Source organism: Solanum verrucosum, unplaced genomic scaffold, assembly GCF_900185275.1.
Source record: "Solanum verrucosum unplaced genomic scaffold, falcon-dt-bn FXZP01000279.1, whole genome shotgun sequence".
NCBI classification, from domain to species: Eukaryota; Viridiplantae; Streptophyta; class Magnoliopsida; order Solanales; family Solanaceae; genus Solanum; species Solanum verrucosum.
In genome coordinates this window covers 1,087,548-1,159,636 of record NW_026020289.1, presented here as the reverse complement: position 1 = coordinate 1,159,636, position 72,089 = coordinate 1,087,548, and the positions used below count along the sequence as shown (strand labels likewise).

Below are 72,089 nucleotides of genomic sequence, written 5' to 3'. Positions count from 1 at the left end.
AGCCTAAACAGACTCACATGGAAGCAGCCCTGAGAATTGTCAGGTATATAAAAGGGCATCCTGGTCAAGGAATACTTCTATCTAGTGTACAAGACAACAATATCACAACTTTTTGTGATGCAGACTGGGCATCATGTCCTCCTACAAGGAAGTCTGTAACAAGATACTTTATCAAGCTTGGCAACTCTGTTGTATCATGGAAATCTAAGAAATAGTCTACTCTTTCTAGAAGTTCAGCTGAAGCTGAATACAGAAGTATACCCACAATTGTAACTGAAGTTATTTGGATGATAGGTCCGATGAATGATCTAGGTATTAAGGTGCAGAAACCTATAGATGTGTGTACAGACAGTAAAGTAGCAATCTTGCTAGCTGCTAATCCTGTATATCATGAGAGAACAAAATACATTGAGGTCGATTGCCACTTCATAAGGGAAAAAATTGTACAAGGGATTATTTGTACCAAGTACACTCCAACACATGAACAACCAGCTGACATGTTAACCAAAAGACTGACCAAGGTTCAACATCAAGTTCTCAGTTCCAAGCTTGGAGTTCAAAACATCTTTTCACTTCCAAGCTTGAGGGGAGTGTTAATAGGAGTGACTTGAAAGATAAGCAAAGATTATAAGTTAGTTATGCCTTACTAGTTTGTTACAAGCTTAGAAGCTATTGTATATAAATAGATACATGTACATATTGAATACAAAATGAAGAAATAATAAGAATGAAAGCATAGAGTGTTTAACACTAGCAAGATTCTTCTTCTTTAAAGATTACTTCATCTTCTTCCTGATCTCTATTACTTCTTCTTACTCTCATTCTTCTTCTTCTTCTTCTTCTCCCTAATTTTAAGATTCATAAAACTACAGTTAGCTAATAGTACTGTGTAGTTATGTTGATGGTTACAGTCTTGCAGATAATAAGATTTACAGTTGTTACCAAAAAAATAGAAAATAGTATTTGTTTGTTTATTAGGTTCCATCTTTTAAACGTTCATCTGTTTCAATTAAATGAACTAACTTCCTATGTATGAGAACCAATTCGATTCGATAAAGACGATTTACTATTATTTACATATTAGTATATTAGCACCAACCAATTTAGGAAACTCAAACATACCAAAATTATGAAGATTTTAATATACATATTTTAACTCAAATAAACCATCGTTTGGTACGAGGGATAAGACAGTGGCGAAGCCAAAATTTTGACTAAGAGGTGTCAAAATATAAAGAAATGAAATTGTGTAAAAGCCAAGTGTCAATAATATGTGATATATATACACACCAAAAACTATTTTTACTTGCCTATGTAATGTAATTTTTCGACGAAGGGGTGTCGACCAGTGTATGTGGCTTCGCCACTGGATAAGAGATAACTAATTCTGAAATTAATTGTAGGATGAGTTTATCCAATGTTTGGTTGGAACAAAATCACGGGATAACTTGTTGGGGGATTAATTATCCTGAGATTGTAGTATTATCTTTTAGGGGTTGTTTGGTAGTGAGTATCAGAAGAAATAGTCAATGTATTATGTATGGTATTATTTAGTACTATGTTTGGTAGGAATTTGGACCTATGTATAATTACTTGGTATTATAGGATGTGTTACTAATATCTTCCATTTGGAGGTTAAGATTTAATACCATGAGATAAGTCTGTAAAAACAAAAATATCCCTCAAATCATTTTAATTATTTTGTTTATTTTCTTGATTTATGTTTTATATTTGTATTTTATACTAGTAAATTTATTTAAATAAATTAGCTTACAAATTATTTAGAGTGTATTGTTTGTTACTAAATAAATCCAATACAAATCAATACAATATTTGAAATGTGAGTTGTTTAATATTTTCTAATTAAAAAGACAAATATATCACCACACGACGTTTGTTATTTGTTGATATATATATATATATATTATTTTTCTGAGAAAAATGTATTCCTTAATAATAAAAACATGAGGATGATTTAAATAATTTATTCACGAAATAAAGAGAATCCAGTAAAAACAAACAAATGGTTATATGAAGGAAGAAATTTATGGGACGAACGAAATCATATCATTAGCAAAAATATAAAGATTAATCTTACTAATTCTATTTAGAAGAGTTCAAACTTTAATCAGTCTTATAAATGATTTAATGATTAGTAACTTAGACATGGAAGCGTCTGTAGTCCAACGGTTAGGATAATTGCCTTCCAAGCAATGGACCCGGGTTCGACTCCCGGCAGACGCAGATTTTTTTAATTATATATTTTTCTGCCTATTTTTTTTTTTCCCTCTAAGAAAAGGCACAAGCTCAGCAGTTATTAAAAAATGAAACCAAAAATAGATACATCCTACGTAAATGGTGGAGTTTAGATACATATATTAACCTGCTCATTAAGAAAATTATTCACTTTCATTAATAGTATAGCTAACTAGAAATCGGTGTTTGCTCATGAAGTGAAAAACACCTAAAACCTTGCTTTAACTTTTTTCACTTGTTTTTCTTTTAATCATTCATCAAAATAAATGATCTTTATCATCATATAATAAAAGTGGGAAGTTCCAAAGTGTAAAGTTGAAATACCATTTTACACCTATACTAAAAACTTCTTTTTAAAATCATATATTATTAGTTATTATATATTAAATATAGATATTATGGGATGCTAATTTTTTTCTTTTTTAATAAAATAGTAAAATGCATGAAGAATTTGAAAAGTCAGTTTATATATTAAATATAAATATTATGGGATACTAGAAATCTACTTTTTTTTTAATGAAATAGTAAAATGCCTGAAGAATTTGAAAAGTATGTTTTTCATTAAAAACATAATAATAATAATAATAATAATAATAATATCGTATAAATTATTAAAAGTGTGAAGAAATTTTAAAAAAAGTTAAATTGTTGTTTTTCCCCTATATTAAATTAAAATGTTATAAAATAGCTAATTTATTAAATATTCTATCATTAATTAAGAATATCATATTAAGTTTTACAATAATATAATTAATATGTATTTGAGTATACATACGGATGGATTAATTTCCTTGGTACTGCCACTTATTTCAATACTCTAGAATGAGTTTTCATTTTTCCATAGAGAAAAGACATAAAGTCACCACTGAAGTTGTTTCATATTTTCATAAAGACGCCTTAACTTTGGAAGTGTCCTATCACCCCACAGAACTTTTTGATATCTTTGTAAATGGGCCATTTTGACTCATTCCCCCATCTGGGTTGTTGCGCGTGATGCTCACTCTTTTCAACCCGTTCAGCCGACCCGATTCTTTACTAAAGTAGAAAAGTCTTTTTTTCTTTGTTATTTCTCAGCTTTCCAAATTCTTCACATTTTCTTGTCTCTCTATCAAGAAACTCGAGAACAAGAGGAAGGAGAGAGCGCAGGTAGCATACGAGAGGAGAAAGCAGTTGGCAAAACTTAGAGTTAAGGCTGAGAAAGTTGCTGAGGAGAAGCTTGGACCTCAACTCGCCATTATTGCTCTAATCAAGAATTGAATTGGGACATAGTTATTTCGAAGTACAAGTTTGTTGAAGATCGATAAATCGTCTTATAATTATCTTTCTCTTTTTGTTTCTCTTTCTTGGTATTGTAATTGGGTTTTGCTTTGATTTTTGCCTTTCTGTGTTTTTGGGTTGAATTTGTTTTAGTATTTTCTCACTTGGGTGTGAACAATTTTTGTTGGGTTTGAGTTTTTCAGTCAAATTAGGACTTCAAAATAGAGGGAATTTGAGAATTGATTGCTCAATTGAGACTTTAAGGAAGTTGTTAATGGAGATGATTATAAAGAAGAGCTTGAAAATGGTAATGTTGAGTTTGAAACGTAATGTTTTGGGGAAGAAGATGATTTAAATCACTTAAATAATTAATAAAGAAAACCAGTGAAATGTGGCACTTTTTAATTGAGTTTTATTAGAAAAAATAAACATTTACGCGCGTATTGTGCGTGCACAAACCAGTTGAGAAAATGGGTCAAAATGACCCTTTTACAACGATATTCAATACTTTTGTGGGGTAATAGGACACCCGTATAGTTAAGGTGTCTTTTTGAAAATTCGAGACAACTTTAGGTGTCACTTTATGTCTTTACTCTTTTTCCATACCAATTCAATGTTTTAAAGTTCTTTTCAACTTCTAACAGTAAGCTTTCATAATTTTATAAATAGCCAGATCAGTGAATCATGCTAGACTAGATCCATTGATGTTCTCCCCCTCCTCTTCTTCTTCTAAATTCATCTTCAATGTGACTGGTAAGGGTTCCATTGATATTTCTCATATGTCGGCTCTCTTAACCATCTATTAACTTATTATTATGCTTGATTATGAATTATTTTTGGGCTGCTAATAATTCTATCACGGCATACATAGTTTCTTCCTTTATAAATTGGACATAAAATGTTAGTCCACTAGACTTTCTTATGAAAATTTTAATTTATTGGTTATTCTTTCTTATTCAGATTAATATATTGCTTTGTTTAACCTTTTTCATTTTGTATGCATATGATGACATGTATATTTTATTGTTTTATTTTAAGTTAATTGGGTTGATATTACACATATTTCTATACATAAGTTAGGTTTATATAAATTTTATATAATAATAAAGATCAAACGTGCAAGAAACATTCTCAGAACTAGTATGCATATCATAACATGACTTTAAATAGTAGTATAACATTGGTTCAATAGTGAATGTTTTGAGTCCAAAAGACGAAAAAACTATTTATGCAACATTAGTTGATGTTACTAAAAGAATTTCCGAAGCAATAAGAGAATTCCCTCTATTTTGAAATCCTAATTTGACTCTATTCTCATTAGCTTATCAATAGATTATAGACAAACTGAGCCAATAATCCATGTGATTTGTGTTTAAATTTATGAAAGTGGAGTAATTAATAAGAGAATTAAGTTGCAAATCAATAATTGAAAAGGATAATTCACTTCAAAACAGAGAACACCAAATATTATTACACTAATCAGAAATCATACATGACATGATCTCTGATTATAACTGAAGCACACAGTAATATATATAACATAATAATAGCACATCAAGTAGTCTTCATTCTTCATTCATTCTTCAAGGTAGTGTGTAAGCTGCAAAACAGGACAAGATAGCGTTTAAATAATCATCAGTATAAATATGAAACAAATTTTACGAATAATTAACAACATACGTCCACATTTGAAGCCAACAGGACGATTAGCAAGGTTGCAACGCTTAGGGATAGTTATTGCAACTTCAGGATTAGCTCCAGAGAGCTTAGCAGTATTTGAGAGCATAACAGCACAAAGACATTTCGGTTTTTTCCCCAATTTTTGTATCTGTAAACAACAGCTCCTGGAAACAGATGCATTCTCATCCGATGCTGCTTCTGCACATGGAATCAACTTCATAGCTTCCATATCCGGAGAATTTCTCCCGCATTCACCTGCTCCATTAGCTCCAGCAATGCTCAATAGCACCACAAATCCGACAACACATAACAAGTACTTATTCATTGTTGCAAGTATTTTTCGTTCCTACAAATTCCATGATATGTTAATTTATATAACAAAATTTCATAGTGGGAGAGGCACTAAAATTAAACATACTCTATTGTTAATATTGTAGGTGCTTTGTCAAAAGCATGTTCATTATTATCAACATTAAGAGGTGCTTGATTACTTTAGAAAAACATAACACTTGAAGATAATTTCAATTATATATACAAGTAGCTAGTGACTCAAATGCTTACACCATTAACATATAAAGTAGAGTAAACAATAGAGGTTCATCATTTAGAAGGAAATTAAATACTCACCACTATAACAAGAAAATTTGTAATGAGAAATTTAAAAAAGAAAAAATTCGCCGTTGCCGGGGATCGAACCCGGGTCACCAGCGTGACAGGCGGGAATACTTACCACTATACTACAAGGACATATTTGATTAACATCTATTGAGTGTATATTACATCATGTTTATTTAGGTTTTTTTAATTGCATTTGGGTTTGATCTTTACTTTGTAGCTCACTGTTTCTACATTGTAATAAAATCATGATGTGCTTTATTATGAAAACAAAAAAACTTACTCTTGAAAGGGAAATTGACTGATAGGCTACTTCATAGTTTGGATAATGATATACCCATAAAAACAACAATAACATATCTAATGGAGTCTGAAGAGAATGATGTGTACGCAGTCTTATGGAGAAGTGAATAATACTATTAACAAATTATATAATAATCGAAACAAGATAATAAATATTAATAATAAAAATGAAATCTCACGTTTTAAAAATGAGAAGTTATGTGTTAATTTGTCTAGGACATTGAAATTAATTAGTTTGATCGATAAAATTATTAGTTCTTCATAAATACGAATTTCATGGAGGAGTATATTAATTCTATTCTACTATATTATAAAAGAGAGTTTAGGCCCAAGTATAATATATAATATTCAAGATTGGGACTTTCTTGAATATTATATATTATATTAATTATTTAGTAGAACTTGGGCATAAACTCCCTTTTAAAATAATATAGAATATATATATATATATCACAAATGGAAAAGTCTCAATCAAGGAAGCAACATATATCATTTACAAATGACTTAAAAAGCTTAAAAATATTTAAAAGCTATATAATAAAATAGGTTGACTCTCAGAATTCTATCAGGCTCACATATATTGGAACAGAAAAAATAACACTTATCATTTTAATATTATCAAAAAAGTATTATAAATAATAATAATTAACAACTTAAAATATCTGAAAGACATTTTAAAAGGGTTAATTTTGTAATTTTATTCATATCACATAAATTAGGACAAAGTGACCAGTAATGTATGTTATTTCAAAGTTACATAAAAATATTATAAATCACAATAATTAATAACTTAAAACATTTTTTAAAAAAAATGAAAATTTGGATGACTCTCCAAATTTCATTTGTGTCACATAAATTGAGACAACAAAAATAACATATATTGGATCCATTTTAATTTATTTGTCTTATTTTTTTTTATATTTAAAAATTGTGTTAAAATACTATAAATCATGATAATTGATAACATAAAATATGTTTTGAAAAAAAATACAAAAAATTCCACTGATTCTTGAAGTGAATCTATCGTAAAATACTATAAATCATGATAATTGACAACATAAAATATTTCAAAAATGTTGCATGTGGGTAGTCTTATTATGCCTTAAATAGCGTCAAAGAAAGTATAGGTTTGTGATAAAAAAAACTTATTCCTTTATCTACGCAAACAATCGCTTCAAAAACTCGGTTATTAGCCCCAAAACATACCATTTATATTATTGGGCCCGTGCATAGCACGATATGTATATATATATATATATCTCACAAATGGAAAAGTTCCAATCAAGGAAGCAACATATATCATTTACAAATAACTTAAAAAGCATTAAATTACAATAATTACCAATTTAAAATATTTAAAAGCTATATAATAACATAGGTTGACTCTCAGAATTCTATCAGGCTCACATATATTGGGACAGAAAAAATAACACATATCATTTTAATATTACCAAAAAAATATTATAAATAATAATAATTAACAACTTAAAATATCTGAAAGACATTTTAAAAGGGTTAATTTTGTAATTTTATCCATATCACATAAATTAGGACAAAGTGACCAGTAATGTACGTTATTTCAAAGTTACATAAAATTATTATAAATAACAATAATTAATAACTTCAAACATTTTTAAAAAATATATGAAAATTTAGATGACTCTCCAAATTTCATTTGTGTCACATAAATTGAGACAACAAAACTAACATATATTGGGTCCATTTTAATTTATTTGTCTTATTTTTTTATATTTAAAAATTGCGTAAAAATATTATAAATCATAATAATTGACAACATAACATATGTTTTGAAAAAAAATACAAAAAATTCCACTGATTCTTGAAGTGAATCTATCGTAAAAATACTAAAAATCATGATAATTGACAACATAAAATATTTCAAAAATATTGTATGTGGGTAGTCTTATTATGCCTTAAATAGCGTCAAAGAAAGTACATGTTTGTGATAAAAAAAACTTATTCCTTTATCCACGCAAACAATCGCTTCAAAAACTCGGTTATTAGCCTCAAAATATACCATTTATATTATTGGGCCCGTGCATAGCACGGGCAACATTATCTAGTTTACTAATAAACTTTAATTTGGTGCAATGCTTTAATGTAAATCAGTAACAGTAATTATTGGTGGTTTGTCGACCACAACAACAACAATTGTTGTAGGATAGATAAGATCCCTCTATTATGAAAACTAGTACACGTGCCCGCGCGTTGCGCGGATGATTTAAAATGTAATAATTTTATAATTAAAAATAACTAATAAAATGTATAATGCACTTAAATAATATATTTAATTTATTATAATAACAATACAATAATACAAATCATTAACTTGTGTATTTGAGCAATATTAAATTAATATCATTAGTACACAATTTAATTTATTATATTAAAATATTATATATATATATATATATAATTTATTCTTTTTATGTAGTTTGAATAAAAAAATTATGTTAATAATTTATCAATTCTAACCTTCCATATGAAGTATTTGATATCATAAGACTAAATAACATGTTGAAACATTTTATATATGTTTATTCAAATTTAAAAGATTCAAAATATTATTTATTGTATTAATTTTTGTAAAATATAATATAAAATTAAAAATAATCTTAATTAGTACAATCACTATATTAGATTTAATCAATGTATGTAGATGATATATTAAATTTTAATTTGAATTATATCAGAAAACGTATGGATATAAATGAGAGGATGTTTATTTGAATTTTATCCGATAAAGCTTATTATATGTAATTATAGTTATCTTTGAATTCAAATTTAAAAAGGTAAAAATTGAAAATTAAAAGCTTATCATATATTTTAAAATCTCTATTTTCAACTTAATTTAATGTTGTTATATAATATTGGGAATAGTCTTAAATTTGCTAAATGACTTATAATAGTGATATTGTTCAAGATAGAATTTAACGCTAGCTAGATCATAAATATTATGTATCTTAAATTCAAAAGTTTAAATTTTATTTCTCATAAAATTATTTTCCAATTTTGAAATTTGATTGTCCTTTAAAAGTAATATTATGAAAACATAACTTAATACCTTCTATGTTTATGATAGTGATAAAGACTATCATTTTAACAATTTTTACTATGACGATTCCTCATGTATCTTGTGCTAAGGTTGAAAATCTGTAAAAATAAATAAATTTATTTATATAAATAAATAAATAATAATAATAATAAACGTGGAAGACATTAAATTATGTTTATCATAACATTATACTTGGATTATTATTATTATTATTATTATTATTAGTTATATTTTTTTTTATTATAGGTTATATCTTATTTTAAAAAAATATTTATTATTTTAAAATGCAAATAAAAAAACTTGAAATAAAATTTAAAATATTAAATAATATTTAAATGATAAATTTTAAAAGAAACTTCCATATGTGGGGTTTTTTAAATAAATAATTTTAATTAAAAGTTCTTCAATTTGTTTTGAAGTAGGAGTGTAATGGGAGGTTTTAAAATTCCCGATTTAGTTGGGTAATTATTTTTTTTACAAAATAAATATTAAAACACCATATTTTTTTTTCCATACGTGTTTTTTTAAATAAATAATTTTAATTTAAATGTTTTTCAATTTGGTTAAAAGTGGGAGTGTAATGGGAAGTTTTAAAACATCCTAGTTAGTTGGATAATTATTACTATTTTTTTTTCAAAATAAGATTAAAACGACATATTTAGTTGGTTGTTTTTTAAAAAAAAATTAATACATTAATATATTATTATTATTATCATTATTATTAGTTCTTTTTTCTTTACCGTAAAGATAGAACATATAGATTATAGGTTATATATATATATATATATATATATATAAAGATAGAACATAGATTTTGTTTTATAAGAAAAAAACTGATATAAAAGTTAAAATATTCAATAATATTTAAATATTTAAATGATAAATTTTAAAAGAAACTTTCATACCTAGCTTTTTAAAATAAATAATCTAAATAATATTAATTTAAAAGGTTTTCAATTTGTTTAGAAGTAGGATAAAACATAGAGATTATATGTTGTATTTTCCTTAAAAAATTATTTATTTTAAAATACAAATAACAAAAAAGAAATTGATATAAAACTTCAAAATATTAAATATTATTTAAATGATGAATTTTAAAAGAAACTTATATATATATATATATGTAGGTTTATAGTATGAGGATATCTAATTAGTTTTAATAATTTAAATTAAGATATTTCAAAGGATAATACTTGATAGTTCCATAAAATTAGATAATGCTTGATAGTTCTATAAAATAATTAGGCTCAAAAACTAAATTTTAGATGCAGAACTTCCGTGTGTTTTTTATTTTTATATTTTCAAAGTTATTTTTTTTTTATTTTAAACTTGAAAACCAAAAAAATTAGCATTTCTATTTTGAAATTTAATTTAAGTATTTTTGTTTTTTTCTTTTAAAATCTTTTTTTAGGATTCGAAATTTTATAATAGTTACTGTTGTGTAAGTTTACACGTATACATAAATTTTAAACTAATCCCAATAATTTTGAAATAATTAACTACCAATACACCTATTTTTTTTCAAAGACAATTTTATTATTTTTAAAATATACTGCTTTTTTCTGGCGATGACATATATAGATTTTAATCCTAAAAGTTACAGAAATATCTTGTATAACGCAAATCATCTCATTGTAGGCATCCCCGTTTTGATAGTCTAAACTTGATTATCTAAAAAGTCGAAATAAAATCATAAGTATTATTGTTTTAAGCAATCATAGATAATATTACATAAAATTATATAGTTAAAATCCGGAAACAAATTTACATCAATAATAGAAACTCTTTATAAGAATAAATACTATTAAGGAAGAACCATGTTTCAATAATACGACTTTAATCTTTCTGTTTCATTGCAAATTTCTTTTGCAACATTTCCTGCGTCATTCCTAGACCAATGCTTGCATAAAAATTATATTGATAAAATTAATATTATATAGATTATTGATTTTACATATCTTTAATCTAAGAAAAAACAATTTTATAAGAAAATCTAAAGAAAAAGAAAGAAATAGAAAAGCTTATATTTAAGAAAAAGAAGAAGAAAAAGATTGACTATACCTATTTTATTTTATTTTTGCTGGTCTCATCACAATCCGGTAGTTTTCCTGTTTGGAAAGAGAAGAATGCTCTTTGTTGCCTTTTGTTTGTTTGTTAGAGAGACATCCTATTTATGCTCCTCAAAATGATGCAGTTGTGTTTTTGAAATTTAAAATTATATCTCATTCTAACAGTATAAAAAAAACTGACATGTGTTTTTTTAAAAAAAAATATATATTTCTTTTTAAATTAGATTTTAAATACTGAACTTTGAAGATTAATTGTAGTGATGACACATATGTCATTTTTCTTTATAGATAGATAGATGTGGATGAGATGGTCTATTATCAATAGGTTTCTGTATATAGACAAAAATGGTGCTATTTTTTTTAAAAATTTTTATGTAAAATTTATTATGCAGAGGTTTTATTTTCTTCAAATAAATTGGCGATTTATATTTTTTTGGTATTTGTAATTATGGTGCAGAATGATTTTTTTTTATTTTCAAATAAATGGCAAATGAATTTGAGTTTATTTTAATATTGTTAAAAGTTATGTCGTAGAAGTTTTTTAAAGTTCCTATTTTTGGTCTTTGAATTAATTTATTTTATGTATGAAATATATTCTATTAAAAGAAAAGGAAAAAAATCTTTAAAAAACTGCTCATTTTTTAAAGGAATTTAATTTTTAAGTATTTTGTTGTTACTTGCACCTAAAATTTAGCATCATTATCTATATATCATGTATAATTTTAATTTTAGTTTCAATTTTAACTTTTATATTTTTAAAATTTATTTTAAAAAAAGGCAGTTAACATTTTATTAGGAACAAAAATATTCATTTTATTTAAGCAAAAAAAAAAAAAGATCTACGTTAAAACAGTTTTTAACGTAAACAATTTTTTAAAAACTGTTTTTTAAAAAATGTTTTGTTATTTAAATTGTTATTTATTATTTAATATATCTACAAATTTTGTGGTGCTGACACGTGTCACTTTTTCTTCTCCTTTTATATATAGGTAGATATTAGAGAAACTGGGGATGAAACTAAAAGGAAATAAAATGGAAGAAATATGTTTTTTTTCTTTCCTTTATAGATTCTAATCTAAATAAAAAAGAATAGATATTCTACAACTTCCAAAGATCCTAATTCCTAGGTTAGAAGGAGAGTAAATTTTCTAAAAAATATTCCTACACTAAAAGGAAGATAAACCAAAAAAGTAATGGTATTGTATACGAAAGCCATCGAATCGATGAGAACGAAATATGTGACTTGTGTTATTGATACTACTTAATTGTAAGCAGAGTCTTCTATTTTTCCATTTAACAGATTTAGCATTTGACCACAAATTTTTAAATATTTTTGGCAAGTTAGTTTTGGATGAAATTTTATTATGTGTTTGACCATAGATTTTGAAAGAAATATTTGACTTTTAAAAAAAAGAAAGGATTTATACATATAAATTCTAAAAATTATTTAAAATATCTAAATATTTGTATTTTCATTTTATAACTAAAATGTTCCGTGAAAAGGCATGACAACGAACATAATTGATGAAAAAAGATGAAGAAAATAAAAGGAAAATATCATTGATTTGTATACCAACAACTACTATCACTACTTGTAAATTCAATGATGGAGCCAGAAATTTTATTAAGGGTGTCCAAGAATAATGGTGTGTGGTTGTCAAAATAAATTTTAAAAATATTGTGCTATTTGGGGTTCAAACCTGAAACTATTTCATTCAAATGGACATCCATTACCACTGTGTCAAAGACATAGCTTTTGTCAAGGATATCCAACGTTATATATGTATATATATATATATATATTTATTTATTTTTTATTTTTATTTTGATGAAGAATGTTCAACTGGGCACCCCTGGAATGTCTATAGCTACACTCCTTGTAATTGAAAGTGACTTCAGAGAGCAAACTCAGATAAAAATTATATAAAATATGTTAGTGTAGGGGCATTTTAATATTATAAGAATATTGTATTTTAGCATTGACTGTTTGCCCCTAAGTTATTACTTCCTCTATTCATTATTGCATTATAATATGCATTGGTTGACTTTCATTTGTTGTAGATGGTGGGAGTTAATGGAAATCATTTTGCTGCCGTTTGGACCATTAAGTTGGTGCATTACTCCATAGGTAGTTGCATAAGTTACTATTTCCTTGGTGCAAACTGCAGCAGGTTCAAGCCGTTGGTGGCTTTTAGCCTTTTATCCCATTACTTCTTATTCTTTATTTCTCCATTATATCTTGTAACATATCTAACTCCTAAGATCATTATCTTCACTATTTACTACACCATTATCTTCCTATTCATTGTTAGAAAGACTTCTTCTAGTATAAATAGTGGTGGTCTTCATTTGGTTTAGATACAAGAAAAATATAGAGAGGAAAAAGTTAGTAAAAAAAGAGAGTTCTTATTAGTTGAAGTGAGGTGTTCTTTATTGGAGCTTTGGACTCAAACTCTTGTCCAGAGTTGTTGAGTTATACTTTGTGTTAAGACTGTTGTATCCTGGAGGGGACAAGTCAAGAAGGACTGCTGTTGGACCGGTGAAAAACATTTGCTGCAATAGGAAGAGATTTTTATTTCTTCATTTTATTTTTCAATTGTAATCTTGTAATTTTGTTATTTTGTAATTTTTCACTAACAAAATATGTATATAACGGTACGAATTATGTACAACAAACTAGAAATGAAATTTATCCAAATTATAAATGATGAGCGTTTTAATAAAATACAAAAGTTTGGAGCAATTTTTAAAAATTCCCATATACTAGAGTTTGTCTCAAATTCTATTTTTTTCTTTCTAGAACTTAAAAACTTGAAATGTTTGCTAAATATTGACAAATTATATAACCAACACTAATTCTCAATTTTTTTCCAAATATATTTGTAGCTAAACTGGCCAAGAGTCATAATAAATACAGTACAAATTAGAAGTGACGAGGGAATTAGGCCTAGTATTCCTTAAAATTAGGGGTGTATAGGTCAAATTGACAAGTATAAAAAAAAAAATTGATTTATGATTTAATTTGGCATCGGAAAAAATCGACCACTCTTAATATAATTTGGTATTAATAAATGGAAAAAGTCAAATCGTGCCTAAATCAAACAAACCTATCAATATATATAATTTCAATTTGAAAAATATTAATTATAATCTACTTTGTTAATATATTTTAAATTAGTTTGTAATTTTCAATGTTTTGAGAATCTTAGTAATTTAGTTGGTTAGTTACCTGAACTTCCACCTTGTTGGTGAGAGTTCAATTCTCTACATGTAATCCCCTCCCTACCACCAATTTTAAATAAAAAAACTCAAAGTTTTGATATATTATTCAAATTTGTACTTGTAAACATTTGTAAATATTTTGTTTTATATTCTGAAAGGAAATTACAATTGCATTGTTATAGACTTATAGATTTCAGATGAGAAATTTTATAATCACCCTATTAAATTAAGACCTCTTATTTAAGAAGACACCTAAACTTTGTGGGGGTCCTAATACCCCTCAAGCAATTAAGAAGTGTTATAAATATCCCAATTTTCAGTCAAACTCAATTGCAAGAAAAGAAGTATAGTCACACATCAATTATTTTCTGCCACATGTTAAACTTATTTAACTTTTAATGTTTATTTTCATTTTTATTTTTTCTTAATAATTAACTTTATTTCCATTTTTCCTCTTTCTTCTTCGGTTCATTACTCCAACCTTATGCTCTGTTTGCTGTTCATTACTCCAACCTTATGCTCTGTTTGCTGTAGAGCAGCCACTATCACTGGCAATTCTTTGGCCGATGCCTTCATTGTCGTCCCTGCTCTTCATTCTTTTCTTTTAGTATTTTCAGTTTTTTTTTCAACCATTAAACAACAATGAAAAATTAATAAGTAAATATATATATACAACCAAATCACTTCAGCTCTTAAGTTACTAAAGTAATAACACGTCCAAGATCAAGATAATGGAGTTCTATAGTACTGATCTCTAAACGAATAATACCAATAGATCGAAATTTCTAAATTTACCTACTAAAGGACTTCATTATCAATTAACTTTTTCTAAAAAGAGAACCATGAATTTTCAAACAACAAAGTTCACAATTTTTTTTTACTTTTTGAAAAAACAGGGGATCAAGAAGAAAAGTGTGTTAACTTATAATGTTTTGTATAATGACAAACTACCTTGTGTCGTAGGAAAATCAAAACTAGTGTTAGATACACAAAATCCTACAGATTGATGCTTCAAGAATCAAATCAGCAGCAATCAATTAAGGAGAAGATTGATTCACTCAAATCAATCTAACCAAAGATTGAGTCATTCAAAACAATTCGAACTCAAGGAATCAAATCAAATCTTACAAGATAACCATGCCTTTCAAAGAAGATTTGTCATTGTTGGAACTCAATCAAAAATGATTTATATTAAATCAAGCATGGGAATCAAAAAGGAAGAATGCCAAAGAAGGAAAGAAACAAGCTGCCCTCACTAAAGCAACGCCTCCATCATTCAAGGGATACAAAATTGAAGCAATCACAATCCTAGCATCTGACTAGGATGAAGTAATCTGGAAGATAGACACTCAAATCAACCAAGTATCAAGACTACAAGAAGATCCTCAAAAGAAGGAAGAATATTAAGATCACACAAATATCTTCAAGAGAAGGAAGATAATCAAGATTACAATAAGATCTCCAAAGAAGGAAAATTAGCAAAGTATCAAAATCACACAAATATCTTCGAGAGAAGGAAGAGAATCAAGATTATAAGAAGATCTATAAAGAAGGAAAATCAGCAGAGTATCAAGATCATATAAATATCTTTAAGAGAATGAAGATCACCAGAAGATCTCTAAAGAATGAAGGAATCGGCTAGCTCATATGGGCATGATTCAAATCAAGGACTCAACTAGGATCCTTGATTTGAAATACCCTTGGGTTATTCCTTAACAAGAGCAATCCTCAAACACTATATAATCTTCTCTTAGCCTTAGTTGTGAAGAACGCACTTCACTTGAACTTATATTGTAATCTTCTTTTATCTTTCATAAAACTTTGTACACACTTGAGTGAACAATTGAAAAGAAAAGAGAAAGAAAGATCTGAGTGTAGGTTATACAAGTAGAGATTGTGTCGGAGAAGAAGATCTGATTTGCATATCAGACGGGGCTCTTAACTGTAACATTCTGTAATACCCAAGTTCTCAACAAGCTCTTAAGGAAACCCTTGTAACCCAAAGGGACTGTAAGTAGGCACCACATCAGTGTTCCAAACCAGTATAAACTCTTTGTGTCATTTACTTACTGTTTTTACTATCTCTGTATATCTGTTTTACTAACGTGCAGGTGAGTCGACTGACTAGAGTAGGAAGTCGACTAAACGGAATTTTAATTCACCCCTCCTCTTGACTTTCAATAGGTATCAGAGCAGGTCTCCCCAGTAAAATGTTTAACCACACGTGAGCAAAGATCCAATGACACACTATTAGATTCATGGTGCTCTACTTCAAGATGGACATTCCTCAACTCGGCCACCATATTTCAATAGCCAACATTACTCCCACTGGAAAGACAGATTCATAATCTCCGTCTCTTCAAATGATCATCAAGTATGGGCTGTGATCAAGAAGGGTCCAAAGCCTATTCTTGAATTGACCGAAAAAGATGACACTGAGAAGCCATTTGATCCCGAATCATTCGATATCACAAAAGAGCACTGAGAAGCCATTTAATCCCGAATCTTTCGATATCACAAAAAAGCAACAAGAGGTAATTCAAACTAATGCTAGAGCTATAAGTTTGTTATACTGCGCAGTGAGTGGAGCTGAATATGACAAGATATCAACATGTGAAACTGCAAAAGAAATGTGGGACAAACTAGAAGTGACTTATGAAGGAACCACCAAGGTAAAAGAAGCTCGAATCATTTCATTGGTGAATGAATACGAATTGTTCAAAATGGTCGAGGATGAAAAAGTAGAAGTCATGTTCTTGAGATTCAGTAAAATTGTCTGCGAACTCAAATCACTTGAAATGGTGTATTCAAATGGACTTCAAGTTAGAAAATTTATTAGAAGTCTACTCAAAACTTGGGAAACTAAAGCTGTCATTCTTGAAGATGGAGATCTGCAAAAAATGACGTACGATGAACTACGAGGAAACTTGATGGCCTATGAACAAAATCATATTAACAGGTACAACAAGGATGATAAAAAGAAGACTGTGACATTTACAGCTGAAACATCTGAAATTAGAGAAGAAGATGATGAATATCAAGACGAAGGAATGACTCTCATAAATCGAGAAGTGAGACAAATGCTTAGACAAAAAAGGCAAAGACCCCAACAAGATTTTAAGAATAATGAAAGGAATGATGATCGTTGCTATTACTATGGAAAATTAGGACATATCAAACAAACCTATCCAGAATGGAGAAGGAGAAACAATCGAAGAAATAAAGATTCAAAAAGTCTCGAAGCTTGGGATCTAGGAGAAACATCCGAAGATGATCATGATGAAACTGCCAACATATGTTTCATGGCACTAGGTGAAACAAGAGAGGTAAGATCTTTTAACTGTTCTAAGTGTAATGACTTACAAGACTATTTGGACATGATTATTGATGAATTACAGAAAGTAATTGATGCATACAATAAGATTGCTCAAGAAAAGAAAGATTGGCAGATTTTTCTCGAAGCAAGTCAGATTAAAGTCGACTTACTAGCAGAAGAACTGAAAAAAGTAAAAGTGCAGCTGAATAATATCAGAAGATCTCCTAGTCAGAGCTCTGTCAGATCTAACAGAACTACTTTCAACATGAGAAGAACTTCTAATCAAAGTTCCTATAGATCCAACAGATCTTTATCTAATTTCTCTTATCATTCTGCTGAAAATGCTGTTAATTTCTCTTGTTATACTTGTGGTGACATTGGTCACAAATCTTTTAATTGTAGGAAATTTTCTTCTTAAAAATGGATTTGGAGACCAAAAATTGTTAATCCTAACCTCAAGGATCCAAAAACACTTGGGTACCAAAAAGAAATTAATCTACGTATTTTGCAGAAGAAAACCAGAAAAACCTACAAGAAAAGAATGTGGGTAATTGACAATGGATGTTCTAGACACATGTGTGGAAAAAGAGAAAATTTCAAACTATTAAAAACATTACTTGAGGATTTGTAAGATTTGGAAATAACACAAAATGGGAAGGAATTGGAGTTGGAACTATCACCCTCAGCTCATCATGTGATCTAGTAGAAATGTATCTTGTTGAAGGACTCAAGCACAATCTCCTCAATATTAGTCAACTATGTGACACTTGGTTTCAAGTTTCCCTCAATACAACAAGTTGCACAATCAAACATCCAGAAAGAAATTTTTTCATTAGAGGAGATCAAATTGATAATATATATGTCTTAACTGTTGTTGATCTATCTAATCTTACTTGTCTTATTGTAGCTTTTAATGATCCTTGATTGTGACACCAAAAGCTTGGACACACAAGCTTGCATGCACTTGAGAAGTTATCTAGATTAGAACGAATTATCAGACTATCAAAATTGAACTTTGAAAAGGATCATATCTATGATGCGTGTCAACTTGTGATCATGATGACGAATTTAAAAATAAGGCATTTGAAGATTTTTGTGGTCAAAACGGTTTCACTCAAAATTTCTTTTCACCCAGATCACCTCAACGAAATAGAAAGGTGGAAAGAAAATATCGTTCCTTGCAAGATACAACAAGAACAATGTTGTTGGATCAAAATCTCCCTGATCATTTTTGGGCAGAAGCAGTCAAATTTGTTGCCGAAGAGTCAGCTCCTGCAGAGGTGGAATCGACTACCCCAGCTGACAAAACCACTATCCCTAGGGAATGGAGATACAATGCAATCTACCTTGAAAATTTTATCTTGGGAAAATCAAATGATAAAATTCAGACTAGATCTTCACTACGAAAGCAAGAACCACAAGCTCTTGTATCCCAAATAGAATTCAAACGAATAAATGGATGAGTCATAGATACAAGCTATGAAAGAAGAACTTGATCAATTCGAGAAAGATCAGCTTACAAATAAAGCAATTAGAAAATGGAATTTTCATCAATCAAGGAATGCGGTTGATGAAAAATTATATCGAGGAATGACTGGATATTTACTATATCTCACTGCAAGTCGATCAAACATCATGTTCAGCGTTTGCAAAGGTTTCAATCTGCCCCAAAAGAATCGCATCTCACTGCAGTAAAACGAATCGATCCGATATTTTATTGGAATATCCAAAAAGGGACCATAGTATCCTTTCTTTGAAAATTTTAATTTATCTGAATTTTTAGATGCTGACTTTGCAGGTGATAAAAATACAGTAAAAGCACTAGTAGAACATGCCAATTCTTGGGAAAATCTCTTATTTCCTAGCATAGTAAGAAGAAGACCTCCATAGCTCTTCAACTACTGAATCCAAATATCTTGCAATTGGAAGTTGTAGTACTCAACTTCTTTGGGTGATGCATCAATCATTGGACTACAACTTATCTTTTGAAGACGTTCCAATATTCTGTGATTGTACAGTGCTATTAGTTTATCCAAATATACTCTGTATCATTCTAGGGCATCTTTTTATTCGTGATCTTGTTGAAAATGGTGATTTCGTGCTTGGGTTTGTTGATTCTAAAAATCTTGAAATTATTGTGCTAAACAATAAATTCTTTACTCTACTACTTGTCTAGTTGTTCTTATCTATTTTGTTTTACTTTTTGATTATGTCAAAGGGGGAGAATTCAGATAACTATACTGGAAGCATACAAAAATGGGGAGCATACAGAAAGGGGGAGTCAAAAAATTGATAAACAAGGAAGTTAAACTAAATCGTATAGTTAAATTTGTCATTATCAAAAAGGGGGAGATTTTTAACTTATAATGTTTTGTATAATGACAAACTACCTTGTGTCGCAGGAAAATCAAGACTAATGTATCTGTGTTAGATACACAAAATCCTACAGATTGATGCTTTAAGAATCAAATCAGCAACAATCAATTAAGGAGAAGATTGATTCACTCAAATCAATCTAACCAAAGATTGAGTCATTCAAAACAATCTAAACTCAAGGAATCAAATCAAATCTTACAAGATAACCATGCCTTTCAAAGAAGATCTGCCATTGTTGGAACTCAATCAAAGACGATTTACATTAAATCAAGCATGAGAATCAAAAAGGAAGAACGCTAAAGAAGGAAAGAAACAAGCTGCCCTCACTGAAGCAACGCCTCCATCATTCAAGGGATACTGAATTGAAGCAATCACAATCCTAGCATCTGACTAGGATGAAGTAATCTGGAAGATAGACACTCAAATCAGCCAAGTATCAAGACTAAAAGAAGATCCTCAAAAGAAGGAAGAATATTAAGATCACACAAATATCTTCAAGAGAAGGAAGAGAATCAAGATTATAAGAAGATCTTCAAAGAAGAAAAATCAGCAAAGTATCAAGATCATACAAATATCTTCAAGAGAAAGAAGAGAATCAAGATTATAAGAAGATTTCTAACGAAGGAAAATTAACAGAGCATCAAGATTACATAAATATCTTCATGAGAAGGAAGAGAATGAAGTTCACCAGAAGATCTCCAAAGAAGGAAGGAATCGGCTAGCTCATATGGACATGAATCAACCAGCCGAAATCAAGGACTTAGTTAGGACCCTTGATTTGGAATACCCTAGGGTTATTCCTTAACAAGAACAGTCCTCAAACACTATATAATCCTCTACTAGCCTTAGTTGTGAAGTACGCACTTCACTTGAACTTATATTGTAATTTTTTTTTATCTTTCATAAAACTTTGTACACACTTGAGTGAACAATTGAAAAGAAAAGAGAAAGAAAGATCTGAGTGTAGGTTATACAAGTAGAGATTGTGTCGAAGAAGAATATCTGATTTGCATATCAGACGGGGCACTTAATTGTAACTTTCTGTAACACCCAAGTTCTCAACAAGCTCTTAAGGAAATCCTTGTAACCCAAGGGGACTGAAAGTAGGCACCACATCGATGTTCCAAACCAGTATAAACTCTCTGTGTCATTTACTTACTGCTTTTACTATCTCTGTATATCTGTTTTACTAACGTGCAGGTGAGTCGACTGACCAGAGTAGAAAGTCAATTGAAGGGAATTTTAATTCACCCTCCCCCCCTCTCTTGACTTTCAAAGTGAACAAAGAAAGCAATAATTTAGGGAAAACAATGACAAAAAGGGGCGATGTAAATGGGTCTTGTAAGTTGAAGAAACTAAAGAAAAGGTAATTGGATTTTTTGAGTTTGAGTGAAGAAGATAATGGAAAAGAAAGAATTGAGAAAGTACGAAAAAATAAAAGAAAAAAATATTTTAAATTAAATAAATACGATTTTTTTTTTTATTACTTTTGGCTAAGTTCACTCGCTATTGGAGAGTGAACTACACTCTACATGCCACAGAGGCTCATAATGGGATAATAAATTCATTCTAAGTAAGAACAAGAGGGTAATAGGACCCCTGCAAAATTTAAGTATCTTCTTAAAAAACAGGTCTTACAATATTCTAATCTATAAGTACTTGTTCAAATTAACTTTTTAGAAAAGTGCTTTTGAAGAGAAATAATTTGTGTTTGACTAATCTTTTTTAAAAAGTATTTTTGAGAGTCAAATTATGAAAAAAGACAAGTATAATATACTTTTAATAGTAAGATTATTTTATAGAGAGAAACTATTTAAATCCATTATAAAAAAAAGTAATTTATTTTTATTAAATTAAAATGTACGTATTCAAATTTTCAATTAATATTATACCTTTTGGGAGGGTTGAAATCTTTAACTTTTTTTTTTTCTAATCTCGCAAAAAAATGTTCTTACCTTTTTTTCTAAATCTGCAAAATAATACATAAAATATAAAATAATAATATTTAAACGTAAATAAAATATAAAAAAAATTCTAAAATGAAACTTAACCAAACTTATGAGATATGCTAATTAATTGAGTCCGAAACTAAAAGGGTAACAATTATTTTCGAAAATTCCAAAAGGGTAACTCAATTAATTATGAAACCAAAAGGGCAACAATTCTTAACACCATTTAAATTAGGTTTTGTAAAACAAGGCTCAAATTCCAATGAGCCTTACAAGGCTCAAATTCCTATGAGCCTTGTAAAGCTCAGCTGCCAATGAGCCTTGCAGGTTTTTTTTTTTTAAAAAAAAATATTCTCGTTTTATTTTGTTGTTTATTGAAAGTCTTATAATAATAATAATAATAATAATAATAATACATAGTTGTTGATATGATGCATAAAGATAGACACACGTTTCTATCTAGACGGACATATACATGTGAATCTGTAGTGTGGTATTTTTCAATGAAGATAGAGACAAGTAGACAACTGTTGTTACCTTTTTTTTTTCTTTTTATGTTATATTATATATTAAATTAAAATCTGTAAGATTTAGTCCAACTAAGGAAAAAATAATAATATTAAAAGAGGTTCAAGTTTATTCTGCTCTAATAGTAGAATTTCATGGGGATAAAAGAATTTCGTAGAAATATCGTTATTCCCACCAATCACTTTTCGGTCATATCTTTGAAAAATAATTACTGTTTAGAGATTCTACATATCCCGTTTATCCAATTGTTAACGAATGGACTGGTTTAATTTTTTTTTTACCAGAGACTAAATTTTGGTGTGCCGTATTGTTGTATAAATTAGTTGTCCTTAATTGAGCACACAAAAAGTACGAGTCCAAATTGATATATAAATGATGAAGTTGATGTTGTACCAAATATTGATGAAGAATTAAAATATGTAACATTATATAAATTATGATTATCATATCACTTAATTATTATATTCGATTATTTGTATCTTTTATTGTAAAGTGTATTATGTCTTTATTACTATTTCGATATTGATAAATTGTTTTTATAATATTAAAAATCTAACTATATGCTTAAAATAAATGGAACTCAATTTTGTTACTCATAAACATGAATATTAAAAGTTAAATACTTATATTACAAAGGATTTCTACGAGGACAACGAGCCTTGGTGTGTCCCATTTCCTTGCATATACTACACTTTCTTGACATGCGAGCTGGAGCGATATCCATTTCATTCTTGCGTCGCCTTGTGCATTGATTAGTAGATGTTCGCAAATATTCAGTATTTGCAACCAAACTACATGCGACAGGAGGCCAATAAATTTCATCCCTCACTAGCGTAAAAGTAGCATTATAGGTTCGTTTGTAATACTTCGTGATGTAGTATTTGCTCACATAAGTCTTTGGCTCGATACCACGAAGTCCACAAAATTTGATTGCATGAGAGCAAGGTATATGATAATTTACCCATTTGCCACAAGAACATTTTTTGGCATCTGCAAAAATTTTGTGAACATTTTCTCCTTTGCCATTGTGTGCAAATGTAAGGATCTCAAATACAGCTGAAGTGGTACTATAGTTCATCATTCCAGTATGTGCTTGAGCTTTTCTCCAATTTTCATTGAATCGTTTTTCCACGCTAAAAGGCCAAGACTTATTTTGTTCAAGTAAAGCATTAGCAGAGGTGCTTCGTTCAACAAAACGATCAATCAAAGCTTTAACTGTCAAGCGAACCATAGATGTGCCTGGAAGCCCCTTTGCTTTCTTCAACACACCATTATACGACTTAGATACATTGGTTGTCAAAGAACCCCATCTATGACCGTTATCAAGGTACATAGTCCATCTCTCCAAAGGAAGATCATTTAACCACTTAAAAGCTTCAGCGTTCAATGTTTTAATTTGTTGCTTTGTTTGAACAATTTTTTTTTCTTGAGCCTTGTAAGTTCTTACACATTTACAAATTTACAGTTTCACGTGAAACTTCAGTGTTGAATCAAATCAACACTGTAGTTTTGCGTGATTTATTTTTATAGTGTTGAATTAAATCAACACTGTACAAGTTTCACGCGGTATATGTTTCAACGAAAATAAAAAATAAAATACTTCAATTAGTAGTCAAAAACTATTAGATAAAGTGATAAAAAAATAGTTAAAAAAATACTATATTAAAATAACAAACAAACAAAATTTTTTTAAAAATTAATTAAAAACTATACATAAAAAAATAAAAAACTAAACGTTTTGAAAAAAAGAAAAAAAAACTCACAAGACTACTTGCCCCTTGAGCCTTGTAAGTTCTTACACATTTACAGTTTCACGTGAAACTTCAGTGTTGAATCAATCAACACTGTAGTTTTGCGTGATTTATTTTTACAGTGTTGAATTAAATCAACACTGTACAAGTTTCACGCGGTATATGTTTCAACGAAAATAAAAATAAAATACTTCAATTATTAGTCAAAAACTATTAGATAAAGTGATAAAAAAAAATAGTTAAAAAAAATACTATATTAAAATAACTAACAAACAAAATTTTAAAAAAATTAATTAAAAACTATACATATAAAAATAAAAAACTAAACATTTTGAAAAATAAAAAATAAAAAACTCACAACGTTTTGATGACCATGCACTATAAAATCCACGCATTATAAAAAAATATTATAAAAACCATGCATTTGACAACTCCATTTCCTACTCCTATTTAAAGAAATCTATCAAAGTTGTGCAAGTTATAAAATTTTGCAAACTTTTGAAGAATCAAGACAATACAAGGTAATTTAATCATAACTTCTTTTTTTTTTTTTATCATTTATATGTTATATTAATTATTTAATCTTAAGTTATAGTACTGATAATGATGTAATTTTTTTTTTCATTTTGATATATAGATGAATCAAGAAAATTTTGCATATCAAGGACCAATTGAGTATGATGTTTTAACGTTACAAGATAAACATCGATCTCAAAAAATTTGGAATGGTGAAATATCTGCGACGGAAACACGTTTAATAGTGTGGAGACATGATTATGATTTATGGCAACACTTAAAAAATAATCCGCTTCATACACGTATACTAAATTATTTTAATTACACAACTTTTAGAGGTGTTCTAGAAGTAGGAAACTTTCCATGAGATGCAAATATTATTACTGCTTTGGTTGAAAGGTGGTGTCCAGAGACTCATACCTTTCATATGAGAACTGGTGAAACAACAATAACTATGCAGGATATGGAAGTTATGTTCGGTATGGTTGTTGATGGTACATATGTTCTACTACCAAATGCTAAATCCATGGATTTGTTTGCTAGACAAACTTTAATTTTTAATTTAACCGGTTGGTTTCCTACGGAAGATTGCTTTCAAGGTTTTAGAATTTTTTCATCGTCATTAGTTAATTATATAGAAACTTCAAATGTAATAAACGATAATTCCACTGAACTATAGGTACAACAAAAATTTAGATTATACTTATTTTGGTTGCTTGGAGGAACATTATTTCCTGATAAGTCAGGAAATAAATTTAATTCGAATTTTTTCATTGAAATGGGTGACTTACAAGCACCGGCATCACAAGCTTGGGGAGCTGCCACACTTTCATACTTGTACCATTCATTATGTCGCACCTCTATATGTGACGTTTCCATTGTAAATGGTTTTATATCATTATTACAGGTTGGTCACCTTTATATTTGTAATTATTATAATTGACTATTTTTAATACTAATAATAAAAATTATTTATTATTATATAGGTATGGGCGTGGGAGCGTATTATACCATTTCAACCTATGCTATTGCCTTTCAACAATGATCAACCAGAGGGACAAAAACCACTTGCATATAAGTAGTCTCGACGAAGGGTTCATGAGAATGATGCTCGAAAAAATATGATCTTTTGTAGAGATGTTTTAGACAATCTACAACCTTATCAGGTATAACTAAAAAAAATTTAGTTTATCACAAGATTTAAAACGGTAAAAAAAAAGTATAATATATATGTTACCTTTTTTTTTCTATAGTTTATTTGGGAGCCTTATTCTCAAGAAGTTCTTAATGCACTGCCTGAATGGTGTCAACGAGGGCAGAATGTGTGGATGGTGAAGGTGCCACTTATTTTGCGAAATATATTGTGAGTGGCACACGATTGATCGTGTAGTAAGACAATTTGGTTTTGTGCAACATATACTAGAAAATGTGCATTATTCTGATGAACATTATAAAATTGATAAGCGCCACAAAATAGATAGGCATACTCATCAGATGTTTGTTCATACTGAAAATACATGGAATGAACGTTATCAACATGTTGTACAAATAAATCATCAAGCAAACCCAATTAATTATTTCAATTGATGTCTACGACATTCACACAAGTTCATTGCAAATGCAGAACATGTTGTCCAACATGGATATCAACCAATCGCAGGAAGATATGAGGCATTGGTATACATTTTAAAAAAAATACATATATATCATTGACTTCTTCGTTTGACCTTTATATATATATATATTAATGAATTTTAGGCAATGTGACATGAAAGATTGTATAGAATGAATCAAACAATAGAAAATGATAATACTCAGTCATTTCAAGTGAGAGACATTGCAAGACAAATGACATCTTATTCTAGAGATGCTATGAATGCTGTTCATTTGAACACAAGGTTGAACTTTCAACAACATTATACTCCACCAAATGAAAATCAACCACCAACAACATCAAATTTGGGAGGTGTTCATATAGAAGAACATAATATGGAATTTTCGGGAAATCAATATGAGGCCAACACAAATTTATCATTGGCTACTTCCGACACCCCGTATTACCCTGTTTTTAATTGTGCTGGAGTATCTACGAGTGTGCCCAACTACACACAAGAAGAAGGTAGTGGCTTTCAAACTCCTAATGTTGTAAATTTGGGTTTTGAAGAATTCAACGAAGGAAATTATGGTTTTGTACGACAACGTCAATTTCAAAACTCACCATTTCATGCTGGTAGATTGAGTTTTTCGATGGTAAACAATATACTCTTTAAATAATTTATAGAATATTTTATTTATATTAAATTATATGTTAATGATTTGCATCTTATTCCAGGATGACATGTCACAAAATCAAAATGATGATGAAGTTGAACCTTCACAACAATATGTATGTTGTTATAATCGATAAATTTTCAATTTTGACATTTATAAAATATTAATAGAATTCAGTAATAAATATAATTTGGCAGGACATCAACAACCCTCGAAGAACAACAAGTCCACACGTACCCACCACCTGTGGAACTGGTAGACATAAATAACAACAACAACCGCATCAAGACAGACAATAATCTCTAGAAGTGTTGTCTTTTATATTTTCTAGCATGTCCCTTATATGTTCTATCAATTTTTTACAAATTATATATATATAAAATTGAAGTTTTCGAACTCCAACATATATGCATGGTTCATGTTTACTATAAATTATTTAAAGGGTATATTGTTTTTTTTACCTTGATATGAAGTATAATTTTTCTCATGTTTTCAACATATTCATCAATAGAGCATTTCCACCAAAATAAAGTATGACTAAAGAAGGCTGAATTTTATCATTCTGCAAGTGAATAAACCAAATTATAATTTCACATAAAAAAAGATGAAGAAAAAAATAAATCAACTAAGTAGTAAATAAGGTCTAAACTATTGGATTTAGTTCGTTTGAAAAGCCACAAAGTAATGGCTAGCAATAAGGTCTAAACTATCTTTATGCATCATATCAACAACTATGTATCATTATTATTATTATTATTAGACTTTTAACAAACAACAAAATAAAATGAGAATATTTTTTTAAAAAATAAAATAAAATAAACAACTTGTAAGGCTCAAATTCCTATGAGCCTTGTAAGGCTCATTGGAATTTGAGCCTTGTTTTACTAAACTAATTTAAACGGTGTTAAGAATTGTTGCCCTTTTGGTTTCATAATTAATTGAGTTACCCTTTTGGAATTTTCGAAAAAATTTGTTGCCCTTTTGGTTTAGGACTCCTAATTAATTAGTAAGAGCGAACCCTGGGTATGGAAAGAATCCTGTTGGGAGCGCCACCCACGAATGAGTCCTGCAGTGCGCGATTCGAATTTAGTCGGAGCTCTAATGTGAGCTCCAGACACCGGGTGGAAAACCTAAAAAAGAAGAAGATATATATTGGTAAATATGTATATATTGAAGGAATATTTTAGTGTTGCAAAAAAATAATTATCTATTTTTGCTTCTGCCTTTTTTAAAAAACAGAAATTTTAGCTTCCCACCAACCGTAAAACTATTTTACTTCCGTTTAAAAGAAGTTTATTGATCCCTCATTTTTTAAATTTATTTTCCCAAAATAAATGTTTTAACCCGTCAACAACAATGCCAAATAGGATCTAGTGTCATTTCTTAACTTGACCCAAAAATGACATAATATTAAATGAGCTCATTACAGTTACATAACATACCAAAAAAGACGCTAGTTCATTGCCAGACTAAAAAAAAGCCAAAAAGAGGAATAGGGGATATTTGCACTTTTGTCTCTATTTTGTGTTGATTTTTAATTTATATTCTTGTAATAAATATATTTTTTATTTGAAATAAATTTATATTTTCAGATTATAATATTTCACAAGTTAGGCTCGATTTCTAAAGAACTGATGTTTCAGCAGGTTTAAATTCCATTATCAAAGAAAGCAAATACTATAAATCAGTCCATATGAATGATAACAATTAAAAACCCGCACAACGTTCAATTTTAAGGTGTAAATTATACACTCTTGTTCCATATTAACTGAATTTATGAGACAATATACACTTGTTAAAAAAAATATTTAAGGACATAATTTAAATCATATTTTCTACTATTATTCTTTGTGAAATCATATATATAACTTTAAAAGTAGCGCAATTTATCTCTAGAAAATATCAAACTTTATTTTAAGAAAAAGGATAAATATAGAAAAAAAATGATGTAACAATCAAATGGTCAAAAGGGGAGTGAGTCTTCTTTTCCTTTATTTTAACTTGTATTGAATTTCATCCATTTTAAATAAGAGCCAAAAGACTAATATTTCTCGCAGACAAAAAAGGGGAATGGATGCCAAAGAAACTCTTGTTCAAAAAATGAGTTGGAATATTCAACAAGCAATAAAGCTTCTTGTTTTGTTGATTTTAATGGGCTACTTCATGATTTGGATAATGATGCCCACAAACACATTTTATTTGCATTGGTTGCCTCATCTTTATGCTAAACTCAATTCCACTTACTTTGGACAACAAGGTTTCATTTCTCCTAATTCTTCCACCCTTTTATTTGTTTCATTATGCCACGTTACCTCACGTGCGTGCTTGATTCTTTTTTTATGAGGAATGGTAGTGAAACTTGAAACAAGGACCTTTGTGTTAGTTTTGTTACATGTCATGTTGAATCGTGTGACTATTTTATTTTATGTAATTATGTATGTAACATTCAATATTCAATACATTTAGTCAATCATTTTTGGACTTTCAAGTGTTCATGCTTTTTGCTTTGCAGGTTCAAACATTTTGATTTATACATTTCCAGTTCTGTTCATTGCTACTTTGGGATGTATTTTCCTCCATTTAGTCAAGTATGCTAATGTACATGATGAAAGGTAGGTAGTGTATTGTTCTATTATGACTTATATGATACTGTAGACATTGAAATTTTTGTAAGACTCCACAAGATGATTTATTTATTTATGGTTGATTTATTTTTCATATGTTTAAAATTTGTCGCAAACAGATACATTTCCTTTATTTTCTTTGTTGTTTTATGGTAACAGAACCTCAAAAGGTACTCGTTTCGACTCATGGAGTCGACCAGCGATTACGAAAGGTCCTTTAGGCATTGTTTCATGGATAGAATTGTGTTTCTTATTCATGTTCACTGCCCTTCTCATTTGGTCAATCTCATCTTACACACATGGCATGTTCAAGACTATAACCAGACAATCTGCAGCAATGATGGGAGTAAAAGTGTAAGATTTTACTGAAATCTTGCACTCTGTTTCTTGTTTTTAACACAATGACAAGTGAAATTGATGGATGAAAATCATGATTGGGCAGATGGAAAGCTAAATTACAAAGTGTGGCTCTCATGCTAGGCCTTGTAGGAAACATCTGTCTAGCTTTTCTCTTCTTTCCAGTAACTAGAGGATCATCCATTTTGCGACTCTTCGGACTCACATCAGAGTCCAGTGTTAAGTATCATATTTGGCTTGGGCATGCTGTCATGGCTCTCTTCACTGCTCATGGTTTATGCTTTATAATCTTCTGGGCTGATACTCATCAACTTTCAGAAGTATGTTACTTTTCCCTTGAGTATGAAAATAGAGCAGTACATTGGTGACCTATTTACAATTTTTTTTTGCGAAAAATGCAGATGTTGGAATGGAATAAAGTTGGAATTTCCATTGTGGCTGGAGAAGTGTCCTTGTTTGCAGGAATAGCTATGTGGATGACAAGTTTCCCACGAATCAGGAGAAAGTTGTTCGAGCTTTTTTTCTATACACATCATCTCTACATTATCTTCGTAGTGTTCTTCGTATTCCATGTTGGATTTACCTACTCCTGCATCACTCTTCCTGGATTTTACCTCTTCTTGATTGACCGGTATTTGAGATTCTTACAATCTCAACAATGCGTTTGCTTGGTTTCTGCACGTGTTTTACCTTGCCAAGCAGTGGAGCTAAACTTCTCTAAAAGTCCAGGTGATTAACTTACTCTATGGTACAATGGAATTTCAATCCATTGATACATGTCGTTGTCACGGTGTATCATTTTGTATTTTTCTATTCTGATTTCAGGGCTAAGGTACTATCCAACGAGTTCCGTTTTCATAAATGTGCCTAGTATTTCAAAGTTGCAGTGGCATCCATTTACAGTGACTTCCAACAGTAACATGGAACCTGAGAAACTCAGCATTGTCATAAAAAGTGAAGGGAAATGGTCTCAGAAACTGTTTGAAAAGCTCTCATCAACTACGCCAGGACACCATCTTCAAGTTTCTCTAGAGGGTCCTTATGGACCGAGTTCAACCCAATTCTTGAGGTATCAAACAAATTAATTTCTCAGATGGTTATTCAACTAACAGTTATCATCTCAGAAAGTGAGTCACTTTCTTTGTGGAAGAAAATTGAAATCAAGAAGAATGACGACTTTCTGAGAAAATGACTATTAGTTGAGTGGTCGAGAAATAAACCCGATGTCAAACTGTAGATGGAACAATTACTTTTGGTTTCCAAAATTTCTTACTTGATGTGGAAAATTGCTTGCAGACATGATATGCTAGTTATGGTGAGTGGAGGCAGTGGCATAACTCCTTTTATATCAATCATCAGAGAGCTGATTTATATTGCTGGTTCAACAGGCTGCAAGATCCCAAAAGTTCTCCTTGTTGCTGCTTTCAAGAAATCAACGGATCTCGCCATGCTGGAACTTCTCCTTCCCCTTTCAGGAACCAACTACAATATGTCACGACTACAGATACAGATTGAAGCATATGTAACAAGAGAGACAGAACCTCTAAAAGACAACCAGAAGTTCCTCAAAACACTATGGCTTAAGCCCAATGCATCAGAAAGACCAGTTTCCGCAGTTTTAGGCCAGAACAATTGGCTTTGGCTTGGGGCTATAATCACATCCTCTTTCATCATGTTTCTTCTGCTCATTGCCATTCTAAACCGATATTACATTTACCCCATTGACCATAACATGGGGATGATATATTCGTATTCTGAAAGAGCAGCTCTCAGTATGTGGCTTTTATGTGTGTCTATAGCTGTAACTGCATCAGCTGCCTTTGTTTGGAATAAGAAACAGAAGGCTAAGGAAATGGTGCAGATTCAGAACAACGACATACCAACACCGATGACTTCTCCAGGTACAGGCTCATGGTTTAACAACGCCGATATAGAGCTGGAAAATCTACCCTTTCAAACGTTTACTCGAGCAACACAAGTACACTATGGTGTAAGGCCTAATCTAAAAAGTATGTTAAGCTTGAACTCTTTGCTCTTTTTACTGCTAGCTAAGAAGCACAAGTACATTATTCTGATGAATTATCTGATATTTTCATTTCTAAAACATCGGGATATTTGTTTTGCAGAGATAGTTACAGAGTGTGAAGAATCAAATGTTGGAGTTTTTGTTAGTGGTCCAAGAAGAATGAAGCAAGAAATAGCAACAATTTGTTCATCCTGTGTAGACACCAACCTTCATTTTGAATCCATCAGCTTTAGCTGGTAATACATGTAGAGTTTGTGCGCAAGTACGGAGGTGAAACTCTGAAAAATTGTATTAAAACTTTATTAAAATATCTAAATGATAGTTGTAATACAATTCGGATTCAATATTATATATTATTATAAATTCAACGACTGTTATTTCAGAACAAATATAATACATTTATAACAACGTAAACTAATTTAAATAGCACTGAAATGTATGAAATTCACATATAATACTTTTAACATATTTGTATTTAAAATGTTTCGGTAAGAATAAAAATAGAACTATGATTCGTAATTAAGACAATATATAATTTATTATATCTTAAATATAAAAAGTCTTCGAAGGAAAAAAGGAAATTGTGATTTGTTACCAAATAATTTCTCATATAAATCCCGGTGAATACCCTTTTTTCAGGGATTTTGTCTTCTTGCTCGTCGACACCATTGCAGGTTTCTCTTCAGATTTCTCAATCTCTTTTCAGCTCCTTATTCCTACGATTTCCTAACGAAAATGTAATTGCGACTGTCGAAATTACTGTTAAATGTATTTCCATTTTGTTGTATCTTCTACTTTTTCATCAACACCTTCATATTCCTGCTAGCTGATCATTTGATGAACTTGTGTATTCAGTAATGGCTTCGACGCAATATACATACTGGAAAGAAAAGCTTAAAATTGACTTATTTTACATGCTTTTAAGCCAAAACCCTAACTATTAAGCACTCTTGCCTGGGTTAGATAAAATCACTTTTCTATTTAATCGAACACTACAAAAGTGATTAAAAATTATTTTGGCTTAAAATAAGTAAATCCAAAAATAACCTAAATAAGCATGTTTATGAGCTATAAGCTATAAGCTCATCCGAAGAGGTGTTAACTTGCACAGTAGATATAATTTTCAATTTTTAACGAAATCTATTATTTGATGATCATATACAGTAAAATAATGTTTTTTGTCTAGTGAATCATATGGATTGTGTTTATATTGGGTGCTGCATAGAGGACTGTATGTTCCAGTTATATAATGATTGATGAGCTCCCTTTTATACAGAAATGGATTTTGAGTTAATTTGTAGACCAGTTAAGTTGGTGATATCCATTACAAGAACTATGGAAGGACATTCTTTATGCATTCAGTTTATAGTTTATTTTCTACGGTGCTTAGCTTGCATGATGTATCTATCTGATAATATGATGTGTTTGATTGATGGTGTTTGTTAACGATGGTAATGACATGACTTTGGCAGGTCGAGAAGTGGACGTTATAATAAATAGAAAATGAACAACACTTCTGCAGGGCCACCCTCAAATGCAGCTAGAGTACGAGGAGCATCACAACCTTCGGAAAGTTCACTTAAAAGGAAACGCGGCATGTTTCAGAAAGACCGTCAGTGACTATTAGATAGATGTGATAATAATATTAATTCACTTCACCTTGTTTAATTTTTTAACATTTCTTTTATTTATTACATAGTGCAACGCATGATGTATGGTTTTGGAGATGTTATCAATGTAAGATGCCTCTCTGTTTCACCTGTTCATCTTTTTGTTGTTTTCATCTGTGTATGTCCATGGTGTTTATACTCGTGAATTGTTATGATTATGGCATGCTGCTGTCGCCTAGTTTTTTGTCTCTACATGCATTGATAGTGGGAAAATTTGCAGTTTGTGTGTGTCCAGATTGAATATGGCCTTTACTTATTGCTTTCTGTTTAACGACGTGCTAATAACACCATTCTCTGTCTATGAGAAATACTTTAATCTTCTTAGACAACAGTTCTAAACTTGTGTCTAGGTTCTAGCAAGTAGCAATAATGTTTGGAGGGGCTTTTGGGAGGACTGAGGACCTGTGCTAATTCTTAGGAAAGAACAGAAATTCACGAGTTGGGAGTTCTGTAATGATATTGTCTAGTTGTTTTTAAAAATGGATAACCTTCTTTGCTGGAGTACGGTCCTCTTTCTGTTTTACCGCATCTTGCTTTCCCTGCTCTCCATTATAAAATAGAGATAATTTTGCTGGAAGAATTTCTTCTTGCTATGTTTCCTCTTGTGGCTTTAAGTTTATTGTTTCTTATTTAGTCAACTGATACTGGACTTCAAAAGGAATTGGCGGTTAATGCCTTATAAATATCAAACTTTTAGTCTAAAAGTTGCACTGATTCTGTTTTTCTATGAGTTATTGGTATTATTTCCTCCCTTAATCTTTACTGAACTTCTAGTGCTGCACTGTCAGCCAAATCCAGAAACTGTGGAACTTGTGGAAGACATTGTGGTGGATTATGTCACTGATATGGTGAGTTGAATTTACTAGTATCCAATGCTATTCCTCTTGCATGAAGCTTTGCATTTTACACAATTTAGTTTCTATTAGTATTTGATTGTAGAAGAAACATGCATTTGGTCCTACCATTTTAGCTTTCAACTTGCGTAGGTGCACAAAGCTCAGGATATTGCAACCAAAAGGGGGAAGCTTTGACAGAGGACTTTCTGTTCTTAATTAGAAAGGTAGGCCTTCTCATGTGCTCAACATGCATATATATACGCATATCTGCATCTGACCGTTCGTTTGTAGCAATATGGTGAATATTTCGTTGAAAAATGTCCTTCCTAATTTTGCTCAATGAGAGGTCTGTGAGTTTTCTATATTATTTTCAATTGAACTTCAAGGAAAATATTAGGACCTGCTGATTAGTGGTACAAACCCATATACAAGTTTCTGGATATATAGCCAAGTGTAGTTGGACAGAAGCTGAGCTTTCTAGTTTGCTCATCTCAAGCCTAATTACTAGTTCAAGGTTTTATTTGTTGCAATTATTTTGGCTTACCTCATGCGTGTTAATACTGTTCTCACACTGAATAATTGGTTTTATCAGAGGTGTATTCAGGATTTATAGATAATGGGTGCACTATTACAAAAAGGTGGATCTAAGACATAAATTTGACCGGTTAGATTCTTTACTGAAAACCATTAAAATTTTAAAATCATAGGTCCAAAATTAACTTTTATTTATCCAAACCAGTTACAAAATCTTAGAAAGAAAACTAAACCAAGATAGATAAAAGATTCAAATTTCTAACCTCACCTAAAGAGGTGCACCCAATCATCATCGTACTACATTATATGATACTTCGAGTCTGGGTTCACGCACTGTATTTAAATATTTTTAAAAAATATAACACTACTATATATGATTTCGGGAGGGGACCATGGGTTCTTGTAAACCCGGTGACCCCCTCCTGTATACGCCCCTGGGTTTTATTATGATATATCATAGTTTAGCATGTATCACCATGATAGAATCAATTTCTTGTATGCTTGTGCCTGATAAATATGAAACTCTTTTGGACTAGTTCAATGCTTCCATGCCAACTAGAATGCTGAGAATAGTCAGCTTCTTATTATATTGATTTAAGTTGCACGGACTCTTCATTTTTGCTGTTGAATTTCCATCGACAAATTTTGGGGGGGGATTTTGATTTCGGCAATAACTTCAATTTATAAATGTTTTCTTTCTTATAGAAAAAGAGGGATAATTTCTAGATTAATTATTAGCATGTTGATTATTTAACCATTAATTTATGTTTTATAACACCCATGGAGAATGAAAGATTGAATTCTACAACATACATGATATATGTAAGTTTAAAATAGGATAACTCTCAAAATTTAGAATATCTTTATTTTATAATTTGAATTTCTCTAGCTGATCCGAGCGTCCTTGATCCATACCCTTGAATCTTAAAATTTAGATTTTGCCGAATCCTTCCCTCGGATACCTACACCCAAGTCCGAGCAACTTAGATGTCGATCACTAAAACAACAAGTTACTCCCAACTTTTGGTTGGGGAGAATTAGGGTGGGAGATTGTGGTGTTGCCTTGACCTTATTTCCTATTGTTTGTACTGTGCAGGATTCGGCGAAACTTAACCGGTGTAGAGAACTGTTGTCCATGCATGAGGATCTGAAAAAAGCTCGGAAGGCTTTCGATTTCGATCAAGAGGAATTGGCACACATGAGTGAGGGGGAAGTATGAAGTAATGATGTTACTTGAGAATGCCAAATTGAGTGGGCACCATAGGACCAGTATACAATTTACCAACACAGGAGTAATTAGCTGCTTCTCCTTACTTTCCTCTAGCACAATAGATGGCTGAGTCACCTTGTAGTTGCTGTGCTTAGCGCTGTCTAGTCTTTGTTCAATTACCTATCTTCTTAAAACATACTTTCCTCTAGGTTACGAGTGCAATGTTGATAGTGTCATTGAATATTCATCAAATAAGAAAATGTGTCATTCTTTTACGAATTGACTAAAAAGAAAAATGTGTCATATAAATTGGTACATAGGAAGTATTACATTATGCTAGTCTCAGAAAATGCTCTCTCTCACACACACACGCCAGTTCTCAAAAGCGCTCTCTCCCATACATTATGATCTATTTACAATAGAATTAGAAAGGTGTCAGGCTCTTTGGTGTGATTCTTTCAACTTTAGCAACCCGTTGAGGAGGCCACACAACATGAGTAACCTTTCCACGAACCAAAACCAGAGGGATCTAAAAAACAAAAGCCTTTTCAAGTCAATCAAATGAACTTATTGCAAATACACTAACATTAAAATGTCACTATACACTAAAGGGTCTTCACTTTTATTTGAATTTGAACCATAAGATCTAGCTACATTACCTGAAGTTGTTCTAATGTAACCTTGTATTAACTTTACTAACTGTATGGGATTCTCTTGATATTAAATTCCTCTTCAATTAGCAGGGGAGTATCGATTAATATGTAATGTACAGGGCCAAAGGATCTCGAGTCCAAGCTCCAAGTCTGATTGTCGCCTTCAACCCAACAATGTCCTTCGAGGATCACTACTGCATCATAATGAGAGGTACTTACCGTGTCACCTGGTAAGGCCGTTATTCTCTTTATATTTTTCTCTTTATGATTAGTTGGAGAGCTGAAATGTATGTCTACTACAAATCAGACAATGGGTGCAAAAGATAGTTAAGGGAAAATTAGAACATATTTAAATTCCAACAACAAAAAAGAACATTAACTTATTATAGACTGGCATCTGCTCCAACCCGAAAAAAAGATAAGGAGGGTGTTCATATGAACCACATTATTGAATTTTACTGGCACAATTTATCAGAGACCACTTAGAGTTATAGAAGATAACATCTTAAGGGCTCGTCTGGTATGAAGGATAATGGATAACTAATCCCTGGCTTAACCCATGTTTAGTTGGGATAAAAATCCGGGATAACTTTCACCAACCAAAATGTCAAACAAGGGAAGGTCATACTGATCACTGACAAATAGATTGTTTTTCAGGTCAAACAAGATGAGTTAATAGTGCTAATCAACTTGAAGTGGAAGAAGGACATTTGGATTGATATACTAAATTAACTGTTCAAATTAAATGCCACCAAGAACATAACATTCAAAGAAGAGCAAGACCCTTAAAGTATCACAAAGCAGAGTTTCAAATGCACTTCACTCGTTCAAGAATGAAGAATGAGTATTTCACCATAAAACATAATGAAAATAACAGAGATTTTGATCTTACTTTGGATTTTCTCTTTACAAGAAGATCTACATAAACTCAATATTTATATATGTACATCTTTCGATGAATAATGACTTGCTTTAATTACACTTTATATGGATGCAAGAGCATAAACTCAATCCTAGGAGCTTTTTAGTTGTAGGTGAAGCTATTGGAAATCTATGAAAGTGACGGGAGCTATATCAGATACTCAAAAATAAGAGCAGCTACCTGAAGACAACCACATCGATGAGGGAGAAGTTGTATTTTTTGTAGACAAAGTTTCTCCACTATAACATCACAACAACTGATTTAGAGTTTTGATGTTTGTTCGCAGCAGGAAATATTAAAAACTTAAAATAGAGGAAATTAAAACAAGTAGTTATGAGTCAAGGATCTCACTGTCATCATATGGATTAAATGTGGGAGACATTGAAAATGAAATGCCACCAACAGGAACAATACTAGCATAACAATCAGAGACTGAAAGGCCTATGAGCCCAAGGGTGAAATAACTCTTAGTTAAACTCCAGACGAAGTTCACAGTTGCCATATTTGTGTCACCTAAATCATCTACAGACACTGTTCAAAACCCAAGAAGAAAGTTAAAAAAAAGAAAAGAAGATCAACAAATAATGTCTTTCCAAAGTAAAAAGCAAGTATATCTCTAGAGAGTAAATAGCCAAAAACATCCCTCATTTATACCTCAAACTTAAACTACATTCTTATACTTCATAATGAACAAAAAACATCCCTAAACTATCATCAAAGTTGCTACTTACATCCCTATGTTTGAATCTGTCAAAGAAACTAACGGCCTCAATACCAAAAACTGCTACATCTGTTCTTCACTTCAGCCATGGACCAATGCATGAGTTAAATTCGATGGGTCTTACAAATTATGTTTCTTGACCGACAATTTTATGATCAGCAAAAAGATGTAGAATGGATCAAATCATGTTTTATAAGAGGGAATTAATCTAATAGTAATGTCATTGAAATAGATATTTTTTTGTTGTTGACAAAAAAGCTCGTAGTCACTATCTTTCAGGAGGATTCAGGTGTGTATAGGATAACCCCCGCTTCAATGTAATAGCCCGCAAACCACACTGAAGAGGTAAACTATACTAAGCAAGTCTCATATGACGAGCTCGAGCAAACATGTAGGGGACTTTGAACTTATGACCCCCATTTGGGATCATCTGTCCAACCAACTCAACCACTCTTGCGGTTATCATTGAAAAAGATATAATTATCTCAAAATTTTGATCATCGAATCACCAATCATCATCATACTTGCTTTTTGAATAACATGTACCATCAATATTCATTTTAATGCAAGCCTATAACGCTTCTAATATATGCATCCTTTGCAACACTCAAGAAAATATATGCTCAATAATTACCAATTTTCTATTGATCAAGTAACAAATTTTTGTGACCGGTTGAATTTGGTGCAACACATGCACTGATCCATGGCTAAGGTGAAGAACAGACGTAGCAATTTTTGGTTGAATCTGTTAGTTTCTAGACAGAATCTAACAAAGGGATGTAAGTTGCAATTTTTGAGGATAGTTTAGGGATGATTTTTGCTCATTAATTTATGTAGTACAAGGATGTAATTTAAGTTTGAGGTATAAATAAGGGATGTTTTTGGCCATTGTTTAGGGATGATTTTTGTTCCTGGAAATCATGTTTGTAAGGTTGGATGTTCTCCTGTCCATTGTTCCAAATTCTTAGATCCAATATGCATGTCAATCAATCACAAGCATGATTTCGAGTTTTTACCTTATCAGTAGTACTATCACCTAAGATGATTTGTTCGGAACTTAAGTAAACATGTTTCACATACAACTAATTCATCTGAATGCTTGAATTGTTAGAGATCGATGACACTTTTCGGCTAGGGGAAGGGGAAATGAGGACGAAATTATAAGGTGGGGAATCAAATCCTAACCTACAACTGAGCTATTAAGATTCCTCATTTCTTTGTTGTTAGATGTATTATGTATACATCACAAACATTTTTGTGCGACTTTCTTTGTGTGAGATATTTACAGGTTAGGCTTAATACATAAATACGTCTTTTGACTTGGCCTTAACTCACATTTATGTTCTTCATTTTTGAGCGTGCGTAAGTAGACACTTAAATTTGCATAAAGTTGAACAAATAAACATACAGTCTTATGTGGCATCCTACATGGCAATTTGTGTCCTATGTAATGTCCTATGTGTATTATACCACGTAGGACTCGTGTGTCTACTTGTGTACATCCAAAATTGAAGTATATAAATGTGAAATGAGACCAAGTTAAAGGTTATATTTATATATTATGCCATGTTTGTAATTTGCACTAATGAGTACTAATATTTTCCAAAAGCCTTCCCCTGTAATCACGAAGCTGCTACACGAAGGAATCTTGAACTATGAAGCAGATAAATGGGCTAAACATAGAAGAATCATCAACCTTGCTTTTCACCTTGACAAGTTGTAAGTATCTCTAATCTCCATATAGTTCCTTAACGTTACTAGTTAGATCAGAGATAGTAGTCAAAAACACATCAGAATTATCACTTTTTTACGTGAGTTTGTACACTCCAACAATTAGGTATTTTCTTTTTCTACCTTAACTATCACCATCTGTGTATTGAAACATACCTCAATGGTCATAGTTTGGATAGGAAAAGGGAACAACTTATAATTGGCTTAATCAATTTGGAAGTGTGTTCTAATACATAACTGGTCATGTAGAAAAAGGGTACAACTAATAGTCGGGGTAGACACGAGACTTGCAAAAAAATGATAGTTTACGTTTGTTTTTTAACATTATTATTTAACTTTTGGATAAGGCACTGGTTGTAATGACCCTCTTGGTCATTTCTGTGTCTTGCCTTCTGTGTGTCGTTTAGAGCGTTCGTATAGCGACCCCAAGTCATTTATGACTTGCTGGGCTTATGGGGGTCCAGTTCGGTGTAGTTAGCTTATAGATTACTTTAGTTAGTTCTTTCTACACTCGTGTGCATTCCATTGTTACTTAGATTTCCGCTCTTGACCCTCGGTTTGTATTATTCCTTCTTTTCATATTGCCTTTACTTTTCAAGTTCAGTCGGCCTATGATGCCTACTGGGTACCTGTTGTTTTGGTACTCATGCTACGCTCTGCATCTATTTCGTGATGCAGGTCCGGGCACTAGTAGCCAGCGTTGATCGAGCTTGGAGCAGACTGATCCGGAGACGGGAGTGAGCACACGACATTTTGTACTATTTCAGTCTCCATCTGTATATATAGACTTGTCTTTTTCCTTTCGAGACAGTCCAGTCTCTGTTGTCCACTTTTGAGACTTGTACTCATTTTATTAGTAGCTCTGTACTAGTGACTTCCAGGTTCTGGGAGAGATCTTTATTTGTATATATGTTTTTGGTTTGCTTCCGCCTGTTTATATTGTTATTTGCCTACTCTTGTTTAGTTTCTACCCTCAGACCCATTACTTGTTGTTCCGGGTTACGGGTTGGCTTACCTACTGGTGGGTTATAGTAGGTGTTATCATGACTTGAGAAATCGGGTCGTGACACTGGCACAAGTACCCCTAGACTATGACCGAAACCTTAACTAAACTAAGGTCCTATTACCTCCAAACTCATTTTTTTTCTATAATTTTGTACATCTTTTAGCTTACGTGATAATATTAAATTATTTGATAGTATATATATATATATTATTATTTTATTTTATTTTATTTTTATTTTTATTTTTTAAATTTAGTCTTGAGTGATTTTCTAAGAATATCATATATTTGATATAAATATTCGCAGGGCGGGTAAGTACTTACTTGGAAGCAACTCCAATATTTTCTGTGAAACTTCCTTCCCTTAAAGTAAGAACGAAGCCTTCTTCACAATGTTGGTTTCCCTCAAAATTCCTTTTTTCCACTTAAATTCAATACGAATAAGTACATGAAAGGAATGTTAGGTTTTATCTAGGCAGAGTAAACACGTTTTGCTCTTTTTTCCTTGTACGTTTAGTCTGTGCCCTATTTAGGCGTAGTACTAGTGATGTAAATTATGAGAAAGAAAATATGCCAACTGATGGTACATCTACAACAAACAACAATAATGTAAACAAGAAAACTTATCAATTTGTTTTGGCATGATACATAAATGTATCATTTAGTTTGGCTTTAGCTGGTAGTTATGTCTTCCAATTTTGGGTGTGCATAAGTAGATACTTAAATTTGTATAAAATTGAACAAGTAGACACACGCGTTCTACGTGACATATTACATGTAAGACGCCATGTAGGATGTGAATTGCCACATAGGACGCTATGTAAGACACATGTATCTACTTGTTCAATCTTATACAAATTTAAGGGGCTATATATGCATCCATATTGGAGGACATGAATGAGAGTTGAAACCAAGTTAAAGGGTAAATTTATGTATTATGCCATTTGTTTTCTATGTAGGAAACTTATTAACATTTTCAACATTCTTTTCCCATAGTTTCCACCAAGATTGAACTCATTTGTAATGTCTATATATAGAACTGAAATTTCTACATTCATCTCATGACTTTATATTACTCAAAACTTGTTAATCTAATAACTCTTAAGGTAAAAAAATTCTAATACTAGTCCATGGAGAAGATTTTTTCATTTTCAACTCAGGCCAACAAGATAGGCGATGCACTCAATCATTTTAATTCAACCATATTAAGTTATGTGATTTTTTGCCTAGTAATCATATCTCAGGAATTTTCTTCGTTATTTCGAGCCATTCTTTTCGTTTTTAATACTCCATTTAATAAGCCCGATAATGCTGAAACTTCATCAAAGGCAAATGTCAATACTGAAGGGCTATTAGAGGAGGATGTTGAGTTAGTATTGGGAACACTAATGAATTTTTGCAACCAAAATGGGGATAAAAATATTGATGAGGTAGAATTGGTTGATGTTTTCGATTCATTTGATGAAACAGAGCCTAGTTTGGAGGAAGTTAAAGAAGCATTTGATGTGTTTGATGAAAATAGAGATGGATACATTGATGCAAATGAATTAGAGAAAGTCATTTCGAAGATGGGGTTCTTGGAATTATCGGTGTTGGATTGCCAGAGGATGATTGCGCCATTTGATGAAAACAGAGATGGAAGAATTGAATTTGGTGAATTTGTGAAGCTCATGGAGCATATCTTTCAATAACTCTGCATTATCCATTTTCATGTTTAATTTTGTGTTACTCTTTTCAATGCTAATTAATAAAACCACAAACCAAATTTTATGATATATGATAGTAGTAGTAAGTACTATAAATGAATGAGAAACCTCTTTGCTAAAAACTAGTCCATCATGAGTTAAGAGACCAGGTCTCTTGACAAAACTAGTAATAGAAGTATTTTAAGTAAAAGATTAAAGTAAGTAACACAGATCTTTACATGGAAACCTCTTTACTCAAAAAAGAAAAAACCACGACATGTCACATAAAATTTCTCAAAACTCCATTAACTTCAAACAATACGTCGATATAGACTCAAGTACATACGGCGGATTAAACTCTTAATCCTACACACCTTATAACTCCTCTATTACAAGACACAAAACAATAACTCTATTGTCCAGTATATCAACTACCTCTAGATAATATAGACTTCACTATAAATACCACTTGATCACTAACTTTAACCACAAACTCAACTCACAATCACAAAAGATGAAATGATCTACACTCATTTATATTATAGGAGTAGATCAACAAATATGAAAGCACAAGACACTAAACTCAAACAACAACGGAAGACGATGCAATACTCAATCAGGTCCTTCGTTGTACGTGTGAGAAGACTTTCTACTTGAGAATGGCTTTTGCTTTTTGTATTTTCTTGATTGCAAAAACTAGGTTTAATCTTGTCAACATGTTCATTTTATAAGAGAGACAAAAAAACCTAGTTAATACGCCATTGGTCGATGACTGGTGTCCTCCGCACATCTGTTGCAGTGCCCACCAACCACTGTAGTTTCTGCATCTTTACAACTGCACACAATTGACCTGACCTTTAACATGAGAGTTCTGAGGACCATGTCCCTTTGCACCTTAGTTTGTTGATTCATCAAAACCTAGAATATAACATTATCATTTAAAGATATAATGTTCATGTTTGAGAGGAACTTTGAGTTTTGAGTTGACAACTCGGTATAAATTGAGTGTTTCGCTAAATAAAGATAATATAGTATTAAAATGAGATAAGGCATAAGTATTCTTTAGACTATAATCGAAATTTCAGAGATCCGTCAAACTTAACTAGGGTCCTATTACCCCCTATACTATTTTAAAATGGAATAAATACACCACAAACACTGACATGGCATAGAGAGTGTGCACACTCTCTTGAAGGCAAGTGTTGAGTGCACAAATTGGACACGTGTCATTTTTTTATTAGTAACTTTAAATTAGTTAGTACACATACTTATTGATATTAAAAATTATATATATTTAATTATTTTTATTTCTTTGTAAAATATTTATTTTAATTTCTTTTTCACTTCAAAACTTTTTTTAATTTATTATGTTTTCACTTTTAATTATTTTTAAAAAATTATGTGTATTTTTAAAACATTATAGTTTTAAAGTGTTCTTTAATTATGTTTTATTTGATTTTGTTCACTTATTATGATATTTGTTCAAAATTAACTTATTTTAAATACAAGACAATTGGTATTAAATTTGAAATCAAATCAAAATGAAAGACAGAGAAAATAAAATCAATAGAAAAATAAAAGAGTAAAAACAATGAATGAAGGTAAAAAAAAAATGTGTATTAACTTAATTTAAATACAAGATAAAGAAAATAAGATTTTTTTAAAAAAAAATATTTGCACTGTACACAACCAACTTGAATGGTTGAAGGTGGCACGTCAACACAAAAATACGAAAAAAATAAATTCAATGGTAATATGACCCTCATTAAATTTTAATGTGTCTAAAATTTCAATCATAGCGTAGGAAATACTTGTGCCTTATTCTTAGAAAAAAGTGGTTCATAAGTTGCCTAAAGTTAAAACTATGTATTAGGAGAAAAAGAGGAAAAAATTTAGAAGTAACGCGGTCGGCGCAATCTTGGTAGCATTAGGAATCACGCCGTCCCTATTATAAAGGTATATAAAAACCCCAATTACCTAACAAAAAATTAGATAGATTCAATGGCTTCCATTAGATGGAGCAGAGGAAGAACTATTGGAAAAGGCGCTGAAGGTATTGTCACTTTAGCAACTACACACAACAATTTCTCCATCGCTGTCAAATCTTCTTTGTTTTCTTGTTCCAAATCGTTACAGAAAGAGAGAGAATTCCTTAACGAATTTCAAGATTGTTCCCAAATTATTCGCTGTTTCGGAGCGGCTGTCACTGAAGAAGATAACAATATTCTCTATAATATATTACTGGAATATGCTATTGGTGGAAGTTTAGCTCATCGAATTGGTAAAAAATCAGGATTACCGGATTTTGAGGTAAAAAAGTACTCAAAATCAATTCTATTGGGGCTTAGGGTTGTTCATGGAAGGGGTTTTGTTCATGGTGATATCAAACCGCACAACATTCTACTCGTGGGTACTGAAAAAACGGCCAAAATTGCGGATTTTGGATTCGCAAGCAAGGTTGGAATTGGGAGTAAGAAAAGAAAGCTTAGGGGAACGCCAATGTATATGGCACCAGAATCGGTGCTTGATGACGAATATGGAACTCCGGCTGATATTTGGGCTTTCGGATGCACTGTTTTTGAGATGATTACTGGGAAGAAAGTGTGGGATTGCAGTGGAATTAACGATCCTCTTCATCTTTTGTGCAAAATTGGAATGCAATCACCGGAGTTGCACGACGACAAGTTATCTAAGCAGGCAGAAGATTTTCTGAATAAGTGCGTTGATAGGGATCCGCATTCTCGATGGACAGCTGATCTGTTGTTGAATCATCCTTTCCTTTCATCTGATAATAATGATGTTCATCAGGAACTCAACCTTGTTGATCTATGCAATAGTACAGAGCTGAAACTAATGAAACTGTTGACCAACAAGAGGAGAAGAAAACTAGTGGATAGATGTTGATTATTATTCATCTTTTGATTACTCCGTATAAAGTAACACATTGGCAACCTTCTGATCCTGCCCCTTGTATTAGAACAAAACAATTTTGTGTATAACTTCTCTTTATTATTGAACAATCTGTACAAAAGAGGCTTTTTTTAAGGTAAATTTTGGCTAACAGCAAATGCATTCTCTTTCCCGTGTCTTGCAGAGTCATGTTCTGTTCGAGCATCTTGATTATATGCCTTAGATATCTTTCAGATCACTTTAGTTTTTCTCAGTATATTTGTTTATATCAAAGCCTGATGGAATGGAAGTGGACGCCCGACTATAGTATAACATGCTAACATAAGTTTTTGATGCATATAGTCTCAGCGGCTTAAACTGTTATCTTATGATGAGATTGCTCCTATGTCGTTATTTCTCTGATATTAATCAAATGTGCTCATAGGATGGTGAATTCCACCACAATGGCTGACATTCACACTAGCTCCCGTTGATGTTTCTTTCCTTGAAAGCTAGTGAAACTTGAATCGTAATGTTGTTTTAGGACACTTGAATGCTCATGAATATTCTTGAAATTGGAAGTGTACGAGGTGCTAAAGAGTTATACATATAAGAACCGTCTCTCTTAGTAGCGGCTTGAAGGAATAAATTTTGTTTTAGGACACTCCATCGAAATTTTTTGTTTTATACATATATAAATTATTTGTAAAGTTGTGTTTATAAATAAAATGAAGCCACTTTTCACCCAATGAATGACGTGGATCAGTGGTGAATGGGTTCAATTTCACCCTTCGAATCCAACATGTTCGATCCCCAGTCAAAGCATAATTTTTTGCGTTTTTTTGTTCTCTTTTGTATTTTCCAAATACTTTTTCTTTTTAAAATTAACTAATAAATGTAGACAATTGTTTTGTAGTCCTAGACTTCTAGTTCATGTGAAATAACAATAGTATTATTCTAAATTTATTAGTTAAGTTTTCTTTTTATGGTTGTATTTGAGGTGTTCGATTTTTTAGTCTATCTATAAGAGGAGATCATATGAAAAACGTAACCGGCTGATTCAAGACATCCTCGCAAAGGCGCCATCTTTCTTAAGTGACTTTTATAGACCTCTTTTTCTTAAATACGATAATTGGGTTTTTGAGACCACTGCGATAAATGAGCTTTTGAGACTCCGTTTTGTTAACAACAGGTACTCTTTCTGCCTTACTTTAACAAGTAAGCAAGTAAACTACCTTCACGGGTTGTAACGACTGCCCCGCTGTCTCCGACATGGACCCGGTGAAATTGAATTCTCCGTGAAGATGCGGCTAAGACGGCGCCTCGCATATGGGTAGCAAGAGGGCGCTTATGCCCCGACGGTGGGGCCTTATGGGGAATGGCCCAATTATTTAAAATTGTCAATAATTTAGACAATATGTTTATAGTTTTTAAATATGCTCTCCAATCCAATCTTATTTTATCATTTTGCTTTTTACACACATATTAAGAAATCATAAATAAGAAAAATAATTTTACTAAGCCACCTCTTAAAAACTTCTTGAGAATTTTACAAATAAATATGAACACTTTCAAAAAAAAATTAATTACAAGGGTAATATATGAAAAAATAGATTAATGCTTTCTTGATTTAGTAAGGTGGACAACTAATATGAAACAACTAATTTTAGTAAGATGATCAACTATTATGAAACGAGGGAGTAATACTTAACAATGAAAACCCCTATTTTATGGAACAACCGATTTGGTGTGTTTCCATTGTTACTTAATTTCTTTTTCCAATTATATCTTTACATAATATTTCAAAATACTATTTTACCCTTTTCCTTATATTATTTAATTCTAGTCAAACCTCCTACCCTAGAATAATTAAGGATATTTTAGTAAATTTATAAATTACAATACAATACTATACAATCAAACCAAACAATTAAAATGTTATTAAACAATAACAAACAATACAGTCTAGCCAAACATTGTATCTACCATACAGTACAGTACAACAGAGTACAATACAATACAATACATTATGAAACAATGGGTAACAATAATCGAAACAGAGTGTTATTTAATTTTTTGTAGTATACAAAATTGTGTATTTATTTTCCTTTTTACTTGGTATACACGAAAGTTAGGTTAGTGCATTTATTTATTTATGATTTTTAAAATTGTTATTGTTTTAGTCTTATATATAAGAGTAACAAGTTGCTTGTTAAATTGAAAATATGTGGAAAATTTTCTTGGAAGCAGATAAAAATTTAATAGAGTATATTTTTTGTTAGGAATATCACCTTAAAATAACTTGTTAAGGATATAATGGAAAAAAAATGATAATCATTATTACTGACCGTCGCCGTGGTTATTTGTAACTTGAACCACTTGAACGAAATCCTAGGTTCGCCGTTGACGGCAAGTACTCCCCTTTGCAATTGCTTGTTCGTTATACTTATGTTGAAATAAAGGATAAAATTAATCTATCCGCCACAAGACGCCATATCGGCCTATCGGGGATTTCTCTCTTTTTTGTGCTACAACATGGTTCTAGTTGAAGCACCTGCTCTGCTCCCTCTTCTCCTTATCAATACTATGAATATTATTCTTGTGTTATCTTTGCTTATCCTACTATTTTTTGTTTAGATACTTTCCTTTTTATTATTGTTTCTTCTCTCTTTCTTAAACTTGTTTTTGAAAATGGTTATCTTGATTCAAGGCTCTATCGGAAACAAGTTCTCTACCTCACACAAGTATGAGTTACGTACATTCTCTAAATGCAAGGTTCGATCCATCATATTCCTATTTTTTTTTCCTCTTACCCCCACTCTCTTCTCAAATCCATCAATAAAGGATTAAAAAAAAGTTACCCCCACTCTCTTCCCAAATCCATCAATAAAGGATTAAAAAAAAGGTAAAGATCACTCAGACAATGTAAGTTATAATTGTTGAGTAATCTGAATTCATACCACTTAAGTTAATTCATTATTTCATAGGATTAAAAAGGTTGAAGGAATTCACACTCCCTGCTTAATTAATAATCTTCAGAAATCCCAACTTTATAAGGTCTAGAAAACATCTTGTATTAACAACAATTCTAACACACTCTATTCTGAAATAAAAATGTAAAAAAAAAAAAAAACTAGAAGAAAAGATTACAAAAGCACTAGATAAGTGATAAAATGTGAAGAAAAAATGGAACATAAGAGACAAATGTAATGTTTTTAGGGGATAGAAAAAAAATGTGACCGGAAAATTTGGGGTCGAGATAAAATTATTTTGCTAAAAATCTTATGAAAAATACATATTTTGTATAACAGTTATATCATCAAAATAATACTCAATAGGTGTGAATGCACATGCTCCTACACATTTCTCTTGCATGTTTCGGTTCTTGTCTACAGTCACTTAGGACTCAACAAGTGCAATCACTTCAGACATAGCAAGTAAGCATTAGTCATTTTTTTTCGTGCTTACAAACTAATCAGATTAGTGGCCTACACAACTTGTACATAAAAGAAAGAACAATGTTGCAAAGAAGTATCTCCCTAATTGCTATTACAAGAGTGAGAGATGAAAATATTGCAAGCCTACAAAACTTTAACTAAAATTTATACATATATATTTTTAGAATTTATTATATTTCAAATGTGTAGAGATGGATAATGATTATAAATTTTTTATATTATTCATTTTATTAAATATTTATTTTCAGTTAACAACATCTTCTTAAATACTTTTCGAATTGCAAATTTGAAATTAATGTGTAGGGAAAAAAGAAAGAGGAGTATATGATTGTAAATTTTAATGAAAAACTTGTATTAGATTGGGTCCTAATTTTCCTAATTTTGTTCTAGTATTTATGTAAAGCTAAGGACTAGTTCTAGTTAATAAAAGTTAGTTATGTGTTTGAAATACAGTATGTTGGATATTATTGCAAAAATTTGATTTTTAATACAAAGATTTGAGTTATATAATATAAAGTTTTAGAGTATTTTTGATAAAACATAAATAGTTTCACTTTGAAGTATTGAAAACACTCTTGAACTTGACGCAAATTATTAGTTTCATCCTCGAACTATTGACAGCCTTAATAACACTCATCTACTTGACTAACTAAACTTAGATACACCACCGGTCTATAACATAACCTAGCAAGTGGTCTCAAACTCCTGTAGGATCATGAAGCTCTTAATAAAAATCCGAGAGAAGTGTTGAAAATACCCTTAAACTTGGCGAGAATTTAGGATGTATTTCACTCATGTTGCAAGATTGTGGTGTGTATTTAAGTTCAGTTAGTCAAGCAAATTAAAGGGGTGTTTAAGGTTGTTAATAGCTTAGGAATGAAACTCATAATTCGAGTTTAGGGGTGTGTTTTCAATAATTCTCTCTTTTTGGAATATAAATTTTGAATCCTTTTTGTTTAAAAAAACATCTTCAATATTATATTAAGTGAAAATAAAATTATAATATTAATTATTTAAAAAATTTAGGGCCTTGATATTTTAGGGGTTTAAAACAAATGCTTTACTAGTTTCACTAGTGAGTCACCCTTAGAGTTTCACTACAACTATATGTTGTATTAAAAGGTGAGATGGAGAAATTTTTGTTCAGAAAGTGGTAGATAGACTTGGGTTCTGATTCTATTGTTATCGTTCACTTAACAAAGTTTGGACCTTAAAATCAAATTTTATAGAGAGATTTTAATTATTTTTTTTAGTTGACATATATAAATTTAATGATAATAATAACAATAACATATCCTATGTAATATTACAAATGGAGTCTGGAGAAGGTAAGATGTATGCATACCTTATGAAGTGAGAATGTAAACAATACAAACTTTCAATGAAAGAAATAGAGAAAAAAGACATAAAGTGACACCTGAAGTTGTTCCGAATTTTCAAAAAGATACTTTAACTATGCAGACGTCCTATTACCCACAAAAGTACTAAATATCTTTGATAAGTTGGTATAATGATATCAAAATAGTGTTGTGTTACTTCAATATAATGATAATTTGTTGCAATGCTTGAAATTTTGAAGAAGACGCTAAAAATCAAATTTTGATCTTTTTGTAAATAGACAACAATAGATTTTGCAATGCAGAAGGATTAACTGTTTGGGAGACTTCAAAATATTCAATTAAAATAGTGAAAGAGGAAGTAAAAAATGTAGATATAGAATAATAATATGGATTCATGTTAGATGTCAAGATATTAATTAGGTAATAAAAGAAATAATCGCGTAAGAAAGGATACTACAATTACCTAATAATTATTTCATTTCTTAATGGTTGCAATGTTACTACATTAAAAGGTAAAAGATTCTAAATGAATTCTTAACCCAAAAGTTTCTTTTTAAATTTGATGGTACATGATTTTAAAAAAATAATTAATATATATATATATATATAACATATAATTTTAGGAAAAATTGAGGTGCCATTTTACATAAATATCATACATTTGGGGGCTAATTATATCATATTCTGAAAGTTTCCCCAATTACAATAAAAATTAAATTTTTTATTGCTCTCAAATACATTCTTTGGTTGTGTGATACATTGCAAATGCTGCATTATTTAATGGAAGAGATGTATTCGAGAGAGGATAAAAATGTATCCGAGAAGGGATAAGGTTGTATCTGAGAGGGGATAAGGATGTATCCAAGATGGGATAAAGATGTATCCGAGAGGGAAGCTTTGTAATTTTTTTTAGGGAAAAAGGTCTGATATACCCCTCAACTTTGTCATGAGTTGATATACCACTCGTTACAAAAATGGTGCACATATGCCCTGTCGTTACAAAATGACTCACATACCTCTACTGTTACAAAAAATGAAAAAAATAATTTATTTTAATAATTTTATTTTTTAAAGTCATGTATTTGATCTTGTAATGACCCAAACCGTCATTAATTAGGATAAGCAAAATTTGAGAAATTCTAGGCCACTGTCCTGCCAAGGCGGGCCATCCTAGCGGTGCCAGGGCGGGGTAAGTTGGCGCCAGAGCGGGATAGGCAAGACAGAATGTAAATAACGCGAAATCTTATTTTCTCTTTCTTCCTAAAATACCTAAATTAGTCGTAAAACACCCTAGTAACCCTAAGAAAGCTGCTCTAAGCTTGGGAAGTAAGGAGAAGGAGATTTTTAGCGTGAGGATGGCGATATCTTGCGGATTCTTGAACAAATTCACCATCATGTCGTTTGGAAAACCAAAAAATTACCTGCAATTCCTCTGTGCAGCTGTTTGGCGCCCAAGTAGGCTAGGTTTTATGAATTGAGTAGTTATAAATATGTTCCCACTGCGTAATACATGTAAAACAACGATAGGATTTATGCGTAGGCCTTCGTGCACCGAACGAAATATGATTAAATCCTAGGAAGAAGCATTAGATGATGAACTAGGGCTAAGCATGGTTGAATTAATGCTTACCTGATATACGTCGATGAGTAGTTCATTGGGATGGTGTGATTTTATGATTGTGTGTTGTGGGCTTGTTCTTGCTTCATTATAATACGTATAGGTATGTGAACGAAGCTTGTTGATCACCCTAATGTAAATAATGTGAACGAAGAATTATATGGTGTAAATCACTCTTGTTGTATGGTTCTGGTGATACACTTGTGATTATGATTGTTGCTTGTGAATGGATAGGGTGTTGCGTTCCGACACACTAATTTGGATCGGTTGCCACGTTCCAACATAAATATGAGATCGGTTGCCACGTTCCGGCATAAACATTGGATCGGGTACCACATTTCGATATGCTAACAGTTTGGGTTTGGGTTCCATGAGAGGACCAATGACTTGATTGAACTGTGATATTTAAGAATCGTGAAATTGAATGTGTTTCGTAATGATAAATTATATTGTAATTCCCCGGAAAGGCTATATGTTTAGGAGAACTTATATGTGATTGTTCTTTGTGTTGAGTAAACTTGTTGCGTATTGTGTTTTCAAATGAAATGGAAAAGCCATTGGTTCAAGGGTCGTATAATTGATAGCAAGGGTTGTTCGTGTGTTGTGATGACGAGGAGTGGGGGTAGTGTTCGTGATGACATTGCTTAGGTGGATTTCACTTTGGAGGAATGGGTTGTGGGTAGTAACTAGAAAGCTTGATGTATGTACTATGTCGCCTTGGCGGGGTAATATGAAAAGGTAGTAAGGGTATAGCGGGAGCGGTTAGTCGGAATGCTTGTAATTGTGTCGGGGATTATTCTATGTGTTAGAATGTTTAGGCTATGATCAAGAACCTAGTAAGTAGGTTGACCAATAGGGTGTTTATTAGTTAGAGTCCTAGTGTAATTCCAAGGTTTTCAAGAGAGGGAAAAGGTGGAGAAGCGAGTGATTTATTGCATGTTCTGTTGTTTCTTATGTTATGTGGTGGGCGTTGGGTTGATCGATGATGTCTACTAGTATGTATGATTTGTACTGATACTACTCTTGCTATGTCTTTTTGACATAGTCTGGATGCAGGTTGATAATGTTTCCTTAGATGAAGATCAAGAACTCTCCAGCAGCTTTTACTTTTCCTTCCGCATGGTGGGAGCTGTGTCTTTTATTTATTTTGTCCAGTTTCTACTCTTAGTAGCTCTTGTACCTGTTTAGACTAGATTCTTGGGGGTGTTAGTTACTTTACAGATTTTAACCCGAAATTGTTTAAAAGGTTTTGTTTATGAAAACCCTATGACTTTCTTTTATCTCTGTTTTCGTTAATTTTCCGCATGTTTTAACTAATGGGTTATGAGGGTTCTCCTACTTAGGTGTTAGAGTGGGTGCCCGCACTGCCCGGTGGGTTGGATCGTGATAGATCTTTTCTGCACATAATTATTTTTTGACTTCTTTAATTGTTATTATTTGAGTTTTTTATTCTTATTTAATTCTCTCATTCATTCTTAAGTGTAAAATAAGAGAAATAAAAAGAAAAAAAGTGTGAAAGAAAAAAGATTAAAAAGTTTTAAAAAATAATTTTTTTTGCGGCTGTTTTGTAATTTAGTTTTTATATTGGTAAAAAAAAAATATTTGGGGCATCCATAATAAATTTTACAAGAAACTAAGTGAAAAACATAAGTTTGACCATTAAAATAATGAATTCAAATTAGTCGATGAATAAAAATAGTCAAAAAAAATGTGTGAGAAGGATCAAATATACCCCCACGTGGATTATCTTCTTTTTTTTTCAATGAAATTTTTTTTAAAATAATTTAGTTTTTTTTTCACTTCCGTTAGAAGAAAATGGTATATGTGAGTCATTTGTGTAATAGTGAGGATATATATGAGTCACTTTCATAACAAGGGGAAGGGGTATACTTGACCGTGTTTGTTTGAATTTTTCAAATATCAAACCAAACAATTTGTGTTAAATTTTTTAATTTATAAACCAAACCAAATAAGACTCGGGTTTTTCGGGTTGGCTCAGATTTTTCAAATATCAAACCAACCCATTTGTGTCGAATTTTTAAATTTTTAAATCAAACCAAACTAATAAACCTTGGATTTTTTTGGATATTTGGATTTTTCGGTTAAATATTCATACAAACATATAATTAATATGTGTTCCAAATATTACTTTAGTCCAACTAAAATACAACTATCTAAGGTGTTTCTTATGAAAATATTATAAAATATGAGATGAGTGATGACACTAATATATTCAATAAAAAATAATAATGAAATATTATAAAATAAATATTGCAAATTGATAAGTCATAATGAAAATGATCATAATTTAAAAGTACTAAAGCATGCTAAAATAAGTCTAATAAGTATTAATTACATTATTAAACATTAGAGAAAATTAAAATTAGGTTATGTATTTTAAATGTATAAACCAATGTAAAACTAAAGAACAAATATTTAACATTATTGTCATTATTAGTGTTGAATTAATTTTTTTTGTTAGCATTAGTATTGATTTGATTTGGAATTGAGCTTTATTAGAGTTACTAATATCTATGGACTATAACCTTTCTTGAACAATTCAAAATTCTAAATTTCAAAAAACTTGAAAAAATATATTAAAAGATAAAATTTATGAAAACTTATAAGTAATATTTAGAAATTACATCAAAGTAAATACTTTTATGCATAATATAAATTTTAAAAATTATATATATATAAATGTTGGGTTGGTTTGGTCTCGGGTTGACTCTTTTTAGTTTAAACCAAACCAATCCAAATATAGTCAGATTTTTTTTCCAATACCAAACCAAGTCAAGCCAAACCATTGGTCGGGTTATTTTCGATTTCAGTTTGATTCGATTTTCGGTTCGATTTTCTCGTTAGTATATTAGCTCTAAATGACAAAAATAAAGGGTATATCTGACCCTTTTTCCTTTTCTTTAAATGGTAAAAAAATTTAAAAATCATGATATCTTAAATTATGTATTTATGCAACTTTTCCTTACTTTAATTGCCGTATAATCGAACCCGGCCTGCCTATTTCTACGGTCTACAGGAAATGCAACTTTGTCGAGATTTGCTAATACAAATGAAAAATATGTTACCGTCTAATATGCTTTTATTGTTTAGGATAGATACTATAATAAGGGAAAAGAGGTTTGATATACCCTTAACTTTGTCATTTAGAATTGATAAACTCTCGTTATCAAAGTGACTTATATATACCTTACCGTTATACAAATGACTCACATATACCCCTATCGTACAAAAGAAACTCACATATACCTTTAATCTAACGAAAGCGAAAAAATAGTTTTAAATTTATATTTTTGACATTTAATTTTAAAATAATTCACGTAGGGTATATATCCTTCTAGTAAGTCAAAGGTATATTTTAATTTTTTTCATACATAAATTATTTTTTAATTTCTTTGATTGTCATAATTTGAGTTTCTCATTCTTATTTTATTTTTTCTTTCTTTCTTTAATGTAAAAATAAAATACTATTTTCTTGTGGCTATATTATAATTTAAGACTATTTTTTTACTATTTTGTAATTAGGCTTTTGTATTTGTAAAAAAATTTAGGGCATCTACAATAAATTTTACAAGAAAATTAGTGAAACATAAATAAATTTGATTATCAAAATAATAAATTTAAATTAGTCATTGAAACTAAAAAGAAAAAAAAATGTGTGAGGAGGATCAAATATACTCCATATGGATTATATTTCTTTTAAAATTAATTAAAAAATTAAATTAAAATTAATTTTTGCACTTCCGTTAGAGGAAAAGGGTATGTGTGAACCATTTGTATAACAATAACGTATATATAAAGCACATTCATAACAATTTATATATCTGCTCTAAATAGTAAAGTTGAGGGGTATATCAGGACATTTTCCCTTATAATAATTAAGCATCCTTTACTTCCTAAGTTACAATTATTATTATTTTTGTGGAGAAACTACACAATTAGACATACTTTACTTATTATGTATACTATTATGTACTTTTAAAATGTTATGTATCTTACTACTAATTAAGAAAAAATCCATTTAAATATATGTGTTTTTGCGCACCAGATACACTAAAATAGGGAGACAGGCGAATGAGATTTTATTATGTATCCCATATACATGTGCATTAGACTGAATAAACACTATATACATGTATATGTATGTATTTGGTATGATTCACATGTATTTGGGATACCAGATACATGAGAGAGTGGCGAGCGAGATAGCAGAGAGGCGAGCGAAATTTGTTATGTATCTCATATACATGTAATTCACTTGAATATAATGTATCTAGAACAAATTTGACCCATATCTGGACATATTTGAACGTGTCTAGACGCTACAAAATCAAATAAGATATGTAATATTGCAAATTAGATTGTATCTAAATTATTAGCTCCTAAACTAGTGAAATATACGTAAATTCCCTTTCTTCATCCCGTATTTTAGGAAAAGAATACTAAATTAACTTGGTTAATCTAATACTTTATCATTTTGAAGATATAATGTTCATGTTTGAGAGGAAATTTGCATTTGAGTTTATAAAGAAGAAAATGCTTGCTATCTAATATTATTGTTTTAATATGACTTATCATTTTTAAGTACTAATGTAATCGACGAACAAGTTGTAGTTTCCACATACATGTTTTTTTTGTCTGATCATCAATTTCTATCGAATCAATAAAAACTTAAAAGGCCTAATTTAAAATTCGTATATTTGAAATTTGCAATTTCAAACCCAGTATTTCAACTTCGATCCAGTATGAGTGAAGTTGATTATGAAATAGCTAAACATTAACTATTTTGTAATTTTCCAATACATGTCTTAAATAATGATCCTCCAAGTGACTTCTCTTTGAAAGCCAATTTCAGTTATTTTGGAAGAGGCTAAACATTACATATTTTATAATTTCTTATACCATGTGTTAAATAGTTGTCCTCCGAGTGGCTATATGTGCACATGGCCCCAAAATCCAGATTCACATGACCTAATATAGATTGGGCTCTAACAAGCATTAAACACAATTTAAATTGAGCGCTTCCGCTAGTCAAAGATAATATAGTATTAAAATCATATCAATAAAAATTAATTCAAATAAGAAATCGAATAAAATTAGTTAATTATTATTCAGGTGATTAAAATTTAATCTAATTATGATTATGAACCACCAATTATAGACAAAATTGTCACTAAAGACAACTGATGACAATCCCAAATGATACTTTCACTAAGAGAAGTAAGGGTGACAAAACATGTGCAAGATGATTATGGAAATACGACTATACTCTATTATTCATGTCTTAAGTCTTATCAATTCTCATGATTTCAATAGTTAATTAGAATATTCCTAAGACATAGATTCCTCTTTCGAGCAAGTCTAAATTTAATTGAATAAACTAATTACAATTCAGTGAACATAAATATGCAAGAAAAGGGATTCAGATTTACTCTTGAGGAAGAATGTATTTTGTTTTTTGACTATTTTATCACTTTAGTAAAACCTATGATTTCAATAAGTTCTTTTGATTACTCTAACGAAATCACGAATTAATTTTTTAAAAATGCAAAGATAGTTACTAAATTGTCTTTACGGCAATTAATTAGTCTACCATCAATGTACCTTTTTAATCTCATTTTATAAATTAAATAAAATAGAATACCTTAAATGCAAAGATAGTTTCAATAAGTTTTTTCTTCATAATCTCATTCTATAAATTAAAATAGAATAACTAATTGTGTCCTTTTAGTGATTTTTTTATTTTTATAATTATTATTTAAGGACAATTTTTAACTCTTTTCCATTTATTTTTTTAAAAGTAGAAACATTTTAGTATGGCGCTAGTTAAGTAATACGAATAATAAATATAAATAAGATAACTATAACAGGAATAAAATAAGATAACTTGAAAAGTTGGTTACAATTTACACTCATATTACTAAAAAAGAAAAATATGTGACAAGGACAATATTAAAATATCTACCTATCATTAGTACAATTTACCTGAAGTTAAACTACAAGGAAATTTAGAAGTAACGCGGTCGGCGCAACCTTGGTAGGATTAGGAATCACGCCGTCCCTATTATAAAGCTATATGATCGACTCTGTAAAAACCCCAATTACCTAACAAAAAACATACATAGATTCAATGGCTTCCATTAGATGGAGCGGAGGAAGAACTATAGGAAAAGGCGCTGAAGGTATTGTCACTTTAGCAACTACACACAACAATTTCTCCATCGCTGTCAAATCTTCTCTGTTTTCCCGTTCCAAATCGTTACAGAGGGAGAGAGAATTTCTCAACGAATTTCAAGATTGTTCCCAAATTATTCGCTGTTTTGGAGCGGATGTCACTGAAGAAGATGGCGATATTCTCTATAATATATTGCTCGAATACGCTGTTGGTGGAAGCTTAGCCCATCGAATTGGTAAAAAATCAGGATTGCCGGATTTTGAGGTAAAAAAGTACTCAAAATCAATTCTATTGGGGCTTAGGGTTGTTCATGGAAGGGGTTTTGTTCATGGTGATATCAAACCGCACAATATTCTACTCGTGGGTACTGAAAAAACGGCCAAAATTGCGGATTTTGGATTCGCAAGCAAGGTAGGTAATGAGGATAAGAAAAGAAAGCTTAGGGGAACGCCAATGTATATGGCACCAGAATCGGTGCTTGATGATGAATATGGAACTCCCGCTGATATTTGGGCTTTCGGATGCACTGTTTTTGAGATGATTACTGGGAAGAAAGTGTGGGATTGCAGTGGAATTAACGATCCTCTTCATCTTTTGTGCAAAATTGGAATGCAATCACCGGAGTTGCACGACGACAAGTTATCTAAGCAGGCAGAAGATTTTCTGAATAAGTGCGTTGATAGGGATCCGCATTCTCGATGGACAGCTGATCTGTTGTTGAATCATCCTTTCCTTTCATCTGATAATAATGATGTTCATCAGGAACTCAACCTTGTTGATCTATGCAATAGTACAGAGCTGAAACTAATGAAACTGTTGACCAACAAGAGGAGAAGAAAACTAGTGGAAAGATGTTGATTATTATTCATCTTTTGATTACTCCGTATAAAGTAACACATTGGCAACCTTCTGATCCTGCCCCTTGTATTAAAACAAAACAACTTTATGATATATGATAGTAGTAGTAAGTACTATAAATGAATGAGAAACCTCTTTGCTAAAAACTAGTCCATCATGAGTTAAGAGACCAGGTCTCTTGACAAAACTAGTAATAGAAGTATTTAAGTAAAGGATTAAAGTAACACAGATCTTTACATGGAAATCTCTTTACTCAAAAAAGAAAAAACCACGACATGTCATATAAAATTTCTCAAAACTCCATTAACTCAAACAATACGTTGATATAGACTCAACTACGTACGGCGGATTAAACTCTTAATCCTACACACCTTATAACTCCTCTATTACAAGACACAAAACAATAACTCTATTGTCCAGTATATCAACTACCTCTAGATAATATAGATTTCACTACAAATACCACTTGATCACTAACTTTAACCACAAACTCAACTCACAATCACAAAAGATGAAATGATCTACAATCATTTATATTATAGGAGTAGATCAACAAATATGAGAGCACAAGACACTAAACTCAAACAACAACGGAAGACGATGCAATACTCAATCAGGTCCCTCGTTGTACGTGTGAGAAGACTTTCTACTTGAGAATGGCTTTTGCTTTTTGTATTTTCTTGATTGCAAAAACTAGGTTTAATCTTGTCAACATGTTCATTTTATAAGAGAGACAAAAAACCTAGTTAACACGCCATTGATCGAGGATTGGTGTCCTCCGCACATATGTTGCAGTGCCCACCAACCACTGTAGTTTCTGCATCTTTACAACTGCACACAATTGACCTGACCTTTAACATGAGAGTTCTGAGGACCATGTCCTTTGCACCTTAGTTTGTTAATTCATCAAAACCTAGAATATAACATTATCATTTAAAGATATAATGTTCATGTTTGAGAGGAACTTTGAGTTTTGAGTTGACAAACTCGGTATAAATTGAGCGTTTCGCTAAATAAAGATAATATAGTATTAAAATGAGATATGGCATAAGTATTCTTTAGACTATAATCGAAATTTCAGAGACACGTCTAAACTTAACTAGGGTTCTATTACCCCCTAAATTATTTTAAAATGGAATAAATACACCACAAACACTGACATGGCATAGAGAGTGTGCACACTCTCTTGAAGGCAAGTGTTGAGTGCACAAATTGGACACGTGTCATTTTTTTATTAGTAACTTTACAATTAGTTAGTACACATACTTATTGATATTAAAAATTATATATATTTAATTATTTTTATTTCTTTGTAAAATATTTATTTTAATTTCTTCTTCACTTCAAAACTTTTTTTAATTACTCCCTCTGTCCCATTTTATGTGGCAACATTTGACCGGACACGGAGTTTAAGAAATAAATGAAGACAGAGAAAATAAAATCAATAGAAAAATAAAAGAGTAAAACAATGAATGAAGGTAAAAAAAATGTGTATTAACTTAATTTAAATACAAGATAAAGAAAATAAGATTATTTAATAAAAAAAAAAATTTGCACACATGGCAGACGAGTGTGTACAAACACAACCAACTTGAATGGTTGAAGGTGGCATGTCAACACAAAAATACAAAAAAAAATGAATTCATTGATAATATGACCCTCATTAAATTTTAGTGTGTCTAAAATTTCAATCATAGCCAAGGAAATACTTGTGCCTTATTCTTAGAAAAAAGTGGTACATAAGTTGCCTAAAGTTAAAACTATGTATTAGGAGAAAAAGAGGAAAAAATTTAGAAGTAACGCGGTCGGCGCCATAAACCTTGGTAGAACTGGAAAACACGCCGTCCCTATTATAAAGGTATATAAAAACCCCAATTACCTAACAAAAAATTAGATAGATTCAATGGCTTCCATTAGATGGAGCAGAGGAAGAACTATTGGAAAAGGCGCTGAAGGTATTGTCACTTTAGCAACTACACACAACAATTTCTCCATCGCTGTCAAATCTTCTTTGTTTTCTTGTTCCAAATCGTTACAGAAAGAGAGAGAATTCCTTAACGAATTTCAAGATTGTTCCCAAATTATTCGCTGTTTCGGAGCGGATGTCACTGAAGAAGATAACAATATTCTCTATAATATATTACTGGAATATGCTATTGGTGGAAGTTTAGCTCATCGAATTGGTAAAAAATCAGGATTACCGGATTTTGAGGTAAAAAAGTACTCAAAATCAATTCTATTGGGGCTTAGGGTTGTTCATGGAAGGGGTTTTGTTCATGGTGATATCACCGTTGTCTGTTCATAATACCTTTGTTGAAGCGAAGGACACCAGCCGCAGTATGTGTCCTGTCGGTAGCTGATCGATTTCTCTCTTTTTTTGTGGCTGAGTATGGTTCTTGTTGAACACCTTTTTTTTCTAATACTTTTGGTTTAGATACTTCCCTTTTCATCATTGCTTCTTCACTCTTGTAATTTTCCAAACCTGTTTCTGAAAATGCTTATCTTGAGATCTATCATAAGGTCTGTGTCCACTCTAGGTATCTTTATACGTTACATCATATAAATGCAAGTTTCGATCCACCGTAGTCCTATTTTTTCTTCTCTTTCCCATACAACATAAGTTAATTCATTATTTCAAAGGATTGGAAAGGTTGAAGGAATGTTATTCCTTCAATCTCCCTGCATAACCTTCTGTCATAGTGATTACAACCTAGATAAAGACAAGCATGTTACTGGTCTCTAATAAAAGACAGACAAATAAAACAGTAATCCCAACTTGAAAAGGTCTAGAAAACAACTATTAGCAACAATTCATTCAATCTAACATGAACAAAAAATTTAGAAAAACAATAGGAGGAAAGAATACAAAAGCATAAGATAGGTGATAAAATGTGAAACAAGGAAGAACAAAACAACGTGAACAGTCAAACAGCTGACTTACCGATAACTACAACAAATATATTTAACATTTTTCAATGGGATGCGAGTGATTCTTTAGCTCAAAGAAGTGTCCATCAATGGTTTGAATGGATAGGTGTTCCAATCAATGCAAAATCTAGAACACTGTCATCCATCCAGCTGACATATCGTGATTTAGGAGATGCAACACAAAGGGGAAAAGATGCACAAGCTCGATTTTGCTCACATCTACGAACCTCATCATAAAACATCAGTTCTGGCATCTCTTCCACTTCGGCATAATGTTTCATTGGGCTATCTGGCTGATATGTTGATGACTACATTTCAGAAACAAAATGTAACTTAACAAATCAGAAATTGAAATACAAAAACATTGAATGTGTACGTGAGGAAAAGGTGTTAAGAATGCAAATAATACCTTCGACTTCATTGATGGTTTTAGTGCATGTGGAGATGCTCCTAGATGCACAGGGACATCATCTGCCAAAGGAAAACTGGATCAGCAAAATATTTTCAAAAAAATATATAACGCGATTCAAGTATCAGCATTGATCGTACCATGATCTAATCCAATTTCATTCAGAAAACAACTCATGTCCATCACCTTTCTCTGTGCTTTGACGCAATTCTGATGATTATGGAGAAATTGTTCTTTTGCAACAGACGACGACTTGCTTGAGTTTGTAAGATCAGCTAGTGCTTTCCTGCCACCCTTTTTCTCCAGACCTTTAGAATAGTTAGCTTTCGTTCCTGCACTAAATTTCTTTCTAGAGGCATCATAATCTTTCCCAATAGAAATTCTATTGGTGGAATTATTTTTCTTTGATGCTTGTAGAGCAGAAGGCTTTGCCGAGTTTGAGATATCATTAAGCGCTTTTCTCCCACCAATCCCTCCTCCTCCTTTCTTCTGTGCCTTGTAGATACCATTCTTCCCCACCAGAGAAGCCCCTGCTTAAAAAAAAAAAAACACACAAATTTTTTAGCTAAGAAATAGTAACAAGATCACATCAATGTATTTCATATGTGTAAGATGAAATTTATACCATCATAGTGTACACTTATATTCTGATCTTGAATCAGGTAAGCTCCTGGTGTAGCCATTCCTATCAGCAAAATTGTGCAGTATATCCCCTGCTGTAAATCCCAAAATAGAAACAGAGCAACAAGAAACGAGTGATTAAACCACAAACATACTATGATAAACCTAGGGCATATTGGAGCAACAACGAGAAAATTGAACAACACCAGCCTATGCTAAGCAGAAACAACTTCTGCTGTATTATCAATGTTCAATCAATTTGATAATTACATTTCAAAATAGGAAGATGAGAAGACAAGAGGAGTTGCTCCGATGGTAAACACCGTTCACCTCCAATCCTATATTCAGTCTTCTAGAAAATTGAGCTTCTCGGTAATTCCGCCCTAAATTCTTGACATTGGAAACCCCCTCCCATTTTCAACCGTCAAGAAATTTTACTTCCATTGAACAAAATTAAAACCAAAGGGTGGCCATGAAATTAGTACTAATCACCAGAAATGTCGGGGATGCAGAAAATTGGGGAAATACAGAAAACAGAAATGAAGCAACAAAGGAAACATCAATATGCTAATATCAATCGAGATTTCAACAAACAACCGCATGAAATACGCAACAAATTTGAATATTTGCAGTAGAACAAAGACAGAAAACTCACAGAATTGATTTGACCAACTAAAATTTTCAGTGTTGTTCACAAATTTATTCCAAAAATATGTCAGTCTTTCTTCTTTCTAAGCGATTTAATCGAATTCTTTTATGTTTGTGTGTTAGTTAATCCTGAAAGTAAGTTTTTAAATTGCAAAACGGAAGCTTTGGTGAGAGATAAAGTAAGTATATAGAAACGTCCTGCAACGGTCAAATTTCCTATTATCTACTGGTTTTTACTTTTCATTCACCAAGGAGCGTTTTGGTTTAGGGACAAAATTCATTATGCGGTTAAGCAAATTTATATTATTTAATTACTTATAATAGTTATAGTTTGCTATAATTATCACTCGCAACTAATATTATACATTAATTACTTGGGTTGACTTCGAGTTTGTATAATTAACCACATTTGTATTAATTCGCCAGAATATACAAATACATATGTATAATATACAATTATCTAACCGATATACATATACAATTCACCTCTCTCTCACTCTCAATCTCTCTCTTCTCTCTCTCAATCTCGCTTTCCATTTATACAAATACATATGTATAATATACAATTATCTAACCGATATACATATACAATTCACATCTCTCCCACTTTTTGCCCTCTCTCGCTCGCCTCTCTCTCTCAATCTCGCTCGTCTCTCTCCTCCCTATAACATGTAGCTACGAATTGTAATTATCAAACTATAGCTATGGAGAGTAATTAGGCTATTTTTGAGTAACTATATGTGAAAGTTCATCAATTTAGTATAGGGATAAATAATGAAGTATATACTTTCTCTATTCATTTTTAGTTGTCATGGGCTTTTCAAAAGTTAATTTGATTAATTTTAAAATTTAAATTAAATTACATTATTTTGATATTTTACACAAAAAATTTAGATATTCAAAAACTATACGAAAAAAACTATAAATTGCAATTATTTACATTTCAATATAATGAAAAAAATACATCATAAAATATTAGTCAAAGTTCTTATCATTTCACTCTAGAAAAGAAAATCATGATAATCAAAATTGGACGGAAAGTATTAAATTTTAGCATATAAAGTTAATTATTAATATTCAATTCTACTTTCAAGTTTCAATGTTACTATTAATAGGGTTAGTTTTGTCATGTAGCATTCTAATTAGGGGTGTACATAACCAGGTTGGTTTGGATTTTTCAAATATCAAATTAAATCATTTGTGTAGAAAAATTAAATTTATAAACCAAACCAAACTAATAAATTTCAGATTTTTTCGGATTTTTCAACCTCGGGTTGGTTCGGATTTTTCAAATACCAAACCAAACCATTGTGTCGAATTTATAAATTTATAAATCAAACCAAACTAATAAACCTCGAATTTTTTCGGTAAAGTTTGCATATAAACATATAATTAACTTGTGCTCCAAATATTTCTTTAGTCCAACCAAAATACAATTATCTAAGGTGTTTCTTAAGAAAATAACACAAAATATGAGATGAGTGATAACACTAAATATTCAATAAAAAATAATAATGAAATCATCATATAAAATAAATACTGCAAAGTCATAATGAAAATGATCATAATTTAAAAGTACTAAATCATGATAAAAATAAGTTTAATAAGTATTAGCTACATTACTAAATATTTAAGAAAAATTAAAATTAGATTATGTATTTTAATTGTTTAAACCAATGTAAAACTAAAGAACAAATATTCAATATTATTGTCATTCTTAGTGTTGAATTGATTTTCTTTTTGCACTAGTATTAATATGATTTTGATTTAAGTTTTATTATAATTATCAACATCTATGAACTATAATCTTTATTGGACCATTCCGAATTCTAAGTTTTAAACTTGAAATAATATATTAAAAGATAAAAACTATGAAATAGTATAAGAAATATTTTTAAATTATATCAATGTAAATATTTTTATGTATAAAATAAAATTTTAAAATTACATATATAATATCGGGTTGGTTTTTTTAGTTAAAACCAAATCAACCCAAATATAGTCGGGGTTTTTTTTCCAATACCAAACCAAGTCAAACCAAATCACTAGTCGGGTTTTTTGTTCGATTTGACTCGATTTGCGGTTTGGTTCAATTTTGTACACCCCTAATTCTAATACATGTACTACTAATTAGGATGTTTGTGGTTTGATTTGGATCGTTTTAAAAAAAAAATTAAATCAGTTTTTAAAAATCAAATCATATCAAATACAATAAATAGAACCATTGATTTAGTTTGATTTTTCAATTTATAACTAGTTAATAGTAAATTGACAATAGTGAATAGCATAGACATGTGATAAGTATTTCAAATCTACATTAGGAATCAACAAATTTCTCTCTATTGTTACTAGATATTAGTATCTCAATCTTTTATTATTTTTCAACACTTTAAGAAGTTTTAGCATGTTTAAGTTGCATAACGATAAAATTTACTTCACTTCACATGTCTAACATCTACATAATTAATATACAACTTTAAATAGAATCGGTCAATCCTTCAAAAATCAAAAGGGCGGATCATTGAAGAGTAGATAGATGTGGTAGTAAAAAAAAAAAATTAAAAATCGGCAATACACACACCACACTACATATAGACAATTAGACTTAGGTTGGTTCTTTTTTATAATTTTAATTTCTTTTGTCAAACAAATTTGAAATTCATGCAAGTTTCAATGTTTGTAACCATAAAAAAACATTTTTTATGAAAGAATTATTAATGCACAATGACTAACACCTTTATGAGAAGATTTAATGTAAAAACTCATTATAATTACTCTCATTCTCTAGGTCTCCTTGATCTGATTATGAAGTTTAAATACTCATAACTTTGTGTATGCAATTAAACAAATTATAACAATTAAAGAATATTAAGAGCATGTTGGTATTATTGCTAAAAACAACTTATTTTTTGAAGACTTTTTAAAAATGGTTTTTAGAAAAGTTTTTTTGAAAAAACAAACAATTTGTGTTTGACTTATTCATTTGAAAATTGTTTTTCATAAACAAATTGTGTTTGATTAATCTTTTAAAAAAATGATTTTGAGAGTCAAATTACAAAAAAAAAAAAAAAAAAAAAACTATTAATGTACTTCTAATATTAACATTGTTTTATAAAGAGAAACTATTTTAAATATTTGTTATAAAAAATTAATTAAATTTATTTTTATTAAATTAAAATTTACATGTTTAAATTTTCAATCAATATTATACCTTTTTGGGGAGGCTAAAATCTTTAAAATTGTTATTTTTTTTCTTTTTTCTAATCTTATAAAAATGTTGTTATTAGTTTTTTTCTAATTCTATAAACAAAATATAATATATAAAATAATAATATATAAATGTAAAATAAATTATAAAATTTATTATATAAAAATAAAAAATAAAAAATAAAATTCTTAAATGAAATTTAACCAAACTTATGGAATATGCAATTAATAAGAAATATATTGGTACATATGCATATATGAAAAAGGATATTTTAGTCTTGAGAAAAATAATTTTTTGTTTCTTCTTCTACTTTAAAAAAAAAATAATTAAGCTTCTTTTCAACCGTAGAAAAACTGCTACTGCTTCCATTTAAAATCACTTTTACTGATTTTTCAAACATTTAATTTTTCAACAAAAGCATTTTTTTCTTTCAAAATAAGTGTTTATGGCCTCCCAACAACAATGTCAAACAGGCTCTAGGCTTATAAAGAGAATGATGAAAAGAGACCAACTGAATTTTGGAATAATAATCAATACTTAGGGCCCGTTTGGCCATGTATTATGGAATCGTGATATGATATCATAATATGAAATCATGAGATGAAGCTGAAGGTTTGTTTGGACATACGATATGAAATTTTTGTGTTGTATATTTTCTCATTAACATAAGAATCTCATAAGTTGTAAAACTATTAAAATAGCCCCAATTGTTTATTCAATCTTATCAAATAACAAAATTTATAAAATCACATAATAAATTATTACAAAGCTATTTGTTCTCCACTTAATTAAGTGTTTCATCTAACTTTAATTCAATAAAAAAAATCGAACATAAATTGTAGTGTACTAATCTTATATAATCCCCCCACATAGTACGGGCAATCTTCTCACGTTAAACTTGCATTTCTCGATCATATGACCGAGAAGACGAACCAACATTGTTACTTTGAACCAGTTTTTGGTCAATATCATTCGCAACTATATTTTCATGCTCATAGACCATAAATAGTTCATCAGTACTCCTTTGGTATTCTCGCAAATAATTATGTAACACTATACAAGTTATGACAATTTTCACTTGTGTGTCAATATCATATGGTTCATGCCTTGTTTCACTTGTTGCAATTACACATTTTTAGTGCATTAATTTCGTGCTAAAATCAAACATATTGGAAGTAGTGATTATCAAACATATATCACCAATTTAGTCCTTTTTTCATACTAAATTGCTTTAGACATTTTCATATGTAGCCGAAAGAGAAGTTTTTTTTATTATGAAAAACCAAAAAAGTATTACTCCCTCCGTTCTTATTTATATTCACCAAAGCAATTCCTACTTTATCATTTATATTCACCAAATTTAAAGTAATAATAAATTTATATTGGTGAGAATAATAAATTTTATAAGGTAATGATGTGAATAATGTGATTGTTAATTTTATTTACATATGAAATAAATGGTTAGTATACATAAATGTGGGGTTGTTTTAACAAAATATAAACTTGTGGGTCAACTTTTGTATTTAAAAATCTCAAATCATGATATGGAGTTCCCAAATCATGAGTTTTTTTTGAAGAATATGGTATATATTCATCTCATGATATGAAATCATGAGATGAAATCAGCGTGAAATCGCATATCCAAACACCGATTTCATCTCACGATTTCATATCGTTATATGGTAATGCATGGCCAAACGCCTACTTACAATGCTAGAATACAGAATTGTTGATCCCACAATATTCCCAATTAAAATCCAGAAAATAATGAAAGATTAAGGAAGATAATCATTTAGAACCCTTGAAAGGATCTATTTAAAGACTCAAAATTCGGAGCTAAAATACATGTCGCAGTGTTAATGTATGCGACCATATATACACACCGCGGAACTAGTATATATTTGATCAAAAAGTTGTTGAATTTAGCCAAATATGTACTCGGGCTTCTAGCTTTGCCCTTACCTTTCTGTATCAATTTTTATATACTATGGATGTTGTAGCTTTTAATTCGAAGTCTGATCCATGTCCCCCTTTAATTATGTAACTTTTTGCACATAAATTGACATGATAGGAATCAAGTCTAACCTACATTTAGGATTTACGACCCTCGCTAATGACTTAATATATATATTTTTTTAAATCATTATTGTGTATAATTCTGTTGGATTCAGGTTCCTTTTGTATTCAAGTGAAAAATTGTCTCTTAATAAATACATGATGAAACTTGCCTCATATTCCACGCATATATACCACCAATTAAGTGCCTAAATAATAATGATGGGCAAGTTGGCAACGAGTGGAGACGGAATGTGACAAATCTTAAAACTTTTTTTTTTAATTAAAGCAAGATGGGACAACTCTCTAATGTTCTTTATTTATTCTAAATAAATTTTTTAAAATAATTTTTCATTAATTTCCTTTTAAGTTTTAACATCGCCCTTTATGTTTATTGGATATTCTCAAATGGACTCCTCAGTTTTTAATTATGAAAAAGAATATATATAATTATATATAGCAAAAGAGATGGATTATTATATATTAAAGAAAAACGGGAAAGAGTTGAGAGACGGAGATATCTATGCTAATAATTTATAGTGTTAGATAGAGTATAATAAGTATAAAATATATTTTGATGGTATCTTTTAAATAATTAACACATCGTCTCACAAAGTTCGATTCATAGTATAATATAATATCATATCATATCTTTTAAATTTCGAGACATGCTCAAGATTATAAAATTAAAAAATATTTTAATATATTATACAATATTTTTAATTTAAGATCACAATTTTTTTTTAAAAATCTATATGTTTTTAAATTGAGTAAATTTTAGGTTTAGCAAACATAAAAATCATATTTGTATGTTTTAGTTATAGTTTGTATAATTGCGATTTATAGCGAACTTTATGTTTATTATGGCTATGAATCTGTATATTTCGTTATACATATACATAAAAATCTGTATTTGTATATTTCGGTATACAAACTAAAACACAGTAATTGTATATAAACAAACTTACTGCATATATGCAATATGTATGTATACCGAATGGGTCTATTTGTATATTTCAGTATACATATGGGTCTCTATTTGTATATTTCGGTATACAAATGAGTCCTGCAATTAATTTTTATACAACACATATGTATACTGAATGGGGCTATTTGTATATTTCCGTATACAAATGGGTCCTGCAATTAATTTTTATACAACACATATGTATACCGAATGAGTTTATTTGTATGTTTCAGTATACAAATAGAATGGTCAAAAACATGGAATGTTAGCTACGAATTACAAATAAAAGAAACTATGGCTATAACATTTAATTTGAATTAGTAATTTGCTATATCATACAATTTTCCCATTTAAATATTATGCTAAATTAAAATAAGACAATTAAATTAAAACTGATGAAATATACGCTCCATATATATGTTGCCCATGCTACTCCCATATTTCTCCTATTTTTTTATTTTTTTATTTTTTTTTGGTTACCTGTATTTTTTATTTATCCTATTATTTATTTTTATTATTTAAATGTGCTTCCACTTCCATGATTCTCAATTTTTTAATTGTTGAATGGAGTATGGAATCATTTTTGTCGCTTTTCCAATTTGTACTTTTGTTGTATCAAATCATGGATAAAATCACTATTTCAATTTTGGCCAAATAAATAGAGAATTCTTTTAATTTGTCCTCAATTTTTATTTTTACTCTCTATCTCAGTGTCACGATACAATCCACCGGATCGTGCGGGCACCTACTCTAACACCTAAGTAGGAGAATTCTCATATTCTAATAGTTAAAACATGCGAAAAATTAACGAAAAATGGAGATAAATGAAATAACATGGTTTCATAAATAAGAACTCTTAAAACAATTTTGAGTTAAGACTTGTAAATTAATTAACACCCCCAAGGATCTAGTATAAACAGGTACAAGAGCTACTAAGAGTACAAGGACAGACATGATAATGAAACGACACAGCTCCCATTATGCGGAAGGAAAAATAGAAGTTGCTAGAGATTTTCTTCGTCTTCACCTAATGAGACATCACCGACCCTGCATTCAGACTATGCTAAAAGGCATAGCAAGAGTAATATCAGTACAAAACCACACGTACTAGTAGGCATCATCGGTCAACCCGACGCCCACCGCATAATGTAAGAATTCAACTAGCAAGACCATGCAGTAAAACCACTCGCTTCTCCATCTTTACCCTCTATCGAATACCTCAGAATTACTCTAGTATCCTTACTACTAACTTCCGACTCAGTCAACCTACTTACTAGGTTCTTAGTCATAGCCTAACCATTCTAATTCATAGAAAGATCCACAATTACAACTATCGACATTCCCCCGAATGAACAACCACACACGACATACCCTTGCCTTCTCTTCATCTTACCCAATCCTTGCCACCTGGCGCCTTTTATCAAGGATTCCTAACCTCTACCCACGAATCTCTTGCAACACACGGACAACCTTTCTCTCAAACATTAGCAACTCTTGAACCCTTGGTCCTTCCCACATACCGTATCACATCCCGATTTGGGTTTGCCTTTCCCGGTTCATTCAACAACGAGATACATAACAAGTGTACTCAACATATATAGTAGAACGATCAGATATAAGTCCTAATAATCATTTAACAATTTCAGAGGAATACAATATCAATTATCATTTACGAACAACGTACAATCTCACAATTACTAAGATAAATCGTTATGTCAAGTCAATGGTTCTCTCATGAAA

The 72,089-nt window shown here is 30.6% G+C and overlaps 7 protein-coding genes, 1 non-coding gene and 1 pseudogene across 8 annotated transcripts; 6 read left to right on the top strand and 3 right to left on the bottom strand.

The window, feature by feature from the left end:
- The first annotated feature begins 2,172 nt into the window (after positions 1-2,172).
- TRNAG-UCC (transfer RNA glycine (anticodon UCC)) lies at positions 2,173-2,244 on the top strand. Its single transcript has one exon. It is a non-coding gene; the product is annotated as a tRNA-Gly (tRNA).
- Positions 2,245-5,096: 2,852 nt separating this feature from the next.
- LOC125834394 (uncharacterized) lies at positions 5,097-5,521 on the bottom strand. Its single transcript, XM_049513541.1, has 2 exons — positions 5,194-5,521; positions 5,097-5,113 (listed from the first exon to the last, which is right to left on the bottom strand). Exons 1-2 carry the CDS (start codon positions 5,516-5,518, stop codon positions 5,097-5,099), a joined length of 342 nt encoding a protein of 113 aa, XP_049369498.1. The 5' UTR covers positions 5,519-5,521.
- A 17,754-nt stretch (positions 5,522-23,275) lies between these two features.
- Positions 23,276-25,762, bottom strand: LOC125834393 (uncharacterized). Its single transcript, XM_049513540.1, has 2 exons — positions 25,706-25,762; positions 23,276-24,079 (listed from the first exon to the last, which is right to left on the bottom strand). The coding sequence occupies exons 1-2, from the start codon at positions 25,760-25,762 to the stop codon at positions 23,276-23,278; spliced, it is 861 nt and encodes a 286-aa protein (XP_049369497.1).
- Positions 25,763-26,762: 1,000 nt separating this feature from the next.
- Positions 26,763-32,432, top strand: LOC125834391 (ferric reduction oxidase 2-like). Its single transcript, XM_049513539.1, has 10 exons — positions 26,763-27,164; positions 27,247-27,300; positions 29,217-29,442; positions 29,698-29,797; positions 29,969-30,163; positions 30,252-30,486; positions 30,568-30,895; positions 30,992-31,235; positions 31,463-32,175; positions 32,293-32,432. Exons 1-10 carry the CDS (start codon positions 26,763-26,765, stop codon positions 32,430-32,432), a joined length of 2,637 nt encoding a protein of 878 aa, XP_049369496.1.
- A 1,316-nt stretch (positions 32,433-33,748) lies between these two features.
- On the top strand, positions 33,749-36,508 carry LOC125834362 (transcription initiation factor TFIID subunit 13-like; annotated as a pseudogene).
- Positions 36,509-42,597: 6,089 nt separating this feature from the next.
- Positions 42,598-43,189, top strand: LOC125834431 (probable calcium-binding protein CML46). Its single transcript, XM_049513583.1, has one exon. The coding sequence runs from the start codon at positions 42,603-42,605 to the stop codon at positions 43,161-43,163; it is 561 nt and encodes a 186-aa protein (XP_049369540.1). The 5' UTR covers positions 42,598-42,602; the 3' UTR covers positions 43,164-43,189.
- A 1,966-nt stretch (positions 43,190-45,155) lies between these two features.
- Positions 45,156-46,061, top strand: LOC125834411 (mitogen-activated protein kinase kinase kinase 20-like). Its single transcript, XM_049513553.1, has one exon. It carries the CDS (start codon positions 45,159-45,161, stop codon positions 46,059-46,061), a length of 903 nt encoding a protein of 300 aa, XP_049369510.1. The 5' UTR covers positions 45,156-45,158.
- Positions 46,062-58,610: 12,549 nt separating this feature from the next.
- On the top strand, positions 58,611-59,376 carry LOC125834390 (mitogen-activated protein kinase kinase kinase 20-like). Its single transcript, XM_049513538.1, has 2 exons — positions 58,611-59,306; positions 59,362-59,376. Exons 1-2 carry the CDS (start codon positions 58,611-58,613, stop codon positions 59,374-59,376), a joined length of 711 nt encoding a protein of 236 aa, XP_049369495.1.
- Positions 59,377-59,426: 50 nt separating this feature from the next.
- LOC125834389 (uncharacterized) lies at positions 59,427-63,533 on the bottom strand. Its single transcript, XM_049513537.1, has 5 exons — positions 63,476-63,533; positions 62,991-63,380; positions 62,851-62,912; positions 62,669-62,749; positions 59,427-59,459 (listed from the first exon to the last, which is right to left on the bottom strand). Exons 1-5 carry the CDS (start codon positions 63,531-63,533, stop codon positions 59,436-59,438), a joined length of 615 nt encoding a protein of 204 aa, XP_049369494.1. The 3' UTR covers positions 59,427-59,435.
- Positions 63,534-72,089: the final 8,556 nt, after the last annotated feature.

Bases quoted from the DNA above. Each gene is read 5' to 3' on its own strand.
- LOC125834390 (XM_049513538.1), top strand. From the start codon at position 58,611: ATGGCTTCCATTAGATGGAGCGGAGGAAGAACTATAGGAAAAGGCGCT.
- LOC125834389 (XM_049513537.1), bottom strand. From the start codon at position 63,533: ATGGCTACACCAGGAGCTTACCTGATTCAAGATCAGAATATAAGTGTA. The intron at 62,913-62,990 runs GTACGATCAATG...TTCCTTTGGCAG, and splicing joins TGAAATTGGATTAGATCATG to ATGATGTCCCTGTGCATCTA. The intron at 62,750-62,850 runs GTATTATTTGCA...TCTGAAATGTAG, and splicing joins AACCATCAATGAAGTCGAAG to TCATCAACATATCAGCCAGA.
- LOC125834431 (XM_049513583.1), top strand. From the start codon at position 42,603: ATGGAGAAGATTTTTTCATTTTCAACTCAGGCCAACAAGATAGGCGAT.
- LOC125834391 (XM_049513539.1), top strand. From the start codon at position 26,763: ATGACATCTTATTCTAGAGATGCTATGAATGCTGTTCATTTGAACACA. The intron at 30,896-30,991 runs GTGATTAACTTA...TTCTGATTTCAG, and splicing joins AAACTTCTCTAAAAGTCCAG to GGCTAAGGTACTATCCAACG. The intron at 31,236-31,462 runs GTATCAAACAAA...AATTGCTTGCAG, and splicing joins AGTTCAACCCAATTCTTGAG to ACATGATATGCTAGTTATGG.
- LOC125834393 (XM_049513540.1), bottom strand. From the start codon at position 25,762: ATGAATGGTACAAGTATGAAAGTGTGGCAGCTCCCCAAGCTTGTGATG. The intron at 24,080-25,705 runs GTAAGTCACCCA...AGAACTTACAAG, and splicing joins AGCTTGTGATGCCGGTGCTT to GCTCAAGAAAAAAAAATTGT.
- LOC125834411 (XM_049513553.1), top strand. From the start codon at position 45,159: ATGGCTTCCATTAGATGGAGCAGAGGAAGAACTATTGGAAAAGGCGCT.
- LOC125834394 (XM_049513541.1), bottom strand. From the start codon at position 5,518: ATGAATAAGTACTTGTTATGTGTTGTCGGATTTGTGGTGCTATTGAGC.